Below are 70,161 nucleotides of genomic sequence, written 5' to 3'. Positions count from 1 at the left end.
TTGTCCAGAGATCCCATGCTCCGGGCCATGTGCTGAGCTTGGAACAAGGAAAAAGGATGCTGCGGTGGAAACATAAGCTTGCGTGGGACGTTTCATCTTCCTCCTCTCCTTTTTTCCCCTGCAAAAGTTCATTGCCCACTCAGCCCAGCATGAGGTTTCAAGTCCTTGGTGACAGCCTAGAATGTACAGTGCATTCATTTGATGGTCTGGGCGGGAGTTAGGCTTCACTCCGAACCACCTAGGCATGAGATGATTGCAGGTAAAGCCCCATATACAGGGCAGAGAGTCCTGTCCTTGCAGGCTAGGCACCGTCCAGAGGTAAGGAGAGTCACTTCCTCAGGACAAAAAGGCAAAATGTTACCTTAGAGACTCTTGATGGCCCCCACATCCTGAGGACCCACCGCAGTGGATGTGGTTCCCAGCAGAGCTGAAGGGCTTTCTCTCAGGACCACACTGCATCATTAACTGAGACAAGGTCTCCTGCAAACATTTTATGTTTTAAGGGCTGGGATCTGACTGGCAGAAGTCAATGACCCAGGTCACTGGAGATGGGAGGAGCATGGAAAATCACCTAATTATAGCAAATGCCGAAGTTTGGGACTGGGTTCTAGTAGGAAGCAGCCCATCCATTGTAGGGAGCCTAAGTGTTTTTCTGCCTTGGATCTGGTCAAGGAAAAATGAGGCCAGTGTCAGAGAAAAATCAAAGCAACTAGTGGCTCCAGGGTTAGGACTAAGGTGTGTTTGGGATTTGAGGCATTGACCTGTTTTGGCTAGAAAATCAAGCTCAGGAAACTGTCAAATTAGTGAGCTAATCCACCGGGACTTATAAAAAGGACCACCTCTCTCCTTGTATCAGAAGGTGCCCTTTCCTCAGGCTTTCTAAACCAGGACGTCTTCCTGCATCCAGAGAAAGTGATGAGCCAGCAGTCCAGCAGGACCTCCTAGGCCGCCCAGGGCTCCAGTGGCCACTCTGCCATCCGGTGTCTGACCAGAGCCATGGTGGTGCCATCAGATCCATCGCCCTCATGCTCTGGGGGAGGCAGTCCTGCTGTGACCTGTGCCATGACAGGGGGCAACTTTGGCAGCAGGACTCTGTATAGCTTTGCGGGGAGAAAGAAGATCTCACTAAGGGTGGCTGGAGGTGCTACCCAGGCTGGGGGCAGGGCCAGGGGTGCTGGGGCGCCTTTGGAAGCAGTCTGTGTGGGGCTGAAGGAAGGGATATGAAAAGTGTCTTTGGAGGAAGCTCCTTCAGCATTGGAGGGCGACCTAGTGGCTTTGGAGGAGCGCCTGGTGGAGCCTGGGGCTTTGGAGGTTTGGGGGCCTTTCCGTTTGGCATCCAGGAGGTGGCCATCAACCAGAGCCTCCGGTAGCCCCTGAACATGGGGATCGATGCCTAGATTGAGGTGAAGACCCAGGAGAGGGAGCAGATCAAGACCCTCAACAACAAATTTTCCTCTTTCATTGACAAGGTGAGTGTCTGTGGTTGGGGAGGAGCAGAGGCCCTGAGAGCCCCTGGGATCCCAGGCATGGGAGGCCTGGGTTTAGAGAGCAGGTCTGCTCCTGAGCTGGGGACTGGAAAGAGCATGACCCTCTCCTCCATGGTTGATCACAGGTGCGGTTCCTGGAGCAGCAGAACAAGGTGCTGGAGACCAAGTGATGCTTCCTGTAGGAGCAAACGGCCACCTCTAAGGCCAGTGCCAATGGCCTGCAGCCCTTCTTTGAATTCTAATTGGCTGCCTCCAGGCTCACCTGGACAAGCTGTTGATGGAGCAGGGTTGACTGGAGAGGGAGCTGGGCACCATGAAGGCACTCTCAGAGGCATATAAGAGGAGGTGAGAGGCAGTGCTCCCAGTGGTGAGGCGCAGGTATCCAGACTGTGAAGGTCATCTGGCCTCTGTGGGCATCGACAAGGAACTGGGGCAATATGGATAAGGAAGGTGCTTGACGGGGCTTATTGGTGGACCTGCCGTGCAGCACCGTGTGAATGAACAAAAGCTCTGCAGCCAGACTGCCGGGGTTTAAGCTTGACTATGTTTCTTTCTAACTGCACAATCATAGGTAATTTATTTAACCAATCTGTGCCTCAGTTTCCTCATTTGTAACATGGGGGTGATAACTGTACCTACCTTAAAAGTTTGAGAGCTAAATAATTTAATATATGCTGTTCAAACAGTGCCCGGCAAATAGTGACACATTATTAATTAATTAGTTAATACTAATGAAAGGCCCATCAACCAAATAGATTGTTAATAATGCTGGTTTTAATATTACTGAATGACTTGAACTCGAAGGTCATAATAATGAAAGGCATTAAATGTCTCCTCTGTGCTGGCCCTGTACTTGGTGCTGGGGCTACAGCTGTGCATGTGGAGCTCAGGGGGCCAGTTGTTCCCACAGGGCCCTGTGGCTGGGGTAGCCGACTGCATTAGCATGGCAGAGGCAGAAGAGTGAGGCCCTTGGTCATCGTGGCTGTGGTGTAGGGCCTGGACTGAGTGAGGGGCCTGGGAAAGAGAAGCTCAGGGGTGCTCTTTGGGAGTTCCCACCCTGTGGGACTGGAAGGGACATTAACTTCAGTGCTCACTGGGGAACACTGAGAGACCCCAGGACTGTGGGAGGGGCTCAGACCTCAGGCCTCAGTGTGGGAGATGGGAAGCCATATGGGAGCACATCAGAGGACCGAGCATGAAGAACAGGTGGAAGAATGGAGATAGCATTCCATGCAGGGTAGCTGGGCTTGGAGGAGGACAAGGTCTCATGCCGTTACCTCCATCATCACCATTCTGAACATTTATGCCAGTGCGAGAAGGGCCAGGAGAACTCAGGGCTTCATGGATCCCCATGTCTCAGAGAGATTTCTGCTTGGTTCACCCCTGAGCTGGACTGGCCAGGGCCCCCTCCTAGCACAGCCCTCTGGTACAGCTGCGGCTGACCCATGCTGTTCCTCCTGGAGGAACCGTGAAGAGCGGAGCAAGCCTGCAGCAGCTGAGAAGGACTTGGTGCTTCTCAAGTAGGTGAGCATGGGTGGGGGCTGGATGGGGACTGGGACTGGGGCTACAGCTGCCAAAGCAGGTTGAACAGTGCTCCTCAGGGGTCAGGCCGAATTCCCACCGTGCCTGTGAGACTTCCCAGCATCCCAGGACTTTCTCAGTGCTGCCAGCCTGTTCACTTCTCAAATGTCATACTCTGCTTCCCTTATCACTAGATCAGTGCCAGCGGGACCTGGGTGATGGGGGCAAAAAGTGATGAGGAGAGAGAGAGAGATATGGAGAGTCTCCCTGAACCTCAGGAACTTCCTGGGAGAACATGCCCCAGGGTCACATGAACACTTACACGTCCCCCATCACTGGTGTCTTATGTATCTTTTTTCAAAGGCAGAAATTCTGCTGTATTTTTTATTGGTTCCTGTGTCTGAGCAGCTTCCAGAGCCTATAAGGAAGCCAGTTGCCAAGTTGCTTTGAGCTCTTTGGAATATAATGCCACTTTCCTGCTGTGATGGGGCATTAGTGTCATACATAAGAATTCTCTTTAATTCCTGAGTCTCATTTTCAAGTCCCTTTTTTTTTGATATTCATGTATTTATTCTCGGAACAAACAAACTTATCTTCTCAGAGAATAGAAAACAGATTTCACTCAGTGTCAAAGATGAACACAGTCAGTTCACCCTGTCTCCCCATCTACTTAGAAAATCCCCGGGGGGAGGGATGCCTAGAGCACACAGCACCGCTTGGTGCAGGGCTGTGCACAGGTCTAAAGGCTCGCGACTTTCTTTACCATTTAAGCAGGAAAACAGCTGTCCAGATGACAGTAAGATTCCACTGTCCGTAATCCTCATGGTGCCAGGTCTCCTGGGGCATCTAGGGCAAAAATACTGCTGCAGTTTATACAGTTACACAGTCAAGTCTGAGCCAAAGCCAAAGGAGGTCCCATCAGGCAGCCAGGTTTCTGTTCAGTCTGGGGAGCAATTCCAACTGGCTGCCCCCATAGCCTGGCATGAGTTGATGGCCCACTGCAATCCCAAAGAAAAGAAGGGCGGAGCTGGGCCAAAAAGCTGTGGTAATTTGCTCTCCCTGCCTCCAACAGCATCGTCCTCTCCTTTTGCAGCCCCACACACAGGCCTCCCGACCTGAGGGTCTGGACTAGGGAGTCTGATTGTTTTCCTAAGCCCCCATAACCCACGAGTGAGGACCTGGAAAGAGGGATGTGAAGGTTCTGAAGAACAGGCATGAGGCAGCTTCGGAAATGCCCTCAGCCCATAGGAAAAGTGCTGTGTCAGGCAAATATGGTCTCTTCACCGTGTTTCTTGGTGAAGATGGTGCCTGGCTTATGCCGGGCATCTGGGTGGTTGGGTAGCCTGGGGAGACAGGAAGACACTGGGCTTTCCAGGATGGCTTGCTTCAGCTCATAGAACACAGTAGAGTCCTCTTTTGTGAGGAAGGTGATGGCCACCCCACTCTTGCCTGCTCGTCCCGTGCGGCCAATGTGGTGGATGTAATCTTCAATATTTTTGGCCATATCATAGTTGACAACTATAGACACATCTTGAATGTCAATACTATGACCAGCCACATCTGTAGCCACCAAAATATCCTTGGACTCAGACTTGAGGTTGGACAATGCAAACTCTAGCTGCTCCTGGCCTTTTTTGCAGTGTGCAAGCGTTGTACCCCATCTTCTCCAGGGATTTGGCCAACGCGTCGCAGTCCTTCTGGTTGACAAAAATAATGATGGGTGGGTCAAAGCTTTGCTCCAAGATTGCCAGCAGCTTTTTCTTCTTTTCTGACTCTGACATCAGGAAGACCTTCTGTTCCACACACTCATGGGGCTTGCCTGCAGAGCCAATGTACACCACAGCAGGTCGCCGAAGATAGCTCCTGTCCAGACGCTCCACCGCTGGGGGCATGGTGGCCGTGAACACAACTGTTTGGTGGTACTTATGTTTTCCCGACTCAAAGTTGGCCAGCATCTTCTCAGGGTCCTCAGCCTCATCTGTGTCTGGCTTCTGGTTGCTGACAGGCATGTGCTCCAGGATGCCGTTTTTTGTACAGCGGATTGTAGTCAATGGATGTGTCCTCAGATGCATCCCACTCAAAAACAAACGTTCGGTCATTGAAATGTCCCGTTCGGTGCCACTTTTTGATGCCACCCCAGGTAATGCTTCTTAATGGCCTGCAGTTCCTTGCTCTTATCCTTCCCTTCCCAGATCTTCTGCCACCCTTGCTCATCCTCATTTCCACTGGTCTCTCGCTCCATCTTCCCCCTGCATTCCCAACGTTCCCATTCCTGAGGATCTTCCAACATCTTCCTGCCCAAGTCTTGGAATTGTTTCCTTTTCTTTCTCTCTTCTTCAAACATCCTCTGCTGCTCTTCTACCACCTGCTGCCATCGCCCGGTCCCCCTTCCATGGCATGTTCTGGAGGTGCTCCAGCCTTTGAACATACACCAAAGCTTGTCCCCTGGGGTCAGACCTCATATTTTCCCCTCTTCATGGTTGACAATTTCCTCTTCCTCCCTCCTCTCAGCTTGGGGAGCTGGAGACCATGGCCAGCAGGCACAGCAATGACTTGAGGAACACTAAGAGTGAGATTGCTGAGCTCTCCAGGATGATCCAGAGGCTGCAGGCAGGGATAGAGAGTGCCAGGAAGCAGGTACCCTGTAACCAAGGAACTGGGCAGCCCGGGGGTCCCTGGGACGGGCTATACTCTGAAGAATGCTCCCTTCAACTCAGGCTTGCTACCTGAGATTCTGGTGGGAAAGCACGAGGGGCCATCAGGAGGTCAGGCCAGAACCCTATCATTTCCTGACCCTCCACCCACACAGGTGCACGAGGGCCTTACATCACACCCATCCTCCAGCTCAGACGGGCCCCAGGTCTCTGGGTGACAACCCGAAAGGCCTAGGCGAGCCTGTTATTCTTAGGCTCGGTTGCACTGCACTGCCCACTAGCTTTTAACCCCCCTTTCAATACTCCCACGGCAACTGGAATATCCTTTCTCATCCTCTCTAGCAGTCTCCCAAACTTCCTCTTTTTCTGCAAGAATGGGCCAAACATCTTTTCCTCTCTAAACCCCCTCCTCAGCATCTCTCCTCTGAGTTCCATGGTGCCCTGTGCTTTTCCGGCCTCCTGCTACCTTAAATGCCTACTCTTCTGTTTTTCCTCCTTAATGGTGAGAGCATTGGGTGCAGGGGCTGTGTCTTGTTCATTGCTGTCTCCTGGCACCCAGCTGTGAAGGACAGAGGGCAGGGATTAGGGAGAAAGTGACCGAGTGGTTCAGACACTGAGGGTGACTCCTCTGATCTCACCACTCATTGCTGCTTGCCTCAGACACAGAGACTCTGAGTTCTTTTCCCCCAAAATGAGACTACTTGAAACCTCCCTCAAAGTTACTTCCCAAAGGGATGCTCCTCTCCAGCCTCGGTGGGGTTGGGGAGTCCTGGGGAGGGACAGACACATGGGGACCTGTGCTCACCCACCATATGGCCAGGTGAGTCCGGAGGTCCAGCACACTTCCCTTCCCTCCTCCTGCCCCAGAGCAATAAATAACCTGCAGATGGCCATCACCGATGCTGAGCAGAGGGGTGAGTTGGTTCTCAGGGATGCCCGGGCCAAGCTGGCAGAGCTCAGGGAGGTCTCGCAGCAGGCCAAGGACAACCTGGCCCGGTGCTCTGTGAGTACCAGCAACTCATGAGCCTGAAGCTGGCCCTGGACATGGAGATTGCTGCCTCCCATAAGCTGCTGGGCAAGGAGTGCAGGTGGCTGGGACCATGGCTGTGGCAGAGAACCTGCCTTGAGAAGCAGACTCATCAGGACTTTATGTCCCTGGTTAGATCCATAGTGATTTTGAGCCTAACTGCACTGGCCCATGTCTTCCCTCTTATATTCCCAGTGGCCCCCACGGCATAGGAGGGGACAAAGGAGGGCCTCGACAAATGTTTGTTAAACTGCTGTCACTGCTCAGCATGCTTCCCTTCTCCTAGCTTCTTTAAGGCTCGGGGTTGCAAACTTGTTTTAAATTTCCAGCAGTAGATAAATGTTTTACTTGAAATGGGCATTCTGTGGATCCCAGGGGTAAATGCCCATCAAGTTTACATGTTCAGAGTTGCTGAGGTCATGGGATCACAGGGGGCATCTCACTGATTCCCTGTCACCTCCCACCGAGATATCATGAAGTCCACCCCACCTTGTCTTACCCTTTCCTCTGATTCCCTATCTTAGTTTTCCATTATTGCTTAGGAAGTTCCTCCTGAGATCTGACTTCAGCCCAGCTGCTGCAATTCACATTTGTGTTTTCTGGATAGTCTCTGATGGAGCCAGGGAAACAGCACTGGCTTGGGAGACCTTCCCACTACTGGGTGATCATTTGGGGTTTACCTGTATTTACTGTGTGACCTCAGATTCCATCCCCACTTTGAGCCTCATGTTTCTCATCCTTAAAAAGAGAGAATTGGACTAATCTTTCAGTGTTTCCTAACACTCACATTTAGAGTGGCAGGTGGCTCTATGTTTCTAAAATTTATTTTTTTCTTTTTCTTTCTACAACAGGATGGCTGGGGAGTGTCAAAGCTCGGTGTGCATTTGTAAGTGTGCATACTATTTCCCTTGAGGTTGGGTCATACCATTGCTAGTGGGATACATAACCACTCCCCTCAGGATGGAGTGGCAGGAAAATAGACAAGGAAAATGGGTCTTTATAAACAAAGGGATTTCTGAGTTTTCCACATTCCCACCCCTTGGAGCTGGAGAAAAAGAAAAGTGCATTCACTGTTGTTTCTTATGTCTGACTGCCACAGCTGAGCTCACCTGCTTACCACGTACTGTGGCCACCTTGCCTCCTAATATTCCTGTGCCTCTTACTCCCTGTCCCTTAGCCCCGGGCACCTCCACCTTCTCTGCATCCTTGTCTAATTCCTTACCACCTTCCAGCACCTCATGGGGCAGAGGGGTGACTGGCCATCTCCTTGCAGCTGTGGTTCACAACACCAGCACCACTGGTTCGAAGGTGGCCAGCTGCAAAGGCAGAGGCAGTGGCTCCAGCATCTCCAGCCTTGGAAGCCAGAGTGTGGCCAGGGTTAGAGTGTAGGTGGGGGCCTGAGCATCCAGTCCACCAGCAGATAAGTCCCTGGGGCCAGCACTTGGGAGCCAGCAGTGCCTCCTTTTCCTCAGCCAGGATCATCCAGAACACCACTAGTAGCAGCCAGCATGCCTACACCAAATTCTGAGCTAATGCCCTCCCCACTTCAACAGATGGCCCCAGCCATCCCAGCTCCCACCTGGTTAGTACTCTGTCTGCATCACTGGGTTCCTCAGTTCCTAGGCCCCAGACACCTCAGGCTCAGGACAGATCTTCTTTCCCCTCCTGTGTGTGTGGAGCCTCTATCAGAAGGTACCTCACTGGTTACAGCCTCTCTGCTCCCACTTCTGCCCTCAGCTTGCTTTGCAATTTGCCCTCACTTTCTCCCTCTGCAAGGTCTCCATTCATTCCTCTCTAATAAATTGCTGTGTGTTTCACTGCATTTTCTTTGACAGTCAGTGGGTTTTATTGATTGTCGCTTTGCAGGGTTGGTGGGGTAGGGAGGCAGGGGAAGGAAAGGAGAGGGGAAGAGAAAGAAACTGTGTCCTCAGAGAGCAACCTGTTGGGAGCAGAGGGCATCATAAGGGACAGACAAAGAGGGGTGAGGGAGGAGGAGCCTGTGGCACCTGTCAGGGTGGAGGAGGAGCCAGCCCACCTACCACTCCTGGAGCCCTGCTCTCTGCCCTGGTTTCTGATATCTCATCTGGCCTCTTCATTTTGGTGACCTGCTCTGACATTCCTCCCCTGGCTAATGGGCTGAGCATTCCCAGGCCCCTTTGGCTCCCCACTCTGTGGCCTGTCTCATTCCTGCACACCCTACAGCCACCTGAGCATCGCTTTGCTACTGCAGGCTTTGTGCCACAAACCTGCACTGGCCCAGTGGTGTCCTGGCCTTCAGTCTCTTCTAACTCACTGCCGGACCCTCAAACCCATAATCCCTCCAGCTGAGCCAGTCCTTGCACCCCCATCGGAAGAGGGGGTCCAGGGCCTCTGGGTCTCCACACCCTCTTGGCCCATAGCATGCTCCCATGTCCCCCTACCCCCAGTCACTTTGCTTCTCAAGTCTGGCTCAGATGTACAGAGAAGGGACTTGGGGATCCATGGGCTGTGGCCTGGCCCTCTCTCCTGGACACTCTGCAGCCTCCAGGGTCTGTGTCTGCCGGCCCCTGGGGGCAGCAGACATCTCTGGGAGTTGTTGGTCTGTTTGACTCAGGGCAGGGGACACCAGGGCTCCTGGTGCTTCTGTGATTCTTCTCACTTCTCCTAGGGAGGAGCCAGAAGGCTCAAGTTGGACCAGCATGCCCCACTCGCCCTGCCCTCTGCCACTGGGATCCTGCTCACCCCCTCTACCGACGCCCAACTAAAGTCTCCAGGGGCTTCCTCAGTGTCCATGTGGTGGCCTGGTTTTGGTCATTTTCTTAGTTCTTTGAGGCCTCTGATGCTGTCACCCACCCCTTTCTCCTGTTTTCTCTCTCCTCTCTTGCCCTGTCTTCCCAAGTCTTTCTATTGCCTCTCTTCTTCTGTCCACGAATTGAATGATGGAGTTCTGCAACGTTTTAAAAATCTTTTATTGAAGTACAATATATAGACCCAAAGAGCACAGAGCTCACGTGTTCAGCTTGATGAATTTTCTCAAACTGAAACCACCCACATAACCAACACCCAGATCAAGGATCAGGCATTCCCATCACCCCAGAAGCCCCTGCCCTGAGTTCCCTTCCAGTCCCTCCCCCAACACATTCCCTGGAAACCCTTATTCTGACTTCTAACAGCTTAAGTGAGTTTTGTATGTTTTTGTACTTCATATAGATGGAATCATACAGCTTGTGGCTGGCCTCTTTGCTCAACATAAAGTTAGTGAGATTTATCCATATTGTTACAAGAAGTTGTAGGTCATTCATTCTTACTAGTATTTCACTGCGTGACTAAACCCTGATTTTTTTTATTTATCTGCTCTACTACTGATGGACGTTGGAATCTAAATTCCAGCTTTAGGCTATTAGGAACAAAGCTGCTCTGAGCATTCTTGTAATGGCCCTTGGGGAATCACGTACGCACTCTGTGTCTTTGTGTGTACCTAGCAGTGGCGTTGCCGTTCATAGGGTATGCATGTGGTCAGATTTAGTAATACTCCAGACAGTTCCCAAAGTAGCTCCAGGAAGGCAGGAAAGTTCTTACCAGCACTAGCTATTTTCTTTCTTTTGTATTTTAACTTTTCTGCATGGAGACTGTTATGTATCTTTGTGGTTTTAATCTGCATGTCCCATAGTGGCTAATGACATAGAGCTCATTTTCACATGTGTATTGACCATTTGGATACCTCTTTGGTCCCGTCTTTTGAACATTTTTCTATCGGTGGGGTTGCCTGTCTTTTTCTTATTAATTTATAGCGGTTCTTTATATGTTCTGGATATGAGTCGTTTGTCAGATATGTAAATTATGAATATCTTCTCCCACGCTGGGGGTGGTTTTTGCACTCTCTTAATTAAGCTACTTGACAAGCAGAATGACTTATTCAAAATTTACTTCTTCTAATTCATCATATTTTTCTTTTGTGTGGTGTTTTTATGTCCTGTTTAAGACCCTGCTCTATACTCTCAAGGCCATGGAGACATTCTCTGATTTCTTCTAAATGCTCTACTGTTTGGCCTTTCACACTGGGGGTTTTATAACATTTCATTTAAGATAGGAAAAGACATATCAATCTACTTAATCTGGTTGGTGAACATACAGGTGTTTGCTCTATTGTTTTCAGTATGATTGAAATATTCTATAGTTAAAATGAAAAATATTAAAAAATATATGTTTCCCTGGGTTCTTTCTTTCTTGCTCTGTTCTTTTCATGTTGCATATTGTTCCCGAGTGAGTCTGTACACTCTAGTTTCACTCATACATTTATTCAAATTTCTTTTTTTTCTTTTAATTTTTTATTATACTTTAAGTTCTAGGGTACATGTGCACAATGTGCAGGTTTGTTACACATGTATACATGTGCCATGTGGTGTGCTGCACCCATTAACTCATCATTTACATTAGGTATATCTCCTAATGCTATCCCTTCCCCCTCCCCCCACCCCAGACAGGCCCTGGTGTGTGATGTTCCCCACCCTGTGTCCAAGTGATCTCATTGTTCAATTCCCACCTATGAGTGAGAACATGAGGTGTTTGGTTTTCTGTTCTTGCGATAGTTTGCTGAGAATGCTGGTTTCCAGCTGCATCCATGCCCCTACAAAGGACATGAACTCATCCTTTTTTATGGCTGCACATGCAAATCAAAACCACAATGAGATGCCATCTCACACCAGTTAGAATGGCTATCATTAAAAAGTCAGGGAACAACAGGTGCTGGAGAGGATGTGGAGAAACATTTATTCAAATTTCATCTAGCACCAATCTGGTCCATGTACCATGGGGGTGGTGGCCACAGAAATGACTATAAGATGGATGCCCCCTTAAGGGACTTACAGTCTAGTGTATATTGGGACACACAAATGCAGGACATATAAATCCTATTCCCAGGAACAGCTATTCCCAAGAACAGCTGAGAGCTCATGCTGTCTTGAACATGAGTATCCTGTCCTTCCTGTCTCCTCTTCCTGTCCCCTTTTAAAAAACTTCATTGAGGCACAATTTGTATACAGTAACAATGCACCCATTTTCAGAGTACAGTTCCATGAGTTTTGACAAATGTAAATCCCTGTGTGACCCAGCCACAACCAAAATATAGAATATCTTCCAAAATGCTCTTTATGCCCCTTTGCAGTCAATCCCCTGCCAATCCCCAGCACCAGGCTGAGGCTTGCTTTATGTCACTATAGGTTAGTTTTGCTGTGTTTAGGGCTTCATAGAAATGCAATCATGTAGAATATATTCGTTTGTGTCTGGCTTCCCTGGCTCATCGTAATCTTTCTGAGACCCTTCAGGCATATGTGTTGCAAATATGAATGTTGTCCCAGTCTGCGGTTTGCCTTTTCATGTTCTTAATGATGTGCTCCAAAGCTCCCTGCCCCTTGGAGTCCCTGCTGATCGGCAAGTGGCACTTCCCAATCAGCAGCATTTGTACCCATATCTAGAGCTGAGTGCTTGGCTCAGCCCTTGGATTAGATCCAACTCTATGTCTCATGTGAAGACAAGTGACTCTCTCTTACCCTTCCCCTAGCCTTTTATAAAAACGGGGACATTTTCGCCTTTAGCAAAGTTGCTTACATTCTGGGAATCAGTCCATCAGAATTAAAGCAGACTGGAGCTTTAAAAACATCCAGGTGCCCGGGCCATGCTCCCTGATTCTGATTCAGGGGACCAGAAGTAGGGCTTGAGGATCTGGATTTTTAAAAGCTGCCCAGTGGTCCTGATGTGTAGCCGCCCATAGAGCAAAGTCCCAAATCTGCAGCATAGCACAGAGAGACCTTTGCAATCAGTTTCAACCTACACCTTCAACTCCTTCCCCATCATCTCTCCTCCTCCGTTATGACGCCTGTCCTAAACATGTGGGATCCCTTACCAACACTTCCCCCACCACATCACATTAGATTCCCCTCTCTACCAGTGGTGTCTTTTTTGAATTGTCCACCCACTGGGCCCACTCCGACTTGTCCCTCAGTACTGCACTCAAAACTACCTCCTCTGTGATGCCTTCAATAGCCTTTCTTCCTCTCACACCTTAGTACTTTGATCTACTGTCAATAACGCTGACTCCAATGTGCTCTAAGGTGTTATTTACATGCCTGGTACTTCCTTCAAGAAGGCTGTAGGCTCCTCCAGACCATGAACTGTATTTTGTGTGTCGTTGTCTTCTATTGGAAAACCTGCTGCCTGACACAAGAAATGCTCTACGAATCATTGCTGAGTGATTGCATAAATGTTTGGAGAGATGACTAAATGGATACTGGTCAATGTTGCATATCTTGGAGGGAATGAAGTTCAAGGGGAAACCCTTCTGGACAGTCCTTGCTGGATTCTCTGAACAGAGGGCAGGAGCACCCATTATGCTTGACTCTAGATCCCTGCTCCAATTATCATGCTTCTTGGCAGAAACCAGAGCCAGTGATTAGGTTGAGATGGCTTCTACTTTCTGACTGCATCAGTTTTAAACCAACTTCATGCTTAATGCTTTTGTCATTTTCATTTGGGGCTACACGTTGTATGAAAGTATTTTGTCTGTGAGTCACAGAGGGAGTGTGTCTGTGTGTGGCATGTTTGCCCATTGGTCTGTCAGGGCAGATAAACGAAAGGACTTTAACAAGTTCAAGACACTCCACAAATGCCAGATACAATTAAGTGTCATGTACTCTTGTGAGGCCATGGCTTGGCTTTTTTAGGAGCCAAGAGCTTTCTGAATTGTATAAGGTTAACTGGGAGCTGGGTGGGCGTATGCCCTGGGTATGGGGCCTGCCCTCCCAGGGCTTCTACACTCCCAGAGCTAACACTGGTTAAGGAGAAGTAAGATATTTTTGTTTGACTTACAGACACTGTAAGGACAATGAGTGTCCCAGGAGCTTGAGGCCAGGAGAGCTCAGGGGCCAGGCTGGTCATATAAGGCATCATGGTGGGGCTGGGACTTTGGCTGGTTCCTAAATGAGTTGGTTTAGGGTGGAAGGGAAAGGGTTTTAGGTATAGACTGTGGTCCTCTCCTGGCCTGTCAGCTTGCAAAACCACACCCTTGATCCTGCTGAGGAAGAAGCAAGCTGGGGCAGCATCTCCTTTGCTGGGAAAACCATGCAAAGTGCCCTTCTAAGGACTATGCTTAGAGAAACATGGAGTCCTGTTTGTGCCTTTTCTGTCAACTCCACACCACTTTGCAAACATGATCAAATACAAGTCATTTGCTCAGAGTCAGGGCTTGTTCTGTAAGCTGAGAACTTACAGACATAGAAGGAAGGGACAGACACAGAACATCCTGCCAGTGCCTGCACAAGGAGCCTTGCCAGAGCTCTGAGTGGTATATGTCTTAGTCCATAGCATGTGCTCCAGGCTGGGACAGAAACTGAACTGGAGGACTGGCTCTGCCACTTATTGGCTATGGGCCCCTGGAAAAGTTGTTTAACTCCTGAGCCACAGTTTCCCTTATCTGTAAAAAAAAGAGCTAGAGGGTTGCCATGAAGGTTGAAAAAGTCTGTAAGTGTCAATTTAGAGCCTGCTGCCTGGCCAGCATTCTATGGCCTGACTCCCCTGCTGGTATTGTGATCCCTCAGTTCCCACGGCGCTCTGGCTTTCTAGTTTATAAGGCCCTTGTTGTATTTCACTCATCTGGACCTCGATGGGCTCAGGGATAGAGGCTCAACAGGCAGAGCAGAGGTTTATCAGCTCTACTTTACAATGGGCTAAAAGGAGGCCCAGAGGAGCCTGGAGACTGGAACTTGGGGCTCTTGCCTCTGTCCAGGCTGCTTTCCATGGCACTGCTCTGCTGGCCTCCTGGGCTGGGTAGTTCTGGGCATGTTGAAGAGGCTGCCTCACTCCCTGGGCCCTCTCCTTCTGGGCTGGGCTAAGTTTCGAGCTGCAGCTGCCTGGCCCAAGACTTTCTTTCCTAAGTTTCAGATGCCATGAGGCTGGCCCTCTTCTGTGAGACTCAGCTCAGAGCTCAGCTGGTATTGAAGAACAGTTTCTGGTCAGGCCCAGTGGCTCACACCTCTAATCCCAGTACTTTGGGAGGCCAAGGCAGGTGGATCACCTGAGGCCAGGAGTTTGAGACTAGCCTGGCCAACATGGCAAAATCCCATCTCTACAAAATTACAAAAATTAGTCAGGCATGGAGATGGCTGCCTGTAGTCCCAGTTACTCGGGAGGCTGAGGCAAGAGAATCGCTTGAACCCAGGAGGCGGAGGTTGTAGTGAGTGGAGATCACACCACTGCACTCTAGCCTGGATGATAGAGTGAGACTCCATTTAAACAAAACAAAACAAAAACGATTTCTTATGGAACAGATTCCCCTTTGACTACAGGGCACAGAGCGGGACAGTCTGCCCAGGGAACCAGAGCTGAGCTCCTCCTAGCTCATGCCCAACCTGCCCCAGGGCCCCATCCATGTGCTCCCTTTGAAGCCTCCCGTACATACAGTTCTGCCCCAACTCTGCTCTCCCCACCTTCCCTCCCCAGCCCAGCATCATCTGCCAGCTGCCATGCCATGTGCTGTTAAGCTCTGGCCTCAGCCCTGGGTACTGCATTTGAGGCCCCCATTTCCCTGAGAAACTGGGACTGCCTCAGGCAGGTGCGATTGTTCCTCTGCCCTTGGACTCCACTGGTGAGGGCACTGCTGCCCCAGAGCAGATGGGCCTCGGTCAGGTGCCAGCCTGTGAGGCACAGCCATGGCCATGGAGAGTGTAGGGCCCAGTGTCTCTCCTGGGCCTCTGTGTCCTCATCCCCAGGAAAGGCCCATCTGGGCTGATTCTAGGGTTGGTGGCTCCCTGGCTAGCAGTGCACTCTAATTTTTTTTGAAGAGGCAACAGAAGACAATAGCTGAACTTTTCTAATTTGCAGGTGCGGGGGATTGGTGGGATTTGCCACTGCTAATAAAGAGATTTGGGATGGCTCCTCATTAGAGCCCCAACTTCTACCCTAATCTCTTTGGGATTTGTTCTTGATGTTAAAATTTAAACCGACTTCTTTGCGTATTCAGACTGGGCCAGGTCATTGGCAGCGTTCAAGGGGTGGAAACCAGTGAACTGTTCTGCAGAGTTCCCCTTCAATAGCAAGGATTTAAAAATGGCAAGTGGGGGACAGAAGGATGGTGGGGGACCTTTCCTCATTTGCTCCTGGGGTCTCTCTTGACAAAAGCATAGGCCACACTTGGAAACCAAAACACGACTTGGATTTTGGAGTCACGATCAGCCCCACAGGTGAGCAAAGACAGTGGTTTTATGTTATGTTGCTGACCCCCACCATCAGCACGGGCAGTGACCCAGATGGCAATGGACCCAGGAGTTTCCAAATTGTTTTTAAACAGTAGAGTCTTTTGTTTAAGCGATCAGTGTGGAGGTGTCAGGATGGCAGTGGTGATGAGACCAGAACACTGCCCACTGCACTCCTTTCTCCCACTCATACCTCCCTTGAACCCTGGGGCTTCACTAGGTCCAATGTGAATCCTCTACTCAAGTCTGAAGCCTTCATTGTGCAGAGGAGGAAACAGGCCTGGCAAAGGGAAGAATCAGTGGCTGAGTTGAGTTGGGACCTGAGTCTCCTCTCAGTCTGTGCCCCTATTTGGATCCAGCTGCCGTATCTTGATTTCTTAGGTCAGCAAGGAGCTTTGGGCAAGAATCAGGGCCCTGGGGGATGGGGTAGGCACCAAAGTTTTGAAAGTGGTGAGGAGGACGATGCCTACCTGTGGCACAACAGGCTGCATGGGGAAGAGTGCCCTGGGCAGGGAATTGTGATGAGCGTGTGCATCTTTGTGGGTGTGCCTGTGTTTCTGTGATAAGTCTGTTTTGTGTGTGTGTGTTGGTGTGAATTTGTGGTGTGTTTTGCTTCTCTCTTTCTCCACTCAGTTCATTCTCTTCCATTTTACTTGAGGGTCTTTTGTGACTTGGTGGAGAGGAACAGGAGCTGCCCTGAGGTTTGGCAGGTCGCTGGTTTGAACTTGCCCTCCCTCCAGTGAGCTGGCAAGGGAAGAAGGAGGTGCTGAGCGGCTAGGAAGTCAGATCTGAGCAAAGGGGAGAAGGTGAGATCAATGAGGGAAGGGTTCTTGGATGAGAATGGATCAGAGGGAATTGGAGGCCAGATTAGAAAAGGAAAAGGCAAGGGTCGTTTTAAAAGGGGCTGGCCTCTGCAAAGGCTCATTTTCCAGCCTTGGTTTGTGCTGTCAGGATTGGTGTCATCAAAGGTAGTCTTTGCTGCCAAAGATAAGTAGAGGTAAATGTTACAAAAGTGAGTAACATTTCATGTCACACAGAACTTGTTCCAAATATTATGCCCCTAACAGCCTTAAGAAGAAGCCCTTATTGTTCTTAAATTTTACTGGAGAAGATCTGAGCTTCCTAGGTGGCAGGGTTGGTGTCTCACGTGAGCTGAGGGAAGGGGGCCTTGGGAATCCTGGATTCATTTTGTTGTACAAGTTTGGAAGAGGAAAAACTGATGGTCTTTCTGGCCTGGACCAAGTAGTCCATCCCCTCCACCCTGCCCAGGCTGGCCTCAGACCCTCTCTCTGCTCACCCTCTCCTAGGGCACTTGGTGGTGACCTTGACTTCTCCAGCCATGCTCATTCCTGTCCTCATCAGACTGACTCCTCTCTCCTCCCTTGCAGCTCTCCCTCCAAGGCCCCTTAGACCCCAGTTCTAGGTGCCCCTGTGGCTGAGAACTTGCTCTTTGTGCATTCGTATGTACACCTCCTTCCTGAAGGGTGAGGTCCTAGAGGCAGCTGCTGTGCATTCTCGAACTTCTGTTGCACCTTCCTTCTCCTTGTCAGTCACGACACCACCTTCATAGCCCTCCCCCTTCCTCTCCCTTCTTCCTTGAAGTCCTTGCCTGGGGCCCTGCCCCCACTGGGGCTCTGCACCCACCCTGGGAACCTCCTGAGGCTGGCTGGTTTGGCTGAGTGGCCGAGAGGCAGAGAAGTGCTGACCTGTCACTCTCAGCATGGGGTTACAGGTCTCTTGGGGATTAGGGGTTGTGTCCAGCCCTGCAGGATGGTCCCTCTCCCAATTTAAGGTTATTTTGGGTCAGTAACCTGGGAAAACAAAGCCATTTGGAAATTTGGAGGGATTATCAAGGTGTATTGTGTGTTTTGAACTCGACATCTTGCTGCCAGGCAAACCAAAGCTGTTAATACCTTAGTTAGGTGGCTGGCAACATCAGCCAGCCAAGCTCCTAGGCTGTACATAAAGGCCATCCCCATCCAGAACTTCAGAAAGCTTCTGAGCTTCCTCCAGCCTTTGGAGCCCACCCTTCCTTTGGAAGACCTTGCTGTCTGCCATGAGTCGCCAGATAGGCTACAGCCAGCAGCCCTGCATGTCTTCTGGTGGGGCCCACCGCCAGGCCTTCAGCGGCCACGCAGCCGTGGTGTTGGGCCACAGCTGGATCAGCTCCATCATGTCCTCCTTTGCCTCCAGCTCAGGAAGGGCTGGTGGTGGGTGGGTCTGCTGTCTATGCCATGATGGGGGGAGGTTTCTGCAGCCAAGTCTCCATGGCTTTGGGGGGAGAAGATGATCCCTATCAGTGTAGCTGGAGGTGGCACCTGGGCTGGTGGGTTCAGGGGGGCTGGTGGATTTGGGGGGTCTGGTGGGGGGATGATTTGGAGGCAGTGGTTTTGGAGGTGGTGGAAGAGGGATGGATGGAAGCTTTGGTGGAAGAGCTGGGGGCTTTGGTGGAGGAACTGGAGGCTTCAGAGGAGCAGCCAGGGGTTTCTGCATAGAATCTGGTGGCTTTGGTGGCCCTAGTGGCTTTGGTGGCTCTGGAAGCTTTGGTGATCCTGGCAGCTTTGGTGACCTCAGTGACCTCAATGATCTAGGTGGCTTTCTGGGTGGAATCCAGGAAGTGACTGTCAACCAGAGCCTTCTTCAGCCCCTCCACGTGGAGACTGACCTTAAGTTTGGGCAAGTAAAGGCCCAGATGTGGGAGCAGATCAAGACTCTCAACCACGTTTGCCTTCTTCATCGACAGGTGAGCCCATCTCAAGCCAGCTAGACAGTGAGGAAATCTGGCTCAATTGTGTTGGTCTTTTTCTGCCCTCTTCTCTTTATGAGTCTGAGGAAGTTGTGGGTTCACCCAATATGTCAAGCCCTCTGTGGTATCTCAGCAGTGGTGGGCCTGCTTACTACAGCAACAGGTGAGGAAAACACTGCAGCGCTCCCTGGATGGAGGTGACATCCCTCTGTGTGCCCCGTCCCGTGGCTCCTCAGAGGGGCTGCTGAGGCTGCTGCTTCAGGGACTGCTGGCTGCCATCATTGATGTCTCCTAACCATCGCCTTCTGAAACTCAAACACAGAACTCCCCCTCCATCTCGGAAGACTTGCAAGCTGCTCGTCTTTGAAAGAGATGCCTACTCTGCCGAAGCTGAATTTGTATTTGAGGGATGAGTCGACCTGCCATCAGCTTTGTGATGTGAGATGAGGGTGAAGGGGCACCTCCTCCTAGGTGCTTCTCATAGGAAGATTTTAGTGTGAGGAGCTGCAAATGTTGAAGGCATGTGAGGCTTGTTTGCACGTATACATGCAAGGGCCTGGCTGAATGAATGGTCTATGTGTCTGCGTTCTGGGTATTCCATGCAAGGGAAAACATGGCAATGACAGTGGTGACTGTGTGGTGTCTGGGCTTGGTTAGCTGCTGAGAGTGTCATCAGTACTCTTGGGGTACGATGTGTGGAGATCTCTTTGTGACCCTGGGGTAATAGGAGGCCTCACAGAAAGGGCTTGTAGTGATTCTTTGTGGGGTCCCATTTCCCTGTGTGTCCTGGGGGAAGCTGAAGAAGTTAGTCTTACCATTGGAACATCACACCTCTTTAGAGGTGAAGCTCTTGAAAATTAAGTGACCTTCTAGAGGTACCTAGCTGGTTCCTCTCAGTGTCTCAGTGTCTGGATAAATTTATTTACAGAGGCTGGGTGCGGTGGTTCACGCCCGTAATCCTAGCACTTTGGGAGTCTGAGGCAGGTGGACTGCTTGAGTCCAGGAGTTTGAGACTAGCCTGGGCAACACAGTGAGACCCTGTCTCTACAAAAACTACAAAAATTAGCCAGGCATGGTGGTGCACACCTGTAGTCTTAGCTACTTGGGGGGCTGAGGAGGGAGAAACACCTGAGCCCAAGAGGCAGAGGTTGCAGTGAGCCAAGATCGCGCCACTGCACTCCAGCCTGGGCAAAAGAGTGAGACCCTGTCTCAAAAAAAATTGTTTACAGAAAAACAGAAAGTGATGCTGAAAATGCAGCTCCTCCGCAGCAAGTGGGTTTGGCTGCTCAAGGTCTCAGTAGTAACCCTTATCATCCTTAAAGGGGGCTTCTGAGATTTTGGAATCCCGAGTGTCTAGCATAAGGCCTGACATGTGCTTGGTGCTCTGCAAACGTTTGTTGAATGACCAGTTGATTGATATTTACTCCCCTGCTTACATGGTTAGCCTTGAACTTTTGTGCAGAAATGTCTCATAGCAGATAAAAGTTTGAGACATCTTTAGCTAGTGGTTAAGTTTAAATGCAGGACTCAGGTGCATCTAGGATCTTTCTTGGGCAAAGGTCTGCTTGAGAGACATTTCTCTGTGGTTTTCTCTAATTCCCACCTGAGTGCAGTGTACCCAGGATTGTAAACATCTTCCTGGAGACTACATCTGCTGTAGAATGCTCACTAAGTACCTATGGAGAGCCCATGGTGCTACTGTACTTGCTGTACACAGAGTTGGCACCAGAAAATTCCCCTGAAAGCTCTTGGCAGCCCAGCCATCTCCCTCCAGTACCATAAATAGTTGAAAAAAATAAAAATTTCTCCAGAAAGCCTTCTAGGATCAATCACAATAGAATCCCACAAGGAAGGGATATCTACGTCACTGTCCAATCATCATCATCATTATTAAGTGGTGCCTGGCACATACAAAGTGCTAGTAAATGTCTGTAGAATGAACTGGGTCTTACCTGAACCCAGAAGGCAATGCATTGGAAAGATGCAGGCCTTGGGCTAAACTGGTAGGACAAGAAGCCCCGAGTCCATGTGACTCATGGGATGTGCTCTGGGGCCATGGGGATGACAGAGAAGGCAGACCACAGGTGACCTTTTTCTCACAGGTATGAGGATGAGATCAACAAGTACACAGCTGCAGAGAATGACTTTGTGGTCCTGAAGAAGGTGAGGGGCCCCTTCCCAGCTTCCAACCCCAAAGCCCTGCTAACCTGAGTGGTTTGAGGGTGGAGGGGAGGCAGAAGCTTAGTGCTGTTGATCTGAAGACTTCTTGTAGGCCCTGCAAGTGAGGGCCAGAAAGAGGGAGGAGGCCAGACAGGGTTCAGGCCCCAGTGGCTCCCTGCCCACCCCTGCAGAAGGGTGTGAAGGTCCCAGCAGACTTTTGCCAAGTCCTTTCCTGATGGGCACGCAGGGTTTATGGACCTGATTAGGCCTTGAGTTGTGATTACAAAATGGACCAAGGGAAGAAATAATTTCTTTCTTTTTTCTATTAGGAGTGCATTCCCAGGAGTTACTTAAAGAGAGAGACATTGAGTGTGGCAAATTTAAATTGTCTCTCAGACCCCCTTCCTCACATATTCTTCTCCCCTTGTCTCAGGGTAAGGTCCCCAGCCCCAGACTTCATTCTTCTTCTCGCCTTATAGTCTCTTTGTGCCCTTCCCTGGTGTGCGTTCACCAGCCCAGCCTGCAGAGTACTTGGTTTAGCAATGTTAGGGGTGCAGCTGCCTGTGCCTGGATGGGATCTCCTTTCCCCTGAGTGGGAGCTCCCAGGGGCAGGGCCCCGTAGCCCCTTCTTCCTGCCCCTTTCCATCGTGTGCAGGACTAGACAGAGCCACAGGTTGTGGAGACAGTGACTAAATTATCTCCCAGGACGTCGATGCTGCCCACATGACCAAAGTGGAGCTGGAGGCCAAAGTGGAGAGGATGACAGGTGAGATCAACTTCCTGAAGGTCCTCTATGATGCTGGAAGTCTCCCTCATTGCCATTCCTCAGGACTCACCTGCCCTGCCTCCTAGAGGAGGGCATTTAGAAGTCCAGCAGGACTGTGGGTTTGTCTGTCCTGACCAGAGAGACACTGGCCCACCCTTGTGGGTAGTTCTGCTCTCTGCCTGTACCATTCAAACCTCTGCCTCCTCACCTTCTTTCCTCTGATGTAGAAGTGGCCATTGCCATCCCCATCAAGCTACCAATGAGTTTCTTCACAGAATTGGAAAAAACTGCTTTAAAGTTCATATGGAACCAAAAAAGAGCCCGTATTGCCAAGACAATCCTAAGTCAAAAGGACAAAGCCGGAGGCGTCACGCTACCTGACTTCAAACTATACTACAAGGCTACAGTAACCAAAACAGCATGGTACTGGTACCAAAACAGAGATATAGACCAATGGAACAGAACGGAGCCTTCAGAAATAATGCCACACATCTACAACCATCTGATATTTGACAAACCTGAGAAAAACAAGAAATGGGGAAAGGATTCCCTATTTAATAAATGGTGCTGGGAAAATTGGCTAGCCATAAGTAGAAAGCTGAAACTGGATTCTTTCCTTACTCCTTATACAAAAATTAATTCAAGATGGATTAGAGACTTAAATGTTAGACATAATACCATAAAAACCCTAGAAGAAAACCTAGGTAATACCATTCAGGACATAGGCATGGGCAAGGACTTCATGTCTAAAACACCAAAAGCAACAGCAGCAAAAGCCAAAAATGACAAATGGGATCTAATTAAAGAGCTTCTGCACAGCAAAAGAAACTACCATCAGAGTGAACAGGCAACCTACAGAATGGGAGAAAATTTTTGCAATCTACTCATCTGACAAAGGGCTAATATCCAGAACCTACAAAGAACTCAAACAAATTTACAAGAAAAAAACAAACAACCCCATCAAAAAGTGGGCAAAGGATATGAACAGACATTTCTCAAAAGAAGACATTCATACAGCCAATAGACACATGAAAAAATGCTCATCATCACTCGCCATCAGAGCAATGCAAATCAAAACCACGATGAGATACCATCTCACACCAGTTAGAATGGCAATCATTAAAAAGTCAGGAAACAACAGGTGCTGGAGAGGATGTGGAGAAATAGGAACACTTTTACACTGTTGGTGGGATTGTAAACTAGTTCAACCATTATGGAAAACAGTATGGTGATTCCTCAAGGATCTAGAACTAAAAGTACCATATGACCCAGCCATCCCATTACTGGGTATATACCCAAAGGATTACAAATCATGCTGCTATAAAGACACATGCACACATATGTTTATTGAGGCACTATTCACAATAGCAAAGACTTGGAATCAACCCAAATGTCCATCAGTGACAGACTGGATTAAGAAAATGTGGCACATATATACCATGGAATACTATGTAGCCATAAAAAAGGATGAGTTTGAGTCCTTTGTAGGACATGGATGCAGCTGGAAACCATCATTCTCAGCAAACTATCACAAGAACAGAAAACCAAACACCGTATGTTCTCACTCATAGGTGGGAACTGAACAATGAGATCATTTGGACTCGGGAAGGGGAACATCACACACTGGGGCCTATCACGGGGATGGGGGAGAGGGGAGGGATTGCACTGGGAGTTATATCTGATGTAAATGACGAGTTGATGGGTGCAGCACACCAACATGGCACAAGTATACATATGTAACAAACCTTCACATTATGCATATGTACCCTAGAACTTAAAGTATAATTAAAAAAAATAAGAAAAAAATAAAAATAAAAGTAATGGCATTAAAAGTAAAAGAAAAAAAAAAAACCAAAAAAAAAAAACCCCACAAAATATTTGTTGTGTTCAAGTGCTTTACTTAAGGGTCAGATGAACAGAGCTCAGGGAACTCAGTGATTAGCTCAATCATAAAACTGGTACATGGGGGAGCTGGGCTTTAACCCAGGGGCACTTAATTGTGGGGCCCAAGCTCTTGGTTCTCCAAGCTGTCCACGTGTCTTCACTTTAACTCAGTCAGGTAGGCCTTTGTTATTGGCCCACTCTGCCCAGCAGTTGCGAGAGGAAAGGGGCTCCTGGTCCATGAAGTTGTTTCCCAAAAGCAAGGAGCTTCCTATCTGTTTAGGTGGCAGTAGAGACAGATGTGAAGGGGTTAATTATGTGCATTCTTCATGAGGCGGAGGTGGGGTTGAAAGTGAGTGGTGCAGCCAGAGAGAGAGAGGAGGGTTCACAAGGAGGGGTTGGGAGAAGGAACCCCACTTGTGTGACTCCTTGGGGCTTACAAAGTGCTCTTCCATATTTGTTCTTAGCTATTCATTACAATCACTCTGCAAAGCTGTATATATATATTATATATATATATATATATATATATATATATATATATAGAGAGAGAGAGAGAGAGAGAGAGAGAGACAGAGAGAGAGAGAGACAGAGAGAGAGAGAGACAGAGTCTCTCCCTCTTTTGCCCAGGCTGGAGTGCAGTGTCGCCATCTCGGCTCACTGAAACCTCCATCTCCCAGGTTCAAGCGATTCTCCTGCCTCAGCCTCCCAAGTAGCTGGGATTATATATTTTTGTATTTTTAGTAGAGACAGGGTTTCACTATGTTGGCCAGGCTGGTCTCAAGACTCCTGACCTCAGGTGAGTCACCCACCTCTGCCTCCAAAAGTGCTGGGATTACAGTTGTGAGCCACTGCGCCCGGCTGGCTACTGTTTTCTTTATTTTAGAGGTCAGGAAACTGAGGTTCAAGGAGTCAAGTGTCCTAGCCATGGGGCTAGGAGGGGGAGGAGCTAGGAGTCAGAGCTGGGTTTCAAGATGCCCAATTCAAGGATCTATTTGCCATGCCCCTGCTGTTTCCTGTCTGGGACCTACTGTCCCTTGTCCATAACAGCCCCCATTTTCTCGGCCAGACCCCTGCTTCTTCCCCCTACTCTGTTCTCTCTGCCTCTTCTCTGATACCTGACTCAGAATCCTGGTTTTTAGGCATCTTTCTCACATGAACCCACCCCATTCCCTAGCTTCACCTCCCTTTCCTTCCTCTGCTTCTACTGGTTCTCTTCTTGTCACTCTGTGCTGGAGGCTACGCCCTGGCTTCCCTCTTCTGCCTTAGGGTTAGGAGTATGGCTGTGTGGACCATAGGTGCCTAGGACTACGGTAAGCAACAGTTTTAATTTGCCCAGGTATATCTTGGTTTAAGTACTGAAAATCTCAGGCAAAGTAGGACAGCTGTCATCCCACCAGGATCTGTGAGCAGCTATTTCTGCTTGTTTAGTGATTTCAGTGCTCTGTGCTTTTTTCTGCCCACATGACTTACAGCTTTGAATTCTTGAGAAACAGACACTTTGGTTCCTTAAGTGTCTGAGGCTCTAGAGTAGGCAGCTTGCCCAAGATGACACAGCCAGCCAGCAGCAGGGCTTCTGCCTATAAATTTCAGGCTCACTGTCTCCTCTATCTCACAGTGTCTCCTGGATGACCCACTGAACAGACACCATGCACAGAGTGCAGAGGTTCATGAGAAGAGGGCATGGAAGCTTGGAATTGTCCTTGGAGCCTTTCCCTGCCCCAGGATGGCTTCTCACTGTGGCTCCCCCACACTGCTCTTGTTTCTACCGCCTGTTCTTCCCCACCTCTATTGGGATTTCTGCCACAACTTTCTTTGCTTTTCTTTCCTTTTTTTTTTTGAGGCAGAGTTTTACTCTTGTTGCCCAGGCTAGAGTGCAATGGTGCGATCTCGGCTCACCGCAACCTCCACCTCCCTGGTTCAAGCGATTCTCCTGTCTCAGCCTCCCGAGTAGCTGGAATTACAGGCATGTGCCACCACACCCGGCTAATTTTTTGTATTTTTAGTAGACACGGCATTCTCCATGTTGGTCAGGCTGGTCTTGAACTCCTAATCTCAGGTGATTCGCCTGCCCTGGCCTCCCAAAGTGCTGGGATTAAAGGCGTGAGCCAAAAATATTTATTGCAATGACCATAAAGAAAAAGGACATTTAAAATACCAGGAAAATTCAGCCGGGCACAGTAGCTCATGTCTGTAATCCCAGCACTTTGGGAGGCTGAGGCAGGTGGATCACCTTAGGTCAAGAGTTTTAGACTAGCCTGGCCAACAAGGTGAAACCCTATCTTTATTAAAAATACAAAAAACAGATGTGCCGGGCGCAGTGGCTCACGCCTGTAATCCCAGCACTTTGGGACGCCGAGGCAGGCGGATCACGAGTTCGGGAGATCGAGACCATTCTGGCTAACACAGTGAAATCCCGTCTCTACTAAAAATACAAAAAATTAGCCAGGCGTGGTGGCGGGTGCCTGTAGTCCCAGCTACTTGGGAGGCTGAGGCAGGAGAATGGCGTGAACCCAGGAGGCAGAGCTTGCAGTGAGCTGAGATTGGGCCACTGCACTCCAGCCTGGGCGACAGAGTAAGATTCCGTCTCAAAAAAAAAAAAAAAAAAAAAAAAAAAAAAATTAGCCAGGCGTGGTGGTGGGCACCTGTAATCCCAGTTACTCAGGAGGCTGAGACAGTAGAATCACTTGAACCCAGGAGGCAGAGGTTGCAGGGAGCCAAGATTGCACCACTGCACTCCAGCCTGGGCAACAGTGTGAGACTGTCTCAAAAAACAAACAAACAAACAAACAAACAAAAAAACGAAATCAAAAGCAAGAAAACTAGGAAAACTCCTCTCACAGTCTCTAAATAAATCAACTCACTTTCCAGTTACTTACAAACCCTGTCTTATCTGCATTTTTTTTTTGTGAGAGGGTCTCACTCTTTCGCCCAGGCTGGAGTGCAGTGGCACAATCAGGGTTCACTGCGGCCTTGACCTCCCAGGCTTAATTAATCCTCCTACCTCAGCCCCCCTGACCCCTGGGAGCTGGGACTACAGGCATGTGCTACCACACCTGGTTAATTTTTTGTATTTTCAGTAGAGACGGGGTTTCATCATATTGGCCAGACTGGTCTTGAACTCCTGGGCTTAAGTGATCTGCTCGCCTTGACCTCCCACAGTTCTGGGATTACAGGAGTGAGCTATCGCACCTGGCCTTCTGCATTCTTAATTCTTATGAGTTCACAGCACAGACTCCATCATGTAGTCTGCCTTTTCCCTTTAATATGGTACAAGTCGTTTCCGGTTCTGCTGCAGAGTCTCCAACAAGATGATTTAAAATAATTGTATCCAACTGGGCAAGCCATCCCTTAGCCATTTTTCTAAGGCTGGAGATTTTTTCCCCAAGTTAAAAAAATTATCATTACATTTTGGATGAAAGCCACAGCTATTTGAGTCCAGAGGGAAAACACGTTTTTTTGTTGGTGGACACTGATGCTCACTGAATGAGCTTCTCCCCAGGATTGCTGTCTGGGACGGGCTTCTCAGAGTGTGAGCACAGATCAGTGCTGGTCTACAGCGCTTGTTATTGCCTTGTGGTAAGCACAGAATTTGAGAGTAGCCTTTTAGAAAATTATTATTGTTGTTGCTATTTTTAGCAGTTAAACAATGTTTTGCTTGCTGAATCTAAAAATCAAAAAAATTGGGGCTAGCATTTCGTATATCTCCTAAAAATTATCTTTAAGAGATAATTCATTTAATTCTATTTTACAAAAGTATTGTCTATAAAGAATCAGAAATGATAAAACAGAAAGAGAAATAGTTAGGGATGGTTTGTCTTCTGGTCTAGAAGACAATATTAGGTACTGGTAGATGCTCAACAAATCTTGAACCACCGATTTTTGGTGCTGAAGTACCTTGTGTGGTTTTGTGTTTGAGGAGTCTGAGGCTTATCAAGCAACACACAATGTGAATGACCTTGGGCAGAATCTGTGGGCCTCCACTTGTACTCAGTGACCACAACATTGCACTTCCATGTGATAAAATTTTGGGTGCTCATGGTGATAACTGCAGGGAGCAGAAGCAGTGCATGGGGAGATGGGAACAAAACTTTTGCCCCACCAGGACAATGCTATGAAAGAAAGTGTTTCCACCTCTGTCCCAGCTGTTGTCCTGAGGTCTCCAGACACTATCTAACTTTGCCCCAGATCTCCCAGGTACACCCCAGAAACAAACAGCTCAATGGTGGAGTTTCTTAGGAAGAGATGAACTGATGATTTGGGAGGAATCTATATAGGAGTTTCCAGCAATGAGGTCCTGAGAGATTATTGCACTCTGATCTCTAAATGGCAAGAGATGAATGATAAATGATCGAGTTGGGGAAGTTTGTCTGCAGTCTGATTTCTGCAACTCATAGGTGTGAGGTTTTAAACAGATGTTGCTGGCAGGCAAACTAAACATTAATACTCCCCTTTCAGGATTGTAAAGATGCCCAGCCCAGCAATGCCAGCAATGTGTGTGTGTCTATATATAGAGACGGAGCCAGATCCCTTTCAAAGGAGTCAGAGCTGCTTTCCTCTCTGGTCTCTGCCTCCTTCCTGCCAGGCTGTTTCTCTTGCTTGCTTATCTGGATGCTCCAGCAACCATGAGCCGCCAATATAGTTCTCAGTCCGCGTTTAGCTCACGGAGCAGGCAGGTTTATCATACCAGCTTTTCTGCGGGCTCTGGTGGTGGGAGTCGGGCTGTGGGTTCTGTGTGTTATACTCGAGGGAGGTGTGGTGGTGGTGGATATGGGATCCATGGAAGGGGGTTTGGCTCTAGGAGTCTGTATAATCTGGGTGGCAGTAGAAGCATCTCCATTAGTCTAGTGGGGAGGAGTGCCAGTGGTTTCCGCCACGGTGGGGGAGTAGGAGGATTTGGAGGGGTCAGGAGCTTTGGGGTTGACAGCATTGGGGCTGGTGGCTTTGGAGGTGGTGGCTTTGGAGGAGGTGGTTTTGGGGGTGCTGGATTTGGGGCTAGCAATTTTGGGCTTGGGGGTTTTGGTCCTTCTTGTCCTCCTGGGGGCATCCAAGAGGTGACCATTAATCAGAGCCTCCTAGAGCCACTTCACCTGGAGGTGGACCCTGAAATTCAGAGGATCAAGACCCAGGAGCGGGAGCAGATTATGGTTCTCAACAACAAGTTTGCCTCCTTCATTGACAAGGTGAGCACCTCAGGGGCAGGGAGGGTCATTGGTCACTGACCAAATGACTGAGAGAGATTACACCCTGCCACCTCTCAGCACATCGTGCTGTTTCAGCTTGGTGGTGATACCTGGGACCTTAGGAAATCATTTACCCCATTTGGGCTTCAATTTGTCTTCTTGCAGGGATTTAATTCTATCTTTTCCTTTTGGCAGGAAAGGAGATAAGCAGTGTGAAAATACTCAACAAATACATGGTGTAGTACCCTCATTCTCTTTCACAATTATTCACTTTCCATCCACCCATCCACCAATGCACCCATCCATCCATCCATCTATCCATCCATCCTCATCCACACAATCCATTTATACACACACACACACACACACACACACACACACATGTTCATCCGTTCATTCACTCATCCATCAAGCCACTCAACTATCTACCCATGCATCCATTCACCCATTCAGCCCACAAATATTTTCTAAGCATCTGTGATAGAGCAGACACTGTGCCAGGTGCTACAGGTGACTAGGACACAGGGCCTGACATCTAAAGGGAAGATAATTACGACAGTGCATGTGAAGTGTGTCAATAGGGGAAGTACTCTCTGGGACATGGTAGCTCAAAGGAGGGTGTCATGAGCTCTGCCTGCTGAGTCTGGAAGACGGAGGAAAAGTTAAATGGGTTCTAATTTTAGTATATGTGCTGCCGAAGTGAGTACAAGTTAAATGGGTTCTTAGGGCAGAGGGGATTTTCAGGCAGAAGGACCAGGAGGCATGAAATTGTGACGCCTTTAGGGAATTTCAAACGGTTACAATTCCTGGAGAAAATGGGATACCAGGGGGTGGATGAGAGAAGCAGAGATGAAGCCACAGAGCCAGGGCAGGAGAAGCAGGCAGGGCATGGTGAATGCCCTGGTGGTGGGTATCTCTTGGGGCTAAAGTCAACAGCATGCAATGTAGGGTTCTGTCTGAGTCCCCCCTTTTGGCTCATCAAGGGCCAATGATGGGCCAGATGGAGACACAGAAGCCCCTGTCCCTAGTTCCCTGTTGAAACTTCAGATTAGGTCCAAAGCAGCAACAGAGGCTGGTGAACTCACCATGGTGAAGACCTCCCTCCAGCATCTCCTTTTGTCTGGAAGTCGAGGCACAGTGGCCACTAGCACCTCCCCCGGAGGAGTTTTGCCTTCAGGGATGCAATGGGAAGCCCCACAGAGCACCAAGGCCACTTGCACAGTCAGTGACTTTCCCTCAGTCACCACAGGAGTTCGGTGCTGAGGCCAGAGCTTGACCTGTGGCCTGAATGTAGGGTAGCTGTGGCCAGAGGCCATGCTGGGTGGCAGGGCAGGCCTCTGGTATCTGGGCAGATGCTGGGGATGGGACAGTGTGTGAGCAGGTAGAGGAGGGTGAGGGTGCTGAGGCCCAGAGGCTGCCGAAGAGGAGCGCAACACAGCAGCGTGCTCCTGTGGCTTCTGATCACGCTGCGTGGGAAATGTGGCTGAGTACCACCACGCTTCAGGCACAGGTGGGGGTTAGAGGGTTTCACTGGAGCAAGGAGTCACTACTGGGAGCTCACGACTGGGCCAAGAGAGAAGCAGGGAGGAGAGAGGGCTGGGAAATAACCACAGGCTGCTGGCAACTGACCTCCTGAGGCTCATCCAACTGTGGCCTCTGCCATGAACAGGGTGTCTGTCCAGTTGCATGGCATGGAGCAGTGGGCAGAAGCTAAGGTGCAAGAGACCTAGGTCTCTTGTCCTTTGAAGGGCATGGCCTGTGATGACTATGAGGAGAGGCTCCTCAGCCAGGTGGGTTGTGGCCTGACTGGAAGGTAGAAGGCTTCTATGACAGGTGACTTGTGACTCTGCTTTCCAAACTGGTCTTCCTGCTTTCACCCTTGACCCTTGTATAGCCTATGCTTGACACTACAGCAGAGCCATCCTTTAAAAGTATGTCACACCACTCTTCCATTTGAATCCTCCAGTGGCTTCTTGTCTCAACTGAAGGAAAAGCCCAAGTCCTATAAGGCCCTATATTATCTGCCCTTTAACCTGCGGCTGCTGCTAAGCCCACACTTACATTTGTGGAATCAGGTCACATTGCCCTCCCTGGGTGGAACAGCTTTCAGGATACAACCGCTAGTGAGCAGAATGAGGCCTGGAAAATAGCCTCCAGGCTTCCAACTCATTATTGTCTGCAGTGTCCTGTGCCCCTCTTCCTCCTCAGCTGCTCTCTTGCTCACCAGCATCCAAGGCTCTGTTCTGTCTCAAGGTCTTTGCACCTGCCATTCCCTCTGCTTGGAACTCTTCCCCCCAAAGAGAGGCCCACCTTCCTCCCTTACCTTCTGTGGGTCTTTGCTCAGATGCCACAGTTTCAGTGGGGACTTCCCTGACCACCACTTCAGCGTTCCTATGCCCCGGCCCTGTGTGACTCCATAGTCCCTGCAGCTGTCTGAGGCACTGTATTTTTTACATGATTGTTTCTTTATAGTTATCTCTCTAAATAGAATGGAAACTCCTAGAAAGCAGGGATTTTGCCTGTTTTGCTTATTACCAAATCCCTAGCACCCAGAATAGTGCCTGACACATGAGAATTGCTCAATAAATAGAAGCTGGATGACAAATAGGGTCAGTGCTGGACGCTCAGAGAGTGGAAATGGAGCCAAAGGCTTTCTAGAACCAATGACAAGGGGATAAGGCCTCAGAAAGGAAAGGAGGGGTCCAGCTCTTCCCCCTGGGACACTGGGCTGGCCTTGCTCAGCTGATCCTTAGACCTCTATGCCAGGGATGGCGAGTGGTCTGGATAGCCCACACCAGCAGGCAATTCTAAAACCTTTTGCACTTCATGAGTGCATGACACTTTTTGTCTTCTCTGTGTTGGGCGTTGTGTGTCCATGGGTCCACTGTGTCCCCTGGAGAACAAAGTAGATATAGGCATGCCCTCATGGGGTCCAGTGCAGCCCGGGAGAGAGATGCTCACACACTGCTGCATGACTGCAAGTCTCAACGGATTTAGAAAGGCAAGGAACAAGGGGCTGCAAAGGGGACACACTGTGGAATGCCACCTCAGGTGAGGTCTAAAGGGTGAGTAGGAGTTTGCTGGGCAAAGAGTTGAGGAGACCTGGAGTGCTGAGGGCACTGGGAGGTCCCTGTGCAGGGGAAGGGCACTGAAGCAGAGGGTGGGCGAGAAGGTCGCTCAGCAGCATGCCTCATTCCATCTGTGCTAGCTGAACTGCCCTTGAGTTTTGCCGGTAGGACACAGACCAGGAGTGTTTTGGGGAACCTGGGGAAAAACACAGTGGCTTTCACTGATTGTTCTAGTGGTTAAGGCACTCCCTGCAGCCAGACTCTGCCTTTGCAGTTTGGGTGGCCTGATGAGAACCACAGTGTCTTCTATGAACTTCTGGGATATTGCGGGTGGGTACCTGGGCTAAAGCCAGAGCACCCAGAGTTGTGTCACTGCTCCCTCGTTGTTTTATGTGGAGACTCTCCATGGGACCACAGGATTCTTTCTTTTGGTCCCCACAATGCCACTGCCACTGAGCACAGTGAATGAGTGCTGAATTGATTTCTTCACTCCCTGGGAGTGCCACCACAGAGTAAAAATAGAGAGTGGCAGGAATTTCTCATGGTGTTGTGAGCTGTGCTGACAAGCCTGGAAGAGCTGCTTGCCTAATCTCTTGCTTTGATAAGGCCAGCAAAAATGAGCCATGGGAGGTGGTGTTGTCTGCAAACATTTTCCAGCCTAGAGTCAGAACGCAAAGGGAGCTAACCAGGGTTGGCCCCTCAGACGGGCAGATTCTCAAGGGCCAGGGGATTTGGGGGACCCTCACTAGTGTCACGTGGTAAGGGAGTGTCTTCAGAGTTCCGTTCCGACCACACAAAGCAGTGGGTTTGCCCCTTTGCACAGTACCCGGAGGAGGAAGCTGCATTCTGGAGGGTGTGTGTTTTTGCGCGTGCGTGCCCGCGTGCGGCGGAGCAAAGTCTGGAGGCAGCACCACTGCTTCTATCAGGGCACTGGAGTGGAGGCTCCACAGTGTGTAGCTGGCTGAGGAAAGGTGGAGGCTGGTCATTACCATGCCAAGGACAAGCCACACATTTTGCATAGCCAGCTGCCTTACTGGGCCCCTTATCTTACCTTCATATCCACAATTCTGGGAGAAGAGGTGGTGAAAATATTGGGTGATGTCCACTCTCCATTTCCCGGGAAATAGCAAGTGGGTAGTTCTCAAACACCTGACAACCCAAGTTCTCACTTTGGGGCACTTGACTGCATTAGACTTTTAAAAAAATGAGAACATTTGCCTTAAAAATTCTGTCTGCATTATAAAAGCATTTAAATGAGTTACTTTCCTGACAAACATCCTGGCAGACAGCAGAAGTGGTGGCGACTGCAGGGCAGGGGCACCCAAGCAAGTGTGCTCAGGAATTAGTTTAATGTTCTAAGCCAAATTGATCCTTCTTGCTTTTTCTTTCTTCCTCTCCTCTATCACATAATGCATTTTGCCCACAAAGAGAAAGGAGCTTTGGGGTCATCAGTGTCTCAGATGCTCCGAAACACCATTTCCTTACATTGGCATGGATAAATTGAGTTTGGAGGGCAAGTGCTCTATGATGTAAATGAAGGAGGTAATTTACCTTCAAAACCAGAGTGAGCTTAGTGTCAATTTTAGACAAGCTGACCATACAGCCATTGGCCGTCAGAAACCACATTGCCCTCTGTGTGTCTCAATCCCAGAGAAAAGGAAGCTCTCTGACTCTTGGAGGAGCCATCCTGATTCTCTGAGGTCTGGATATGTTGAGAGGCTATGGATCCCGCTACTCACGGGGGAGCTGCTCTGATCCATGGCCTGGGGTGGGCTGGGGTCTCTTGCTCTTAGGTGCGATTCCTGGAGCAGCAGAACCAGGTGCTACAAACGAAATGGGAGTTGCTGCAGCAGGTGAACACCTCAACTGGAACCAACAACCTGGAGCCCCTCTTGGAGAACTATATCAGTGACCTGCGGAAGCAGGTGGATTTGCTCAATGCGGAGCAGATGCGCCAGAACACAGAGGTCAGGAGCATGCAGGATGTCGTGGAGGACTACAAGAGCAAGTGAGACTCCAGGCAGGGCAAAACAGGGAAGAAGCATGGCTGGAAACTCATCACAGGGGCAAGACATTCTGCTTTAGTGTTTATGTGTAAGGGTAGGGGAGCGGGACATGCAGGCTCTGCACTGCACAACTGCAGGAGGCGCTGTTTTGTATGTGGCAACCAAGGTAGATGATATTGGCAGCCAGCTGTCAATTGCATTGGGTGGGGAGGGGCAGGATAGCTTCATGGATGTTGAAGCCAAGTAAGCCTGATTTCCAGTGTGGGCTCTTCCACTTACTAGCTGCCTACAAATTCATCTTTTTAAGCCTCTGGTATTCACGTTAGTAATGTGGGAAGAGCGAGAACCTCCCTTGTTGGATTGTTGTGGGTAGATCTGTGGTTCTCAGACTTGAGCATGCATCAGTTTGCTGGAATCAGATTGCTGGGTTCTGCCCCCCGAGTTTTTGATTCAGCAGATATGGGAGAGTGTTTGTACTTCTAACATGTTTCCAAGTGATGCTGATGCTGGTGGATTGGGGACCACACTTTGGGAACTGCTGGTTTTGAATGAAATGATGCTTAATAAGTTCTTAGTACTGTGCTTGCACACCCCTACCAGTCAATAAACCCTAGCTATTATGATCACAAACAGTAGGGGTGACAGGAGTTGTCGAATTCCAGATCAGCCGCTCCTGAGCTGTGCAGGCAGCCGAGCCTCTCCCTTCCTCTTCTTCCCCATGTGGGGTGCAGGGCACTTCTCTCCCATCACCTTGGCATGCTTACTGTTCGTGCCAGTAGAGATCCAAGTGTGTGTGAGTCAACGAGGGAAAAATGGAATCCACACTGGAGGTGCTGGTGGGGGGTGGGGCACAGAATTGTAGGTTAAATTTTTTCTCTTCAAAAATATTTAGTAAAAGTGGTTGTTATTTCATGTTCTCAATTTTAAGGAATGAATGAGTTTGACACACTTACAAAGGTAAAACATCAAAATAAAAGGAGACATTCCAGGGACCTTCTCTGTGGCCCTGGGCTTTCCATGTTGGCCTGGGGTCCCCTCTGTTGGCCCACAGACCCAGGAGTTGGCTCTGCCCTCATCCATGAGAGTGCCAGCCTCCTGGAATGGACAGCCAGCACCTTGAGCAGGGTTCTCTGAGCTCAGGACAGCAAATGTTTGGGGAATTCCAAGCTTTCTGCTGTGAAGAGGAACCTCAGAGAGCCAAGGTCAGCCTGTAGCCTTTCTGTGCTCCTTGCCTTGCCTGACAGGTATGAGGACGAAATCAACAAGAGGACTGGCAGCGAGAATGACTTTGTTGTCCTGAAGAAGGTGAGGGAAAGGGGAGTCCCGAGGGTGGCTGTGGACCCAGGAGGCTGCGGGGAGTGAGGAATCCCTATGGGATGCTCTGTGGCAATGGCAGGGTGACCTCTGTGGCAATGGCAGGGTGGCCTCTGTGGCCGGCTTGCCATGTGTGATGCCTAAATGTGGGGCCCTTACACTAAAACCGACACTGATGATGACTCTTTAGGAAGCTTCAAGTTTGTATCTCTCTGGGGTCCTGAAAGTGAAGTGAAGTGAAATGACAGCTTTTGAATGTCAGTTATGTGTAGCCTTGGGACCCGGGAAGGACCTGGGGTGTTGGGTGTGACTGACTGAGATGTGGAGGTTGGTGTCACATCTCCTTCTGGCCAGGAAAGCCAGGACATGTAGATCCCTTATTGGAGTGAGGTGATGAATTTTTGAAGGAAGGAAATAAACCCAGAGTGGCTCTGCCACTTGCCTGAGCCACCCAGTGAGCTGGTGATAGGCAATGCCTGGGCAATAAAGTCAAACTGTTTCTGCCTGCTACTTAGGATGTGGACGCTGCTTATGTGAGCAAAGTGGACCTGGAGTCCAGGGTGGACACTCTGACTGGGGAGGTCAATTTCTTGAAGTATTTATTTTTGACGGTGAGTTAAGCGTTTATAAGAACCCCCTTTCTTTTCTCACATCTCACAAGGAGTATGGGCTATAAGAGGCGAGGTCTGAAACCCAACACTACCCACTAGGGACTCATCTCCCCAGGTACCCCAACTCTGTGGGCCTGGAGTCAGCCATCCTTTCCATCCTAATCCTCAGAATCCCCAGGTTGTGGTAATGGAGATGGAAGGCTGGGAGAATCCTGAGTTAGGTGGAGGCGAACGTGTCCCTGGTTCATGGCTTCCAATCTGTCTGGGAAATCACCCAGACATATAAGGGGCAAAACCAACCAGAAATCTTCATTAATTCTGGGGAGATGATGGAGCTGTTGGGAAACTCTGTGGGAGGTGACAGTGTGAGTCTCAAAGGGAGTGACCTTAGTGGTGGGGGATCAAACACTCTGTCACCCAGCCCTCTTTTGCCTGTGTCTAATTTGGGGGTACGTGCTCTGGGCCAGATGCTGTGTTAGAAATTTATGTTATGGGCATCTCCATTCTACACATGGGAAAACTGAGACACTGAAGAGTTAAATTACTTGCTTGGTTACCTTGCTAGTCAATGGTAGAGCCAAGACTCAAAAGTGAGTCCAAGTGGCTCCTCAACTGGAGTCTATTCTACTGCCTCAGAGAGCTCATGTGATTTCAAGGAACAGGCATGCCTGCCAAGGAGCCCAGCTAACTATGGTGGCCAAGTCAGAGCAAGGCAGAGTGGCAGTTGCAGGAGAGGTGTGATGGGGAGATGGTATCTGAAGGGCTCCAGGTTTAGGCTCCTTCCTTCTCCCTGGAGGCAGTTGAGACTCTCCCTATTATCTCTCATTGCACACAACAATTCCAAGAGTTTTTCCCCAAGACTACCTGGCCCAGGCTTCTGGCTTCCCCCGAGAGCCTTGAGGGAGCAGTAGAGGAAAACTGAGGCCCCCAGAGGAGAATGGAAGGAGTCAGCCTGTGCGCCATGCCTCGCAGGAGCTGTCTCAGATGCAGACTCACATCAGCGACACCAACGTCATCCTGTCCATGGACAATAATCGCTCCCTGGACCTGGACAGCATCATTGATGCAGTGCGGACCCAGTACGAGCTAATTGCACAGAGGAGCAAGGACGAGGCCGAAGCCCTGTACCAGACCAAGGTGGGTATGGCCCCCAGATCTGGTGCCCAGAAAAACAGATTCTTCCCAGAATTGTCTTTCTCTTATTGCATTGTCTTTCTTATTTCTGAAGTAAAATGTGTTTGTTATACAAATTCTAGAAATTACAATGTAAAGATTACCCATCTCTCACTACCGCTATTAATATGTTAATATCTCTTCTGCCAGTTCTTTGTAGCTATTAAGCTAGTGCAAAAGTAATTGCGGTTCTTGCCATTAAAAGTAATGATAAGAACTGCAATTACTTTTGCACCAACCCAATAATGTTTCTTGAGAACTCATATGTGTTAGGCACTGCACAAAGTGCTTTACATAATATATATATTATTTCATTCAATCCTTACAACAACCAATGAGGTAAGAATTTCATTATTACAATTTTATAATAGATAATAGTGCATGAGATTACTTAATTTCTCTAAGGCCTTGTAGCTAGTAAATGGCAGAGCCACAGCTTAATTAAACTCGGGTTTGTATCTACAAACCCATTCCCCTCACCACTAGAATGATTTTTATTCTTTTTTTCATAATGGTATCTATTAAAATACACTTTTTGTTTTTACTTTCTCTCTTTTTTTTTTTGTTTGAGATGGAAACTTGCTCTATCTCCCAGGCTGGAGTGCAGTGGTGTGATCTCAGTTCACTACAGACTCCGCCTCCTGGGCCCAAGCGATTCTCCTGCCTCAGCCTCCACAGTAGCTGGGATTACAGGTGCACACCACCACACCAAGCCAAATTTTGTAGTTTTGGTAGTGATAGGGTTTTGCCATGTTGGCCAGACTATACTTTCTCTCTTACTTATCGCATATGGATACCTTTCTGTGACACTAAATAATCTGCCGCATTTTTAACAGCCTTGTATTACATTGTAAGACTACACCCTCCCTTATTGGATCAACCTCTTTGTGGCTAAGTTGTTGGGTACATCTTTGGTTACTTCTTTATACCATAAACTGACCTGGATCTTTTTGGATGGTGAATCCTCTGGTTGAAAGGGCATGGCTGACAGTCCAGTCACTAAATTCTGAACAACTAGCATTGATGATTGGCTTTGAGGATGATCTGTGGCCAACTCCAATCCTGGCTGACCTCTGTCCCACTGTCCTGCAGACAGTGTTCTGGGGTGGAATGGATTTCGACCTTAGACTGGGAGGCAGATGGCCAAGAGTGAAAACAGCAGAATGCAGATTCCCTCAAGTTGTCGCTTCTCCCACTCACTTCAAAACCCTGTCCTGGGGGTGGAGTTTTGACGGATGGGGCAATACAGAGACAGAAGCAGAGAAGGAGGGGAAATGAGACTGAACGTGGAGCAGGTGGAGGGCCTCTGGGACATAAGGTCCTGCCTGATTGCTAGGGAGATCATCCTGGAAAAGGGTGGGAAGCTATATGGGGGGTGGAAAGAGTGAGGGGGTCTCAGTGTGGGTAAGGACCAACGTGAAGGCTTAGATGTGTGAAAAAGTATTAGAAAGGGCATCACAAAGCAGGTTTGTCTGGCTGGGATGAGAGTCTGCCCAGAGACAGGTGGGAATGCAGGAGGCTTGGTATGGTGTGAGCATGTGCATGTATACATGTGTTTGCAGCCCGGGTGAGGGAGGTTTGGTATAGCTGTGAGTGTGTATGTAGGGGCGACCACAGTACAAGATGGGTGAGACTCTCCCAGGGGAGAGCAACCCAGACCTACTTCCTCCTGGAAGGGCTTGTGGTGGGCAGCACATGCTGACCATGATGCTGCCTTTGGCCCCTAGTACCAGGAGCTCCAGATCACGGCAGGGAGACATGGAGACGACCTGAAGAACAGCAAGATGGAGATTGCAGAGCTCAACCGCACTGTCCAGAGGCTGCAGGCAGAGATCAGCAATGTGAAGAAGCAGGTGGGATGGGTGCTCAGGGAAGGCTGACTAAGCCCTGCACCTCCCACAATGCCCTGCCAGATGGAGCTCTGGAAACTCAACCCTAAAATGGTCTCTGACTGTCTCTGGAGCAGATTGAACAGATGCAGTCACTCATTTCGGATGCCGAGGAGAGAGGCGAACAGGCCCTCCAGGATGCACGGCAGAAGCTGCAGGACCTGGAGGAGGCCCTGCAACAGTCCAAGGAGGAGCTGGCCCGGCTGCTGCATGACTACCAGGCCATGCTAGGGGCCAAGCTGTCCCTGGATGTGGAGATCGCCACCTACCGCCAGCTGCTGGAGGGCGAGGAGAGCAGGTGGGTCCCGCAGCTGTGTTTCTGGGGCTAAGGCTCGATAGGCACCCATGAAACTGTGGGACCGGCTATTTGGAGAAAAGGTAAGCTCCACCTTTTTGGGAAGATTGGTAGCCCAGGGTGAGCAGAAACATTCCAGTTAGAGGCAGACGCTGTGTGAGTTGGCAAGGTAGGGAGAAGTCATTGTTATCATTCCTCTGCCTCCAAATAGAATGTCCTTATACCCCAACCCAAGTCACTGCAGCTGGGTATTCACCCCCAATGCTAAAAGTCTTCATGAAAACGCTGAAAATTCTCTCGGCTCCACTGGCTTCCTGCTCTCATGCACACAAATTTCTCTAAGGCTTGGGGACACCTCTGATCCGGATGTCTGTGGGCCACCGCCTTCCCTCCTCAGGCCCTGTGGGTCTGGCTGACCCTGTGCTTTGGTTTTACAGGATGTCAGGAGAGCTGCAGAGTCATGTGAGCATCTGTAAGTAGCAGAACCCAGGGACAGAGAGAGGCTGGCGGTCCTGGGTGAAGGGAGGGCGGGGAGGTGGCCAGCAGAGAACTGAAAGTCTGGCATTTTAGCTTCCAGTCTTGTACAACAGACATCAAAGTAAGCAAGTGTAATGGCAAAGTCTGGAAGAATTCATTTGAAATAAATGGTTGTGATTTCAGGTCTACTTATCTTAATTGTTTTGATGCCTTTTTTTATTTTTTATTTTTATTTTTTATTTTTTAAATGCCTAGGAATCAGCAGTGGCTAGAACTCTTTAGGGTATATATTCAATAAACAATGAAAGTGTGTTGCTGAGAGGAACCCTGGCATTCCTTTGTAGTATGAAGAATAATTTTCAAGTGGGAATACTTTCAATTTTCAATGTATCGGTTTGCAAGTCGATGCCACGGGTGATCGAGGATGGAGGAGGCTGCAGGTGCAGGGGTGGGTGCAGGTGGGGGCCCTGCCCGGTCCCCCGACCCCATGTGCATTGTCCCCTCCCCACAGCGGTGCAGAACAGCCAGGTGAGCATCAGGGGCGGCGCGGGAGGCGGCGGCAGCTACGTCTCTGGAGGCTACGGCGGCGGCAGCGGTGGGGGCTATGGCGGTGGAAGAAGTTACCGCGGAGGCGGCGCACGAGGGGGCAGTGGAGGCGGTTATGGCAGCGGCGGCGGGAGCTACGGAGGGAGCGGCAGAAGCAGCCGTGGATCCTCGCGAGTGCAGATCATCCAGACCTCCACTAACACCTCCCACAGGCGGATCCTGGAGTAGAGGCCTCTTGCCATACCTCACGCCTGCACCCGCGCCGCCCTCTCCTCAAACTCATCCCCTCCACGCCCTTCCTGACTCCCTGTGGTTCACTTTTCTTGATGCGTCTCAGCAATTTTGCCAATAAATTAGACTCCAATGGGGGGAAGCAGGGTGGATAAGCCCAAACAGCAGATCTCTTTGGAGGGCACTGGCTTGCAGTCAGAGTAACAGCTAGGCACATTCTCACTCAGACTCCGTTCAGCTGGCCCTGCTGCTGTTCCTGCTCCCACCTTTTTGGGAAGATCGGTAGCCCAGGGTGAGCAGAAACATTCCAGTTAGAGGCAGAGGCTGTGTGAGTTCGCAGGTTAGGGAGAAGTCATGGCTATCATTCCTCTGCCCCAACTCAAGCCACTGCAGCTAAGTATTGATCCACAATGCTAAAAGACACGAGGCATCTAGTTTAGCGATGGAGGGAAATAGCCTGTAAAGCATCGACAAGGCACATAATGGAGAGTTGGTATCTCAGCCCCAGGCTCCTTTTGCTGCACCTGGGCTGCACTGTGAACAAGAATCCACGCCCCCTGCCCTTCTGGGGGCCACAAGATGATCCCTTTGGGGGAAGTTGCTGATTGCAGGACAAGCTAGCTTGGTAAGGGAAACCTCTGCACCAGCCGCCTATTCCTGCCTCTTGGTCCATAGCCTCATGCACTCATGTTGATGGAAAGTATAGATTTACTGCCCACATCAGATATCTGTAAGGCATCACTGTCCTGATTCTGAACCTCTGTCTCAGGAAGCATTCTCCCCTGTGTAAACAACTCAAGGTGGGAGTATTTCAGAGGGCATGGGGTCACGAATCCTCACCCAGAGGGAAGCCTGTTTTAGCAGTGGATGCGGGAGTTGATGAACAGACAAGCAAGTTCTGCTTCTGTCCTGTTTCCTCCTGACAGCTCCATTCCTTGAAAGCCTGACCCTTCCTAAGCTCTGCTTCATAACCACTCTGAGAATTGTCCCATGTAGTGGGCATGTGAAGCCCAGCTCTGTTCCATCCAGGTGCCTTGGGCCTGAGGAGTCTGAGGATCTGACTTGGGTCTTGGAAGGGTTCCAACACCCAAGTCAGTCAGGAAGCTGCCCGTTTTTTTTTTTTTTTTGCAAGGCAGTTTAATGCCCTTTCTCAGACCTCTCTAGTCCCTCCCGCCCTCTCTTCTCTGTGGCTGTGAGCACTTTGTGAGAATTTGACTCTTAATTTTGAATCTTGTGTAAGAGGCTTGAGATGTGCTGGAGAGGGTAGGAAGAGGAAAGTATCAGCCAAGTAACAGGTCTTGAGAGACAGAATGTAGCTTTGCTTTTAAGATCTGGGAGTCACCTTCACTTGCTAGCTGAGTCCTAACACAACTTCCAAGTCCATGATTCTCTTGGGGCATTGGATGGGCGCAGTGTGGGTCTCTTAGGCAGTGCTTGTGACTTCATCATTTCCTGGTTCAAAATTGTACCGTCGAGGGGCAGCATTTCTGGTATTTCTATAATAAATTTTTCTGTGATCTCAAACTGCTGTTTGGTCAGGAGATGCATTATTTCTTCTTCTCCTTCCCCTTCTTATCCTTCACCTTCCTCCTCTTCTCCCTCTTCCTCTTCTTCTCTCCCCCTCCTCCCCTTCCTTCTCCTCCCTTCTCCCCCTCCTCCTCCTTAATCTTCATCTTCTCCTCTTTTTTTTCTTTCTCCTAAATAAAGATGGGATCTCACCATGTTGCCAAGGTTGGTCTTGAACTCCTGGGCTCAGTCGATCCTCCCACCTTGGCCTCCCACAGTGCTGGGATTATAGGTGTGAGCCACAGTACCTGGGCCATTTCTTTTAAAATTTCTGCAGACCTGAAATTATTCATATTTGGGAAGTTAAAATTTCTTCTTCTTATTTTTTATTGTATAAGTAATACACAGTCTTGAAGAATCTTGCAGACCTAATCTTATTAATCCTTAAAGTGGCTGATCATTCAAAAGTCAATTATACATTTGTTCAATAAGCACTTATTAAGCTCCTACTGTGTGGCAGGCAGTGACTTAGGCACTGGGAATGCAATGTTGAATGAACATGTTTCTGACTCTTAAGTTGCTCACAACTAAATGACATATTATCGGGGAGGGAAGATACAGAGAGAAGAGAAATCTTGAGTGTGCTTCTTTTGTTTTTTGAGATGGAGTCTTGCTCTGTTACCTGGGCTGGAGTGCAGTGGCCGGATCTCAGCTCACTGCAAGCTCCGCCTCCCAGGTTTACGCCATTCTCCTGCCTCAACCTCCCGTGTAGCTGGGACTACAGGCGCTGGCCACCTCGCCCAGCTAGTTTTTTGTATTTTTTAGTAGAGAGGGGGTTTCACCATATTAGTCAGGATGGCCTCAATCTCCTGACCTTGTGATCCGCCTGTCTCGGCCTCCCAAAGTGCTGGGATTACAGGCTCTGAGTGTGCTTCTAAGGACCTCCTAGCCTGAGAGTGGAAGCAAGGCCTATTCTGAGGACACAGGCAGACTCCCCAAAATAGGAACAGTGGGACTTACGACAGGTGCCAGTGCTGGGGAAGGGATGTTTGGTTCCAACAGACTCCTGGAGGACTGGGATATGGAACAGGGCCGAGGAAGGGAGGTGTGGGTGGGGAGGTGAGGGAAAGGCCTTCCAAACAGGGGAATAGTCCGCTCAGAGACCCAAAATAAGAGTGAGTGTGGGGGTGAGAGGGAGCAGCCGGACAGGAGAAATGGAGCTGGGGAGGGAAGGGGCTGAGGCCCAGAAACTGAGTGGGGTCATGGGCAGAGACACCTTCAGTCGATGACTTGAGGGAAGCAGAGATGCAGAAATTCCAGAATGGAGCAAGTGAAGCCACCACCTCATCCTTTGTGGTAGTTCTGAGTCCGTGTAAAAGAGTCACATACAAAGATTTGATCTACTTTCTAATCCTCTGGAGGGACTTTGATGAAATTTGGATACGGGATTCATTCGAATATGACTGGAACCCACATTGATAAGACACCGTGTTCCCAGGCACACCCCTCCATTTTCTCTGAGAAGTTTTTCCCATCTCACGTGTCCTGGCAGCAGGCCTGTCAGGGGATGGGTAGGAAAGGCAGAGATGGGCAGAGAGGCTGTCCGAAGGGAAGGAGAGAGGGAGCAGACAGATGCAGTGTACCACACTTGCAGCCAACAGCCAAGATCACAAGGACTAGGAAGGGAAGACATGGATGGAGAGCAGTGGGCATAAATATGACTTCGAGTGTCCAGCTGGCAGGTGAGGAGATATGAGTCAGAAGGTGTGGCAGCTGCTGGAGGCAGCCGTGGGAATCAGGAAGAGAGTCACGTCTAGAGCTTGTTTAGGCTCTTCTGGAGGCAGATCACTCTGGGACTCTGAGCTCCAAGGACAGTAATAAACAGCTTCCTCAGAGGAGGGTGACCAGGACAGTGATGGTGGGGAATCAAAAGCCTGGTCACAGGAGTACCGGTGAAAGGCCCGGGAGAGCAGACTCTGAGGGAGATGTGGCAGCTAACTGCAAAGATTTGAAAGGCTTCCGTGGGACCACAGGAAGGGTGGCTGACTCTAGCCGATGACCTAGATTAGGCAGTGTCTTTGCAGTTAGTTGCCACATGTCCCTTGAAAGGTGGGCTTCTCTTCCACATGTGGGCAGACTGTCTGCCCACATTTCCCTTTTCTGCCTGTCCCCTGACAGGCTTGCTGCCAGGATAGGTGAAATGGGGAGAAACTTCTCAGAGAGAATAGAGGGGTGTGCTTGGGAACAGAGTGTCTTATCACTACGGGTTGATACGATGTTTGCAGTTAGCTGCCACATCCCCCACAAAGACGTCTGGAGGGGCGTGCCTGTGAACACAATGTTTTATTCATATGGGTTGCTGTCTTATTCCAATGAATCCCATATCCAAATTCCATCAATATTGCTTCAGGAAGCTACAACAAATTTGGCTCAATATAAGAAGCACCTTTCTATTGATCCTAACATGGGAGAGGCTACCTGGGGAGTGATCAAGTTTCAAGCAGAGATTGGCTAACCATTTGGCAAGAGGTTGAGGGCGGGAGTGCAGATGGGTGGGGATACATGTATGAAGGTGTCTCACATCTTTGCTGTACTAAGAGTTCACGTGGCGGAGCCTGAGAAAAAAAAATTCTACTCTCCATGTTATATGGGAAGAATGAGGTCAGGTGCCAGTGAAAGCTAAAGTCACAGAGAGGCCAAGGGCCCTAGCCAGGATTGTAAAATGAAGCTAAGTTTTCTGGCAGCACAGGGTCTATTACAGGGTGTGAGTTTGATTATCCCTGGGGTCATGCGTGTGTGATACTCTAAGGGGATCCAGGTTGGCTCTGACAAAAAGCCCAACAGTAAGGCCAACCACAGCTCACCTTTCCCATCCTCTCCTGAGAACAAGTTAGGATTGTCCCAGAAAATGTGGCCCTGATTTTTCTCTTCAGAATTCTTGATTTTGTCCAGTCATGGAGGCCTAGGGGACAGATGGAGGAAATCATGTGCCTGAATCTGAAGAATATTGGAATAGAGATTCCACAAGGTAGGGGCAGGAGAAATAAAGGACAGAAAGGAGAGGAGTTGGTCAAAGAAGTTATCTCAATGTCTAAATGAATAGTCTTAAGTTGAAGTTCAGGGCAAGAGGGAGTAACTCTAGGGACCTAAACAAGGAGGGCTAGCACTAAGACACTGAGGAGATTTCCTGAAACAGATAATATTTCCATCAGAGACAATAAGAAATCCCATCAGGAGAAAATGTCTCTCACTTTCAGCTCACCCCAGTGAAAACAATAAGCAATTCTATAAACCATGTAGGAAATGCCCACACGTGCAATATCTCACCTGCGTCCCACCATACCTGGGAGTGGGGAGACCAGGTGTGGGGGTCTGAAGTCCTTCCAGGGACCACAGAGTTCTCCATCCCTGCCCTTGATCAATGCTATTCCCACAAGGCAGATACTCAGAGGGAGAGCCAAGCAGGTGCATTCATCAATCAAACCAAGAGGCTGGCAGGAGGGAGCAAGCACCTGGGTTGATGAGAGTCCCAGGGAAAGGCCGCCAGCTACTCTTCGCTCTGAGAGGCAGGGTGGCAGGGTGGGGTACTCTGGAAATATAAATTTAATTCCACCAGCTTCTCATCCACAGAGATTTTGATCTGAGGACGTGGTGAACTGGAGGAGCAATCATTGACTCAGTAAAATTCTAACTCCATCTGACCTTGGACAAGGTGTACGTTTCTGGGCTGGGAAAGTTCCTGGTCTAAGGAAGAGTCTCTTGAGAATGTCATCTCTTTTCAATTACCCAGCCCTTTGGCCCAGGATGCATCTTCAAATTAACGAGCCATTTGCTCATTAATTGGTCACAGGGAAAAAAGTCCAACAAATTACTGGGCATTACCCTGAACTTGAAGGTCCCTCTTCAAGGTTTCCCTGGTTGTATCAGCTTTCCGATCAGTCTGGGAAACGGATATCTTCAGGTTGATCAATGCTGTGTTGCAGGGCTTGCTGGGAATTTGGGGTATTGGGAGGTTTTCTAGCATGGAGGACCGGATCCGAGTGGCCCAATCCCAAGCCTGGAAGGGCTTCCAAGGGGCTCTAAGTGTGCATTCTGGCCTCCAAGCCTGCCCCTGTGTGCTCAGCCCTCAGTGTTCGTGCTCTCCCTGCAGAGCAAGCACTCTGCAGCGAGGGCAAAGGCTCCTCACATCTGGCCCCAGCTCCCTCCAGCCTCAGGTGTGCCCAGTATCCCTTCTTCCACGTGATGGCCCCTAGCTTTCCTAGGGCAGGTCCGTGGACTCCTTAAGGCTTTCTCTCACAAGATGAGGAAATGGGCCCATGTCAAGAGCTTAAATGTCCTGTTCCAGCCCTTTCACTGTTTCCAGTAAAGCAGGGGCTTGTTCTAAAGTTTTTTCTTTTTTCTTTTTTTTTTCTGATTATTATATCAGCTTCTGGGTTCTCTCAAATGCAAGAGTGAGGGAAAAATCTTTCCTTTTTTCCTTTTTTGAGATGGAGTCTCTCTCTGTTGCCCAGGCTGGAGTGCAGTGGCATGATCTTGGCTCACTGCAAGCTTCTGCCTCCTGGATTCACGCCATTCTCCTGCCTCAGCCTCCAGAGTAGCTGGGACTACAGGCACCTGCCACCACACTGGGCTAATTTTTTTGTATTTTTAGTAGAGACTGGGTTTCACCATGTTAGCCAGGATGGTCTCGATCTCCTGGCCTCGTGATCTGCCCACCTCAGCCTCCCAAAGTGCTGGGATTACAGGTGTGAGCCACCACACCTGGCTCCTTTTCTCTTTATCTATCCTCTACTATGCTTCAGTTTCGCTGGAAGGTACGTAGAGCCCCCTTTTTACAGAGGAAGGAAACTTAAGCTCAGAGATGGTCAGTGACCTGCCTAGAGAAGAGCAGAATCAGGAGCGGAGCACAGCCCAGGCCTGGAGGCCTCCATGGCACAGAGTAAGATGGGCCCCACCGCCTCTCTCCTCCACGCTCATCTTTGTTTTCCTCCTTCCTGGCTTCTGCTCTGCTCCAGCCTTGCTAGTGAGTGACTCCTGGGGAACCTCCTTCTTTGCTGTCTGTCCTAAATAGGTCTGCCCATCTGTTTGCACCTCTCCCTCCTACATAAGAAGCCTTGGCCCCTCCTCTGCTGCCTGGCTGCTTTCAACATCTCACCCTACCTCCCCATTGTCTGTGATTTCTCTTCACTCCGCCCAGGCCTCAGCTTTCCCCACTCCCCTGGGATTTCCCTGTCCCACGTCCCTGGTGGAGTCCCTCAGGGCTGGGTGGCTTGTCATTGCATGTCTCTCTTCACTCTTTTCTTGGTCCCATCCCACAAAAAGCTCTCAAAACATCACCACACCTGCTCCTGCCCATGCCCCACAGCGAGCCCCTGGCAGCCTCATCTCAATGATCAGTTCTGGGTTGGGTTGTGTGTGAATCCCTGGGTGGGGGTGTTTTGGTGCTCTGTAATCCAGCACCGCTGGGGTAACTCTCAAGTATAAGGGGACATGTGGGATGCTGGGAGGGCATCAAAAGACACAGGGACTCAGTCTTGCTTTCAAAAGGCTTACAGAGCGATTGAAGGGCCAAGAAACACACAGCACATGCATGAAAATGAGCCAAGCAATGCATCAATATGTACTGAGTCTGGCAGCAGCCGAGCTTGGAAAAAGAGACCAACAGAGCACTTGCCTGATGTGGATTGAGGAAAACTTCCTGTAGGAGATGGCATTTGCCTGCAAGGCCTGATGGACCAAAAACAGATTCAGGACCAAATGTTCAGGAATTGAGATCTTTGGTGGCCCAGAGCTTGACTAAGGGTAGGGTTTTGTGGCAAGTTGCCGAAGCAACCAGAAGACCTTTCAGAGAAGAGAAGAGTAGAAGTGGGCTTGGAAGACAGAGAGGAACAGGGATGGAAAGGGAAGAAGAGGGTTGAACAATCTGGGCAAAGCATGAGATTGAAGGGGTCAAGGCATGAGGCTGGGGGAGTGGGTGAGCAGGGCAAGATGTAGGAGGTGCGGGTGGTGTGAGCAGGCTGATGACAGAAGGAGCCCATGCGATGCAGCGGGCTTGGACTCTGGAGTGAGGCAAGCGTGGCTTGTCAGTTACCTGCTGGATGACCTTGGGCACATATTTCAACCTCTATAAACCTAAGATGCCTTTTCTTTAAAATGGGGCTAAGAGCTCCCACCACACAGACTTTGTGTGGGATTTAAATGCAATGTGGTTCCTAACAACATAGTTGCTGCCTGTAGATGTTAGTGTCTCTTTCTCTCTCATTTTATCTTTATTTCATAAATGCACAGTACATAAGTAAGCCAGGAGAGAGTGTGTGGCTCACACCTTTCCTGCATGTGGTTTTTCATATCCCACACACCCACCCTGATCCTGGGGACATCACAGGAGATGACGGGCCTGGTCTGGCAGCACTGCAGCTCCAACTCTGTTGGGCTGCCTTGAAAGTGGGCAGTGGAAGAAGAATAGGAGTTTGATTCAGCGATGGGAAGAGTCTCAGGAATTGACTAATGACTTAGACTTTTTTTTTTTTTTTTTTTTTACTTTTTTTGGGCCTGTGCTCTCACTTCTCTGTGAGGCAGGTTAGATGGTGTGACCTTTGAGGCCCCAGGGATGGGAGCATTCTGTAATTCTCTGTGTACTCGTTTACAGGGCCCAGTTCCACTTGCCTGTCTTTGAGCCTCTTCCCAGTTTAGGAGGAATATCACTTGAATTGAAATCAGAAAACCCAGGTTCTGGTCCCAGATGTGTCTTTTCCTAGCTGGAGCATCTAGAGGAAGCCACTTATTCTCTGAGAATCAGTTTTCTGTTTCATGAAATGGGTTGAGAACAGCTAGACTGCCCAGTTCTCAGGGCTCTTGTGGGATGCTCTTTGTGTATGTGTTTGGTGGGGTGAGCTGTGCAAATGTAAGCTATGGTGAGGTGTACGGCACTTATTCCTTCTAGTCCTGCATTTCTCCCTTCTCACAGGAGCACCTGGAGTACGTTTTGCAGCTAAGTTGTCTACCAATTCCCTGACCATCCAAACCTTTGATTTTTCTGTGTGTCAGTTTCTTAGTTCAAAGATGGGAGTGTGGATCACTGCCAGGATCTGTTTTTGGCTGGCACACACATGCACACAAACATGTGTGCACACACATACTCACACCCCTCCAAAATGCTAGAAGGAATTGATGGTGCAGAACAATATGTCTCATGAGGGAGTATGCTGAACTAAAATAATTTTGATTGCCTGTCAGAAAATGATTAGGCAACAGTCATTACCATGTCAAGACTGTCCCAGTCTCCATTGTTTCTAACAAGACCTGAATTACTCATTCCCTAAAGAGATGGTTGGTTTAGCAGCCGAAGGATTTTAGTGCTAGGACAGAGTCCCAGATAGCAGTGCCATGGTGATGGCGAGGGAGCGGGGTAGCAGGGGAGTGGTGAGGGGCACTTTCTGGGGGAGGGTATAAGGCAAAAACTGTGGGAGGAGAAGAGGGACAAGGCTCAACGTGAAGAGTGCAATGGAGAGGACAAACACAGCCTGCCCAATTCAGAGCCACAGAGCAATGGGACCAGATGATCTTCACAGACTCTCTTTCTCCCATAGATCTTGCATACCATAGTGGAGACTTCCCATGTACATCTATGGTTTGCCACTTACAGAATTGCTTGGAGCCAGCTGATGTTAGAGCTGGTTTCTCCCCTTTGAGTCTTCAATTCTCTGTTTATGTGCAGGCCTGGAGACCATGCCGGGCTTCTAAGAAGTCTTCAAATGAAAGTCTGCGTGGGGTTCTGGTCTGTCCAGATCTCAGTGCCACTATTATCCACTGACATTGATCAAGTGCTGCTCTCCAGGGAGGCCCCTGAGGTTTCCTGGTCCATTGCAATGCATGCTGGGTGCTCTTGCACTTGGGTGGAAGTTAAATCTCCTCATTAAACTCTGCGCCACCAAAATCCCCTTCTCAGAGTGAATGGAAGAAACATTTTCCAAGTGCTTGCATGTGCCAGGAGCCAAGGATTCAGAGTGATAAAACAGGCCTTCTGCCCTCAGAACTCTCTGTGGTGGGGTACTTCCTGTGCTGTCTGGCTTTACACACAGCAGGCAGAATGACTTGAATTCGGCTGCTGTGCTGTCGTACAACATGCTGTTTAGGATCTTAAACACAATAGCTAGGTATCCTTGCTTCAAATCCCAGCCACCCCACTTACCAACTGTGTAGACTTGGTCAGGTTGTTCAACCCTGTGTCTCAGTTTTCTCATTCTACAAATGGGGAGAAAAATACCATCTATCTCAAAGTTGTGAAAATTAAGCAAGTTAATACATATGTGCTATGTAGAACAGTGCCAGGTACATGGTCAGTTTTTGATACTGTTAGGTGTTATCATTATCATTATTATTACCTCCAGAAACAATGTAAACTTCTCAGATCAGGCTCTCCAGATACTTCTCATTGTCCTCCTTTCCAAATCTGCATTTATTTCTTCCTCTTTACAGCCCGTGTGAGGCTTAAATCACCCGTCAAGCCTCACCTCCACCCCTGTGCTTTACAAAATGTCCTAGAGCTTCTATCTACTCATCTCACTGCTCTGTGGGCTTTTTCACTCATGGGTGTTTGCATGCTATCCGTTGCCACCTGTTTTCTGTTGCTGGTGTCTGTCTCCTGCTCCATCTTTGAAGAAAAGGAACAAGAAAAGTAACAACTGAGAAACAGAGAAAAAAAATGGTCTCTCCCTTCTGGTTCTTCCAGACCACCCACTCATCCATCTTGTTCAATGACAGCTTCTCTTCCTTTAATTAATCAACGTAGTATATTTATAAAGATCTTTATATTTATGAAAGATCTTTTAATTTTTTAGCTATTAAAGCCCTTACTCTTTGTCAGGGTATAACTGAGTGAGCTCTGGAGTTTGGAAGGCAGATCTTAGAAATGGGCCAGAGAGCTCCTTCTGATATCCAAGCACAGGGAATTGCACCTGCTGTGCATGGTAAGACAGTGTGCTTGGTAGCTCACGAGGGCAAGGTGAGAATGGAAACTTTCATGCCTTTGTGATGGGGGTTATGAAATCCTACCCACAAACACCAGGTATCAGATGTGGGGTCCTATTTTCCCAAAGCCACAAACGCTTGAAGGAAGATCTTGTGTGATAAAATAATTACCACATGAACCAATCTTGCATGCACAGCAATTTTGAGAGCCCATCCTGGGAGCTAGGTGTGTAGTGTTTATCGTATTGTTGAGGCTCGTAAAAATCTTGTATGGCTGCAGGCAAGCCAAACCCTTGAGAGGCACTGCATCTCCGCTGACTCTGGAGGACCAAGCCCAATTGCTTCCCTGTATATAAGGGGAAGTCTCTATGCTTGGGGTAGAGGAGTGTTTAGCTCCTTCCCTTACTCTACCTTGCTCCTACTTTTCTCTAAGTCAACATGAGTCGGCAGTTTAGTTCCAGGTCTGGGTACCGAAGTGGAGGGGGCTTCAGCTCCGGCTCTGCTGGGATAGTCAACTACCACCGCAGGACCACCAGCAGCTCCACACGCCGCAGTGGAGGAGGTGGTGGGAGATTTTCAAGCTGTGGTGGTGGTGGTGGTGGTAGCTTTGGTGCTGGTGGTGGATTTGGAAGTCGGAGTCTTGTTAACCTTGGTGGCAGTAAAAGCATCTCCATAAGTGTGGCTAGAGGAGGTGGACGTAGTGGCTTTGGCGGTGGTTATGGTGGTGGTGGCTTTGGTGGCGGTGGCTTTGGTGGTGGTGGTTTTGGTGGTGGTGGCTTTGGTGGTGGTGGCATTGGGGGTGGTGGCTTTGGTGGTTTTGGCAGTGGTGGTGGTGGTTTTGGTGGAGGTGGCTTTGGGGGTGGTGGATATGGGGGTGGTTATGGGCCTGTCTGCCCCCCTGGTGGCATACAAGAAGTCACTATCAACCAGAGCCTTCTTCAGCCCCTCAATGTGGAGATTGACCCTGAGATCCAAAAAGTGAAGTCTCGAGAAAGGGAGCAAATCAAGTCACTCAACAACCAATTTGCCTCCTTCATTGACAAGGTGAGTTTCTCTGCTCAGTGCACTGGTAGGGCTGCTGCTGGTCCACTTGGGACTGGTGCAGTCAAAATACATGTAGGTTTGAACCTCAAGTTTCCATGTTTATATGGTTAAAAGGATGTTTTGTGGAATGGTCTCCTGGGAGATATGTTAGAAGCATGCTTGTGAATGGTGCTAATGACTCTCTCTTGGACAAAGGGTTCTGTGGTCTACCTAAAGATGGATCAGTGTGACATTAACATTTAAGTGTTTTTTATTCAGCTCTTGAGCTGAATTGGGACTCATACCTGTTGAATGAAGATAATAGAAATGGGGCTAACTGAAGTTTCCAGGGTGCAAGTGAGAACCCTGGAAAGGTCTTCCTAACCATAGAAAGGGAGCTGAGTGTGAACATAGTATAGAGTATTATTGTAGCAGAAAATATGTAGTAAGTCAGTGCCAAACATCTTTTGCTGTCAGAGGGGAGCTCTGCCTTGTAATAATTTTACATTGGTACTGGATGAGGCTAGAGCTTTTTTACACTAATATCTCCAAAAATCAGTTCTAAAAAAACCCAGATAAACCATTTTTTAACTTTTTGCTTAATCATTAATAGTGCCAATCCAAGCTTATCCACAACAAATTTCAAATCCAGTTTTGAATTTTCCTGATATGCTTTTTGAAATGTGTGTGTGTCCTGGGGATGCAAACTAATTTTTATGGTAATATACCTCACAAAATTTTGGGAGGCAAATCTCTTAAATATCATGCACCTATTTCGAAACATAATTGCAATAATTCTGTATGTGCTTTGCTATTGGTATTTGTTTAGTTACTCCCTTCCAAGCCCTCTCTGAATTAACGAGTTGGGTTTTGTTATGCAGATGATGCTAACTTGATCATCTTCTCCCTATTTATCTGTCATGGTCAGAAGATAGGAACTGAAGTTCTTTTCCAAATGAGGCACAGGCCTCCATGGCTATGGGACCCCTTTTCTGTATCAGGAGTAATGGGGTCTTGTGTTTTTAGGTGAGGTTCCTGGAGCAGCAGAACCAGGTACTGCAAACAAAATGGGAGCTGCTGCAGCAGGTAGATACCTCCACTAGAACCCATAATTTAGAGCCCTACTTTGAGTCATTCATCAACAATCTCAGAAGGAGAGTGGACCAACTGAAGAGCGATCAATCTCGGTTGGATTCAGAACTGAAGAACATGCAGGACATGGTGGAGGATTACCGGAACAAGTAAGGGACCCTGTCTGGGCAGTTCTTAATTCTTGCTCCAAAAGAGTTCCAGAAAGTGATAAGCTAAGATCATGAAGCAGTATGTAGCTATGTCTTTTCTTAGGTTAGAGGTACATCAATTTGGCATTTTCAGAAATCTTCATTTTCTCAGGAGATGGAAGTAGTTTAGTGGTTTTATTGCTCAATAGAAAGGAGTGGCCAATATGTCCTAGGTTCATAATAGAAAGGCAGTGATAGGCAATGCCACCCTTAGTCTAGAATGCTGGACTTCAGGTCTTACCCCCTCTGAATCTCCTAATTGTTTCTGCTTTCCTGCAGGTATGAGGATGAAATCAACAAGCGGACAAATGCAGAGAATGAATTTGTGACCATCAAGAAGGTGGGCAAATTCTGTACAATGGAACTCACATTTGAAATAAATAATGGAAGAGGGTCTCCAATTACTAAGCAGAAAGCAGCCATGATATGGAGAGCCAGGTAGTAGACCTGAGGAGTATCTGGAGTGGGGCTGTATTTTCACATCATCTTGGACCTGGACTGATCCAGGCACTTGGCTTCTCCATATTTCTCAGCACCTTCCATAGTAGATGGAGAGGCAGGTCCTCAGCAAGCCAGGCGTACTCCCTTGATGGTGCTATCTGGGGGTGGGGCAGTCAGGGAACTATGATCTACCTGGGGTTAAAAAGGAGTGGAGTAGACCCAAAGCTCCTTTTTTGCTTGGAGAATCCCCTTACAGGTAATGAGAGGGAGCTGCCCTGGAGAGAATGTGCCTTCATGATGCCCTTTGTTCCTCTAGGATGTGGATAGTGCTTATATGACCAAGGTGGACCTTCAGGCCAAACTTGACAACTTGCAGCAGGAAATTGATTTCCTTACAGCACTCTACCAAGCAGTAAGTCTTCCAGTTTCAACCAAGTTTTTCTAAATGGAGAGTTTTTAACCCTGAATCCACCACGATTCAGAAGAATAGATACTTATCTTTTATCTTCTGACTGCTTTCTCTAAGTTGCTTTTTGTTTCAGTGTTGTAAGAGTCACTAACCTATTATGTCTTGCAGGAGTTGTCTCAGATGCAGACTCAAATCAGTGAAACTAATGTCATCCTCTCTATGGACAACAACCGCAGTCTCGACCTGGACAGCATCATTGCTGAGGTCAAGGCCCAGTATGAGGAGATTGCCCAGAAGAGCAAAGCTGAGGCCGAGTCCTTGTACCAGAGCAAGGTGAGTGGGCTGAAGGCCTAGCCAGTTTCCCTGAAATGGCTTGTCTTGCTGTCCTATGTTATCTCATGTCTGTGTGTCTGTGCCATGCTGAGTTCTGCCCACATTTAACAAATGCTATCTCCCATCTTTAGTATGAAGAGCTGCAGATCACTGCTGGCAGACATGGGGACAGTGTGAAAAATTCAAAGATGGAAATTTCCGAGCTGAATCGTGTGATCCAGAGACTTAGATCTGAAATCGACAATGTCAAGAAGCAGGTATATGCTTCCTCCTTCTAGCACTCAGCTGTATGGAATGAGGGTAACCCTCAGGTAAACGGCGAGTGCTTTCCTAGTTTTGAATCTTGCAATTCATACCGAGGCTACATTATTATCCCTGGTTCCTTTTGTGACTATACTAGTTTCCAGAATGCAGCCATCATGCTGGGTTCTCTTTAGGGAAATCTGTGAGAATGGCCTAATAGAGAAAGATGGGATGGTCAATGTGAGCGATCTAGCCTATGACCCAAAGTGGACTTAAGAGTTGGGGAGTGAGAGGAAGTGCAGCCAGGAGGTTTTAGAGTAGGTGTTTAGAAGAATGTCAAGTCTGTAAGGGTTGTAGGAGCCTTATTTAGGGCCAAGAGAGGCTGTTGAGTTACCCCTAAGGTCTTTTAAGGAAGTCAACATGGTGATGCGTTATCCCGTGTGATATGACTTAAGGCCAAGTGGTTCTGTTGGACTCATTGTTGGCCTCACTGGAGTGGGGAGACCTGGGATGAGGAGGCCACGGGGGGAATGCATATTATGAGAGGATGTCATATTCTTTTTCAGATTGCCAACTTGCAGCAGTCCATCAGTGATGCAGAGCAGCGTGGCGAGAATGCCCTCAAGGATGCCAAGAACAAGCTGAACGACCTGGAGGATGCCCTGCAGCAGGCCAAGGAAGACCTGGCCCGCCTGCTGCGCGACTACCAGGAGCTGATGAACACCAAGCTGGCCCTGGATCTGGAGATTGCCACCTACAGGACCCTCCTGGAGGGAGAGGAAAGCAGGTGAGGAAGGGACGCTGGGAGTCGAAGCTCTTCTCATGGTCTTCCTTCCTTGCAAGCTGACTGTTGTTGAAGACGCAGCCATCTGATTGCAGCTTGTCCGGGGTGTGGGGAAATGAAAAGTACATGGAGCAGGCGGAAAGACCTAGTTTTACTTTGGGAGCTGGAGTTCCAAGCTGTTTATTTTTTTCTTCTAGGGCTGTAACACACCTAGAAAGAGCTTTGAGGTGGAGCAAATTATTCTATATCTGGGCTGCCTCAGATAGCAGCTGGCCTAAAGTCAGCACCTTTAGAGGGGGCCTTCATTGGCTGCAAGGCTCTTGTCTCATTTATATGAGAATTTCTCCCTGTTTGGCTCTTGCTGAGAAAAATGACAGGTTTGGGAGGCCTGAGGGGACTGGATTAAGTTTCAGATCAGGTGCACTGGAGCAGCCCCAGACTGGGAGAGTCTTCAAGGTGGCGGAGTGGAAGGAATGGGGAAGGGGTTTGTGAAGCTGGAGTGTCCTGAGGAATTTTTTTCTTTTCTTCTACAGGATGTCTGGAGAATGTGCTCCGAACGTGAGCGTGTGTAAGTCCAAGCCGATTTCTTAGGGGCATGTGCAAGCTTTGTTGGGTTGGAAAGGGAATTGAAGTTGAAAATAACTGAGCTTCCTCTTACAGCTGTGAACACAAGTCACACCACCATCAGTGGAGGTGGCGGCCGAGGAGGTGGCGGCGGGGGCTACGGCTCTGGAGGTGGTAGCTATGGCTCCGGAGGTGGGAGCTATGGTTCTGGAGGTGGCGGCGGCGGCGGCCGTGGCAGCTATGGCTCCGGAGGTGGCAGCTACGGCTCCGGAGGTGGCGGCGGCGGCCATGGCAGCTACGGCTCCGGAAGCAGCAGTGGGGGCTACAGAGGCGGCTCTGGAGGAGGCGGCGGCGGCAGCTCGGGCGGCCGGGGCTCTGGCGGCGGGAGCTCCGGAGGCTCCATAGGCGGCCGGGGATCCAGCTCTGGGGGTGTCAAGTCCTCTGGTGGCAGTTCCAGCGTGAAGTTTGTTTCTACCACTTACTCCGGAGTAACCAGATAAAGAGATGCCCTCTGTTTCGTTAGCTCTAGTTCTCCCCAGCATCACTAACAAATATGCTTGGCAAGACCAAGGTCAATTTGTCCCAGCCTTACTGGAGAAAAGAGCTATGGTTAGTTACATTAGCTCATCCTATTCCCCCAGCTCTTTCTTTTCTGCTGTTTCCCAATGAAGTTTTCAGATCAGCGGCAGTCTCAGTCCCCTGGCTATGACCCTGCTTTGTGCTTTCCCTGAGAAACAGTTCAGCAGTGACTACCACCCACGTGACATTTCAAAGCACCTTCTTAAGCCAGCCAGAGCAGGACCAGTTAGATCCAGGGTGTGGACAGCTCCTTAGCATCTTATCTCTGTGCTGTTTTGGTTTTGTACATAAGGTGTTAGCAAGTTGTTTTTCTTTTGTGGAGAGGTCTTAAACTCCCCATTTCCTTGTTTTGCTGCAATAAACTGCATTTGAAATTCTCTATGTGTCTCAATCTCCCTTGTTTACGGCACTGTCTAACCTGGATCGGTGTTTTGTGAGGTAAAAGAAGACACTAGAGCCACTTGGCATATGGGAGAGTCATGCACACAAACATGAGAAAAATGCAGAGGTCAACCAGGCAATATTTCACCAGGTTGGAATCACAGAGAGAGAGAGCAAGCACTTTCCCAGATGGTGGGGACGTCATGGAGAAATGCAGAGACTGGGTGGCAGATTTTATTCATTTGAGAAGGCTTTCTTGAAAAGGGCAGTGAGCAAGCAGGCTGGGAGGGAGAGGTGTGGCATTGAGAAGAAGGGAGAGTATGGCATGAAAAACTAATTCTTCACGTAGAACAGCCAGTAAGGAGGGGTAATATAGGGTCAGCAGTTACTGTAAAATGAGTAATATAGGGTCAGCAGTTACTGCAGCAAGAATACAGACTTTGGCTTGGGGAGTTCAAGAACTATGAGTGGTAATAGAGAGTTGGATTTTCCATTTCCCTTCTCTTTTTGTGCCATCATCCAAAGCTCTGCCTAATCTAAGAAGTTCCCTTGTTGACACGTATCTCATACTTGTAAAGTAGTGCAAGAGGATAGCATAGTGGCCAGAATCATGGACAGTTGAACTCAGATATGCTTGGGTTTGAATCTTACCGTCACCATTTACTGGTTCTGTAATACAGTGTAAGTTACAGATATCTCCACACCTCAGTTTTAGTATCTCTAATTTGGGGATGATAATGCCTTCCTTGTGGGAATAGTGTGAGGATTGAATAAGATGAATACACATAGCTGAGCACATAGTAAGCACTCAATAAGTGACAGTTTTAATGATAATGGTGATGATGATGACGATGAGGATATAACATTGCTTGTTGGACTCCATACAGCTCAGTAGATGCTTGCTCAAAGAAACAAGTTACCATCAATTTTGTAATGGTTCTATGACATGAAAAAAGCAGTCAAATTCTCTGAGGATCAATTTCCTTAGCTTCCAATTAGGAAAAGCCTTCTTAGCTCCAGAGTCCCACAGGGCTAATGGAATAAGGAGAGAATAGATCACACATGTATTATGGGAACACAACTCAGGTGAGCTCTATTCTTCCTTCTCAGTTATCCCTTCTGTAGGGACCTCAGTGTCCCCTGCTGTCTTTCTATGTCCTGACTGGGAAACACAGAGTGCCTTGGCTACTCCATCATTTGGCCAGCTGCATGCTTTCCTCTGCAGACTTGAAGCAAAGCTGGGTCTCGGACATTCTCAGGCACTGACAAAGCTGTTTAGTTGCTGCTAGGAAACACTGGGAGAGAGCCCTTTTGTTGAACACATAGAAACTAGCTTTCACTCTGAGCCAAATTTCTTAAACTCTTCTATGAAATTCCATAACCTGACTCCTTAACTGCAGACATACCCAGCTAGAACATCCCTCATCTCCCTGTCCACTGTGAGAATGCTGCACTTCACTCTGAACGTTTGGTCCCCCTTTTAAATACTGCACACTGATCACCCTGGCGTTTAGTGCTGTTTTTTGGAATCCCAACTGGCTCCATTTTGGGATGGTTTGGGGCACTTCCTCATGGATATCTCAACTGCTGTCACTGTCAGAATGAGTCCAGCAGTGGTTTGGCTGGATGAAACACCTTCACCACATCCATTTCCATTTGGACTGATGTGAGAATTTGAAAAGCACTATGGTGGAGTAGAAAGAACAAGGAACTGTACTATTTAAAGGGCAGGTAAAGAAAAGACTTCTATAGCTTATAGGATGTGTGGATCTTTGGATGTGACTTGGCCATCCTGAGCCTAAGTTGTCTTGAGGGGAAATGGCGATGAGAATATTTGCCTCTAGACACCAAGAGGAAAAGAAATATAGCGTGAAAACATTTGTGAATTGTGAATGTGTTATATGCAGAAGTAGCTGAAAGAATTAAAAGGGAGTGACAAAAAAGTAAAAGGCAGCTGGCTGCTCAGGGCCTCCATGGAGGGAAGTACCTTGATGTGGTCACTGTGGCTCAGTGACAGCTCTGCAGGGACAGGAAATTGATTTGTTAGTGCACCCAAAGTTGAATCTGCTCCTGAGTACTGATTTATGGGAACCAAACACACAAGAGATGATGTGTGTGTCAACCAGAAAGTCCATGCATTAGCTTGTGGGGAAACACATACTTTCAATGACTGAAATACCATCCTGTAATCAAGAGATCTGGGAAACTAAAGTAGTCACAAGAGCTGGCTTGATCTGTGGATTTAGAACAATGAGAGTTAGGTGGCCTTGAGGGAGATGATTCACTCTCTTCCACAGAAGAGCTGACCTCTGGGGTCAACAGATATAGCACCTCTCTCCCAGGGACGCTACTGAATGAACACTGACGTGTTCTTATACTTTGGCCCACATTTTCTAGATTTTTTCTTAAGTTACAACTTTGTTTAGTCACATTTCAGTACTGGGAATATTCCTGTTTATCCTGTTTGAACTCAAGTTTTTATGGTAAGGTCATGAAACAGAGAAAAATACAATTTGCAGGGAAACTTACCAAGGCTTGTAAGGTTACAAGGATTAAATGAAAACCCTGTGTAAGTCAGTATATAGTGAAGAAGTAAACTGAGTTAGACTAAACGCCAAAATGCACCCATATTAGAAAGACGATAAAGGAAGACTCTGGATTCAGTTCTGTTCAAAAAACATTTTCTGCACAATTACTATGTATGGGGAACTGGGCGCTGGGGAGACAATCATGAGTGAGATGTGGTTCTTGCTTTCAGAGAGCCTAGAGACCTGGGTGGTAGCAATGGTAGAGATACATACAAGACACAGAAATAGATATGCAGGAGTATAGATGACTGAAAGTGATGCTTGGCAGGGCTTTAAAGAATGAATCAGAGTTTTTCAGGCAGACGAGGATATTCAAGGCAGAGGGAATCATATAGATAAGGACATGGAAGAGTGAAATTTCATGAAGTAATTGAACATCTGAAGAAGCATGGAATTAGTGACAAGAAATGATGTGGAAAAGATATCCAGATCCAATCAAGAAGGGCCTTATAGGCATCCTTTGGAGTCTGGACTTTGACTTCTGGGTCAGAGGTTCTCAGATGGGGTTTTCATACCTGTTGATTTATTAGACCTACTATGTACTGGTCCATTGGAAGGGAAAGGGGGTGTCTTACTGCTAGTGGAGTAGGAATTGAGTATGGACCACAGCTTGTCTTGTTTCCAAGTATCCCCTAAGAAATCTGGTCTGCTGATGGGAGATCTATTTATGGAAGTGTCTTTTTCCCTCAGGAATTTTATGTCTGAAACAGCTGTCATAGGTGAGGAGGAACTGGTAAAAGGACTTAATAAGAGAGCGTCATGGTCAGATTGGTGTTTTGGAAAAATCAGCCAGGGCAGATCGGAGAGGTCCATATTGGAGGCAGGAAGACTTAGGAGACTATTGCAAAGGAGAAGACAAAAGACGATAGGGACTTGCACTTTAATTCCAGGCGTTAGAGGTAATAGAAGGTCAGAAATGACAATATGCATTACAGGGATAGTTAGCTGCCATATCATTAGGACTTGGTGACAGATTGGATGAGGATGCGGTGGGGTGAGGCAAAGAGGGGAGTCCACATTCCTGGTCTGGGTAGTAACAAAGAATCCAGCAAGAGGGCTTGTGGGGAAAGATGCTGAGTTACGTAGCAAGTGCATCTGCTCTATCCACGTAATGAATGGGGCTAAAGGTGTAAACCGAAGAGTCATCAACATTTGGAGGGTAGAATAAATCATCAGATAACTCGGGAAGAAGGAGCAGAAGGAGAACTACTGATACTCCCTGGAAGGAAAACCAGAAGTAAATGGGAGAAACTTGCTCAAATGGACAAAGTTTAACAGACATGAAGCTGGTCAGAATTCCTCAGGGGCCATACACCAAAGCTACTGAGATCCCCAGATCTAGTGATACCTCCCCAAACCTTAGACTGTACTCTTTCATCCCTAGGTAGTCTAGTGTGTGTTTGATGCTTGGTGCTTATCCTGGTAACAATACTCAGCAGGAGGGCAATCTACAAGGGCAAACATGGGGTTAAAGTTCTCCTGTCCCCTGCCATGAGTTCCCTTTCTCTGTGGCAACCACTCCCCTCACTTTCTTGGGTGTCCTTCAAAAGGTATCTATGAAGATGCAAGCAAAAATGTACATATACGTTAATTCTCTTTTTCCAGATATCTTGCTACTCTGGCCTTCCCACCACAGCCAACTTGATCATCTTCACCCGGATGGGATTTGAATTACATATTCTTCAGCAGATAGGCCTTTTGGAGTCTGACTATGGCTTCTGTCCATACATTACAAACTATGACCCAATTCCTGGATTTTTCTTTTCCTTTTTTCTTTTTTTCTTTTTTGAGACAAAGTCTCGCTCTTGTCACCTAGGCTGGAGTGCAATGACGCAATCTCAGCTCTCTGCAACCCCCGCCTCCTGGGTTTAAGTGATTCTCCTGCCTCAGCCTCCCAAGTAGCTAGGATTACAGGCACCTGCCACCATGCCTGGCTAATTTTTGTATTTTTAGTAGAGGCAGGGTTTCACCATATTGGCGAGGCTAGTCATGAACTCCTGACCTCAGGTGATCCACCCACCTTGGCCTCTCAAAGTGCTGGGATTACAGGGGTTAGCCCCCAGACCTGACCATTTCCTGCATTTTGTCCTTACTTTAAGATATCTGCAGGCACCTCTTCTCCCTGGGTCTAGATCCATGTGCTTCCCCAGTAGCAGCATAGTTAGGAGGACAGAATCTCACCTTCAGCTGGTTGGTCAATGCAGTCATGGGGCTCCCTCTGGGCCATGCTTCTTTGTTGAATGGCCCCAACATTGCAGCCATCAATTCAGTGGCTAGGCTTCCTTCCATAACTGATCAAAGTTTTTTTTTTTTTTTTTTTTTTCCATAACTGTGTGGCTCTTACACAGCCACATCTCTAACAGAGCTTGGGGATTCATCTAATTCTAGAGAGAACAGACTTCCCACCTTTTCTCATTCCCACACACTAACTGCCTTCCCTCCAACAACTCCAGGCCTAAGACAGCCAGTGAGGGTCCGTGGAGAACAGCAGAATCCAGCAGTTCTCCCTGGACCCCTTGCCTCTCAGATCGTAATCCTAGTTCAGCCCAAATCTGCTATCCCAACTCCTTCCCATGGGAAATCTTCACTGGCCCCAGGGGCTGTTCTCTAGCACTTTGGGAGAGAGAATTCCAAATGATGGTCTTGAGCTGGAGCCTGTAGTATTCTTGGGATTTTAGGAGGTACAGGAAAGACTTCATTGGAATGGGGACCTTCTGTTTGTTCTTTGGAGGGACCATGAGGAAGTCTCACAAAACTGCCCAGTTCTATCAAAAACTGGTGTGAAAATTTTAACAGGGACTTTATGGATATTGATAAAACTTTCTTTTGAAAAGAATATTCTTTATTTAGATTAGCAGTTCTAAAGGTATCAGTCTCATTGTCTCTTGTCTTATAGCAAAAATTAAAGTAACACCCTTTACTGTTAGGAAGAGAAAGGAAAGCACAGTTATATTATGATAACACATAATTTTAAAAAATCCCCACTGTAATATAAAGGAGACAGAAAAGGAAAAAAGGTATAATATCACATTATATTTCAACCTGTAAGATCTTAGGCGGAACTGCAGTGGAAGACATAATGAAGCAGTTAGACGTTCGTGCCTATAGGTAAAATCACCATGCATTAAACCAGCTACAAATGCAGGTGGATGTAGGATGTCTGTGGACAACTTAAAAACTCTGGTAGTTTTGCCACTGATGACACAATTTTCCAAAAAAGATAAAAAACGAAATAAAACAAAAACAAACAAACAAAAAACTCCTGTAAGCTTCTGATGAAAAGAAATATGATCTCTTTATTTATACAGCAGTTGTATTTCTCAACCACTCAGTGTACCTGAAAACTGTGCTGAAACTCTGCATCTGTATGTGATACAGAGTTGAGTTCTGGGTTCAACCATTATACATTATGGGGCACTCGAAAGCTGGGCAGGAGGCCTAGCATAATCTGGATTCTGATCATTAAATGCCAGTCACATCTCCCCATGTCACAGTGACAAGCAAAAAAAAAAAAAAAAGAAAAAAAAAGAAAAAAAAAGAAAAAAAATGCATCCGCAGATTTCTAAAAGATTTCTAGACAATATTGCTGCTTTAGGACATTTTTGTGGCTGGGGACATTTTTAGAGCATCCAGGGAGAATAGGCACCTATTTTCAACTGTACTTGTTTGTATATGTGTTTGTGTGTGTGTGCGTGTGTGTGTGTTGTGGGGAAGGGTTGTGGAAAGCATATGTTTCCACCTGAGAGTAGATTATGTGGACCCCTGAACTGTGTAACTAGTTCTCCATTAATTTCAGTTTTATTTGCCATTAAAGTAACTTATTCTCTTTTTTTTTTCTTAAAAAGAGAGGGGAGCATCAATAACAGAACGCAGGGACCATTATGCCTGAGGATTAGACAATGAAAGGGCAATCAGTTGAGTCCAAAGGAGTCATCATTGCGGATGAGAGAAGTGAGAGAGCATGGTGTCTTGGAAACCAAGAGGCCAGCCCATTTCCATCAGCAGCCAGAAGGAGAAGTCAATGTGAGTCGTGGAGGAGCTACAAGTTGAGACGAGTCTAGAAATAGGGACCAGATTTGGGTAGGTGACAGGGAGGAAGTGGCACTATAGGCCCCTTTTCTGGTGAAGGGCTCATGGATAATAGTCTGACTACAATTAGAGGCCAAAAACATGGTCTCTAAAATTGTCCAGTGGTCTGGAGCCTTGTGCTGGGTGAAAGGGAGAGTAAAGATGCCCACAAGATGTCTGGGTGGTGCCAGCAAGTTTATTTGTTTGTTGAAAGGTTGGATCCTCAGGATGCCCTGGGATGCTCTGTGTCACTGTGTTTGCCCCTCCCATATCTGCTGGAGGGAACCTGACACTCCCTGCCAATCCATTATCAGAAAAATGGTGCAGTGTTAGTCAACTTGCAACCTTCCCGAGTTCATGTGGGTTTATCCCCACCCCTCCCAGGTGCCCACGCCCGGTTTCCAATCTGTCAATAGGCCCTGCGTATTCTCTCTAGTCAGTATGGAGTGTCCTCTGCTGGTACAAAGGCTCCTCTACACACAATGATGGTATCTGTGATGGTCACCACAATACAGTCGCTCCCAGGGAGGGTGAGGATGAAGATTACATCATTCAGATATTTCAGAAAGCTTTCTGGGAGTAATAGAAAAAAAAAAGACTTCTCTTGATTCTGTTCACAAGTTGTAAAGATGTAAGGAAGCAGCTAAATCCTTCCTGATACAAAGAATCTTTGATCGTGGGAGAAAGCTCTTGTCCCTGGGTGTTGAGCTCAGTCCTGAGCATCTTAGAAGTTCAAGTGACCCACTGAAAGGTTAATATGAGCACAGAGTCAAGAACTAGAGCAGAGAAGGGACTGGAACGAAGATCAAGGAAGACGGCTGAGGGTGGGGTGTGATGATTTCTTCCTTCCCTCCCTCCCTCCCTCCCTCCCTCCCTTCCTCCCTCCCTCCTTCTCCCTTCCTCTCTCTCTTTCTTTCTTTCTTTCTTTCTTTCTTTCTTTCTTTCTTTCTTTCTTTCTTTCTTTCTTTCTTTCTTTCTTTCTTTCTTTCTTTCTTCTTTCTCTGTTTCTGAGACAGGGTGTTGTTTCTGAGAGCTGGAGTGCAGTGGCACGATCTCGGCTCATTGCAGCCTAAACCTCCCTGGGTGCAGGTGATCCTCCCACCTCAGTATTCCAAGTAGCTGAGACTACAGGCACCCACCACCACATCTAGACAATTTTTTTGTTCTTTTTGTAGATATGGGGTTTTCCATGTTGTCCAGGCTTGTCATGAACTTCTGAGCTCAAGTGATCTACCAGCCTCTGCCTCTCAAAGTTTTAGGATTACAGGCGTGAACTACTATACCTGGCCAATGGTCACTTTCAATGAAGATAAACCACACCACATAAACCACACCATAGTTTGTAGGAAAGAGGGTCAGACTCTTCTTGCTTGGAAGTTACAGGAATCACTCTAAAGAAGAACTTTCACCCCGGCCCAGTTGCCCGATAGTGTAGGAGCTGTCTTGTGAGATGAGTTAAGCTGCATTGGAGAAACAAGTAGAAGGGTCTTTCCCAAGGTAAGGGCACTCGAACAGTCCAGCCCTGGTTCGGAAATTGGACCACTTCTAACCTGGAGATCCCAAGGCTGCCTTCTTTCCCCATTCTCCTCACAAGTCCTCCAGATTCTTCTTTCTCTCTCTTTTTTATTTTCTTTCCCAAGATTCCTAGACTCAACTCCCAGAATATTTTGAGCAGTTCTTTTAAAAAGCATAAAGGTTTGGCTCTGGTTTGAGCTGATCTCATAGGTGTTTTGGTGAACATTTTTGTTTGTTCAGTTAAAAAATGTCAGAGTTCAGTTCTTGAGCAGGGGTTGTTTATGATGGATTTGGTTCAATCCTGCTCAAGTTCTTATTGTGTATACCCCATAGGGGTGTTGACAGGTGGGGGTCTGTCATGAAGGAGAGGCCAGCCTGAGGCTGCACATGCAGCCCACCTGCCTCAGCCTCCCGAGTAGCTGGGACTACAGGCATGTGCCACCATGCCCAGTTGCCATGCAGTTCTGTGTAACTTTAGAAATTTTCCAGCTTTGAAGGAGCTACATCTTCCAGCCACCTCATAAGGATGTTTAAAGGGGAGGGGTGGGAAATAGTACAAATGAAATTACTGGGATGTATTTTTATCTTTACTGAAAAATTGCACAAATGGCCTAGTAACCATATGAAATAAAATCAAAATGAACAGAAAATTTACCTCAACTAAGAACTATTAAGTTTTCCTTTCCATTCTAGACCCTCTTCCTATGTAAAGATGAATGAATGCAGCTGTAACCAGAAAGTAGGTATAGTTATTAGCATGCATTTTAATATTGATCATCAACATTTTCTTCAAGGTCCAGTTAAATGCCAGAACTTCTGTGAATCCTACCCTCTCCCGCAGGGGAAAAAATATTCTTTTGTGTTCCCACCCCATTTTACCTGCCTGTGTCCTGGCATTAATAACAAATATAGGTAGCTGCAAGTATGTCTGTTCCAATGATTTGTGTTGTCCAAAATGGGTGAGTGGGTGGTGGGGGCATGCTTTATTTATTTCTGATTATTTCCAACAAAATATGTTAAGAATCCCTCAACAAAGCAACACATGGGGTCCTTAATTTTGGGCCCCTCGGGTGAGGAATCTTGTCCTAGAAAAGCACATTCGAGGGTCTGAAATGTGCATTTATTGGCTTTACTGGGTGTCTTTTCACCTACCTAGACCATATTTCCTTTGGTGAAGGGGTTATAAGGGAGCTGTCTCTGGCAGGCTAAGTTCAACTGGGCCATTAGGAGTAGCTATGTCTGACCAATCCTGGGCCAGGAAGGCCCTTGGTGACCATCCCTACCTAGGGAGACAAGTAACTAGCAAGGTGAGGGGATAGGGACTGGGAAGGTATAGGGTCCAATCTCTCAGTAAAGACCTCAGGGGGTAACAATTCTTTTAAGTGGGATCCCTGGGTGGGATGGGAGTATAGTCTATTACATGCTTCACCAGGGGAGAATTTCTGATGGGGTGAAAGTGGATGTCACACCAGTAGGTTCTAGGAGAACTGGACAGGGTAAGCTAAGTCAGGATGGCCTCACCTCTGAGGTCTTTCTAGGGATGCCCTGGGACTCCTGGCTTCTACACGGTGCCTTACTTTTTACTAGGGAGATGAGCAAAGGGCTGTCGGAGTTCAGCCACAGCCATAGACAGGTGCTGCCAGCTGTATCTCTGGGATGAGTGGTCTTTGGGAGAGAAGACTGAGTGCCATCCCTTTTCTTTAAGATCTGTCCTTAAGGTCACCAAATGTAGAACAGGATGATTAAACATGCATAAGGACATCTGACCTTAGTTTAAAACCTTGTTTGGTATGATTTCTCCTCAGGACAGCTATCTTGCCCAGACACCTACAGACATTGAGAAGATTCTCCCGAGATTGCATGGGACAGAGGCCAGGCCCTATTGGGGTGAGCTGGATGGAGGCAGGCTGGAAGCAGGTGGCAGGGCCATCAGAGTCCTGGCAGAGAATGTGCACAGGACACCTGTCATGGGCATCTGTTGGAGGTTGAGTGTCAACCAGTTTCTCATCTGGGTCAGGCTTAGGGGAGAGGGTACTGTCGTTCTCCAAATACACCAAACTTTCACACATGTTTATGTTGTTAGGTCTTTGCAAATGTCTCTCCACTTTCCTGGAGTTCCTTTCTCCCTTTTCTGTGTGTAGAATTTAATTCATCCTTTAAAAGCCAGTTCACAGTTCCTCCTTCCTTGACTCCTGTCTCACTTTTCCATTTATGTTTCCTTGCTTCTGGCATATGATGTCCAGCAGTGTCCTGGAACCAGCCGGCACCAGCTCATGAAAGCCAATTGCCTGCTTTTCTTCCTAACTCCGTGTTCAGTAACACCATGTTGATTGCTTGAGATCAACCATGGTAGGTATATTTACTCCACAGAAATGAGTGCCTATGGAATAATGAGTTTCCTGAGGACAAGGACTGTCTTCTTTACCTTTTCATCCTGAGGATGCAGCAGAATGTGTACTCTACTGCAGTGATTAGTGAGTTTTTGTTGGTCAGTGAACTGGACAGAGTAAGCACTGGAGGAATACAGGAAGGAGGGGGCCACATCACACCAGGGTCTTCAGTCAAGAGAAGAGAACATCTGAGTTGAGTTGGGTCTTGGAGGATGGGTTGATGATAATTGCGGGGAGATAGGTGGGATCCCTGGGGATGTTACCAGTTCCAGTGCAAGGGAACTCTTGTCTGAGAAGAAGATCCTGTGAGGCAAGCTCCATCTTGGATTGTAGTCACCTGTCTGCATGCAGAGTTGTGCATGAGATAAAGTCTGAGATGAGGCCATCTTGCCCCTCCCCTAGCTCTAGGTCCTTAATTAACCTCAATTATATGGACAGTGCGAAAGTGTGCGGCAGGGCAGGTTCTTAGCTTAGTTTTCCAGACCCAACAACCCAGACATTCCTACCCTCCACATTACTGCTCTGTATGCAATGGAGTAGTTGGTTAGTCCCTCTTGTTATCAGTCTTAAGTTTCTGCTGATGCCAGCACAGTTGATTTCCTTTTGTTCTACACCTGGTGGAGCTGGAAGAGCATTTTAGACAAGTGGAGAACATGATACCTGCCTCCATGTCCCTGAAGGAAGAACAAGCTGATCCTGTAGTTGCAACCATTCATTATTAGCATTCACAGATGAACATTTGGGTGTCTTCATTCACACGGTGCTAACTACTAGGGTGTGCTTGTGAGTGGAGAAACCCTGCTGGTTCCAAAGGGAGTGCCCTGTTTTTGGCTGCGTTCTCCTCAATAATCCTCTCTCTTGGCTTGATAATGGATAAACAAGGTTTCCATGATGAAGACATAAGGTTTTGAGGCAAGGTGGTGTGGCAGGAGCCTCATGCCACCTCATTGGCACTTCCGACCTGCCATGTGCCACCATGGAGGGGTGCACAGCTGGCAGGACCAGGGCAAATGTAGTCCATCCTATAGTGGGACAGTCATCAAGTTGTGGTTACTAGGGGCCTGATAAAGCAAGGATTGAACCATCTTGCCCCTGTACCCACCCTATTAGCTCCTTTCCTGGCCATCTGCAGGGATGTGAATAGGAGGAGCAGTTGGTCTGATGCCTTAACAGCCCTGGGGGAAGTGTGGCAATGACAGATTTAGAAGTTGTAAAGGATACAACTCCTATTTGCTTCCTATTTTCCATTATTATGGGTAATTGAGCGTTGACTGCAGTATTTATTAAGCCCCTGACTTTGGTCTACCTGAGGCCTTTTCTGGCTCTGAAATTCAGTGCTGTCAGGCTGGTGTGGCGAAGTGGAGGAGCTGCAGGGCCGGGCTCCTGCTTGGTTACCCTTTAGTCATGAAGCCTTGACAAGCACTGAACTCAGTGTCTTCACCTTAGAAATGCAGATGTCAGCCACGGTGGTTTCTACCACGTCTTTGAGCTGTTAGCACAGATGCCAGAGTGGGGTGGGGAACCTGTAAGAGGTCAGAGCACTCTCACTCAATCTCTGTGTTGGGAACAGGGAATTAGGCGAATGAGGGTAGAGAAGGCAGAAGTGGGGCTCCCAGAAGGATGTGGGGTCTGAGGACGTTGGGCCAAGCCTTATCACCACTAATGTTGTGATCTCAGGCAGGTCTCTTCACTCTCTCAGAGGCTCAGTTTGGTCATGTGTGAAATGGGATAACATTTGCCCTAATTACTTCAGAGGGAGAGTGTCAAAGTGAAATGACCCATACAACAGGGGCCTGAAGTAATACATGAAAGGAGAGATCATCAGCACTGCTGCTCTTCCTTGAGAAGGCACCCAAAGGTGGGAGTGGGATGGGGCCAACGAGCAGCAGTGCAGCCTGGGTACGCAGGAAGGACTGCTTCCTTGGGGACCAAAGTGGGGTCCTGTACTTCGTTCTTGTGGATCTTGAAGCACTAAAGAGTCTTCTTTTTAAAAGAAATACCCATTCATGAAGAGAGGGCTCATATCCTAAATCCATGACCACTGGCCTTGTAATGAATGGCCAGTGAGTGACTGAGCAGGGAGGAGCGGACCACTAGTTGGGAGCAGGACTGGAGACAGGGCGGGAGCTCCAGGGCATAGGGTTAGGGTGGGCTTATAAACTAAGGTAAGAGGTGCATGGTCAGGTGGCAAGGTACAGGCTAGGAGATTGTGGCAATAACATAAAATCGACATAATGTTGGAAGTTCTAGACACTTCCTATAACTTCTACAGATAATGTGAAAGGAGAAACATTTGCTTTGTGCTAGAAATTGTGCTGTGTCACATAAATCACTTATTTCACAGCAACTCTGAAGTACTATAGTTGAACTGTGAACAACACGGATTTGAACTGCACCAGTCCACTTATATTTGAATTTTTTTTTGGTAAATATGTTGGAAAAATTTTTGGAGATTTGTTACAATTTGAAAAAATGTGAAGATGAACTTATATCCTAGAAACATCAGAAAAATTAGGCAAAAGTTAGGCATGTCATAAATGCATAAAATATATATAGATACTAGTCTATTTTATCATTTACTCCCATAAATAGACACGAATCTGTTATGAAAAGTCAACATTTATCAAAATGTGTGCACACATGGACTCCACATAGTGCCAAAGTCAAGAGAAATGTAAGCAACTGTAAAGGCGCATTATTAAATCATAACTGCATAAAATTAACTATGATACATATGTGCTACTGTAATCATTTTGTAGCCACCTCCTGTTGCTACTTCAGTGATCTCGAGTGTTGCTATTAAAACACTGTGTGATGCCAGTCATCTC

The 70,161-nt window shown here is 48.2% G+C and overlaps 2 protein-coding genes and 1 pseudogene across 3 annotated transcripts; 2 read left to right on the top strand and 1 right to left on the bottom strand.

The window, feature by feature from the left end:
• Window positions 1–4,269: 4,269 nt before the first annotated feature.
• LOC111541761 lies at window positions 4,270–5,080 on the bottom strand (annotated as a pseudogene).
• Window positions 5,081–28,062: 22,982 nt separating this feature from the next.
• On the top strand, window positions 28,063–41,797 carry KRT77 (keratin 77). Of its 2 annotated transcripts, XM_023211038.2 has the most exons (10): window positions 28,063–28,649; window positions 33,146–33,230; window positions 33,511–33,725; window positions 34,968–35,028; window positions 35,553–35,648; window positions 36,621–36,785; window positions 38,549–38,674; window positions 38,788–39,008; window positions 39,443–39,477; window positions 39,994–41,797. In XM_023211038.2, exons 3-10 carry the CDS (start codon window positions 33,667–33,669, stop codon window positions 40,254–40,256), a joined length of 1,026 nt encoding a protein of 341 aa, XP_023066806.2. In that variant the 5' UTR covers window positions 28,063–28,649; window positions 33,146–33,230; window positions 33,511–33,666; the 3' UTR covers window positions 40,257–41,797. The 2 variants fall into 2 exon arrangements, with proteins under 2 accessions (XP_023066806.2, XP_023066805.2); XM_023211037.2 differs by lacking the exon at window positions 33,146–33,230 and having other exon boundaries at window positions 28,069–28,649.
• Window positions 41,798–51,114: 9,317 nt separating this feature from the next.
• Window positions 51,115–56,768, top strand: KRT1 (keratin 1). Its single transcript, XM_023211039.2, has 9 exons — window positions 51,115–51,779; window positions 52,785–52,999; window positions 53,318–53,378; window positions 53,796–53,891; window positions 54,057–54,221; window positions 54,353–54,478; window positions 55,031–55,251; window positions 55,782–55,816; window positions 55,909–56,768. The coding sequence occupies exons 1-9, from the start codon at window positions 51,174–51,176 to the stop codon at window positions 56,310–56,312; spliced, it is 1,929 nt and encodes a 642-aa protein (XP_023066807.1). The 5' UTR covers window positions 51,115–51,173; the 3' UTR covers window positions 56,313–56,768.
• The last annotated feature ends 13,393 nt before the right edge of the window (window positions 56,769–70,161 follow it).

Source organism: Piliocolobus tephrosceles, chromosome 10 (genome assembly GCF_002776525.5).
Source record: "Piliocolobus tephrosceles isolate RC106 chromosome 10, ASM277652v3, whole genome shotgun sequence".
In the NCBI taxonomy this organism is placed as follows: Eukaryota; Metazoa; Chordata; class Mammalia; order Primates; family Cercopithecidae; genus Piliocolobus; species Piliocolobus tephrosceles.
Note: the sequence above shows the minus strand (reverse complement) of the source record. Positions and strands in the feature narration are given on the sequence as shown.

Bases quoted from the DNA above. Each gene is read 5' to 3' on its own strand.
- KRT1 (XM_023211039.2), top strand. From the start codon at position 51,174: ATGAGTCGGCAGTTTAGTTCCAGGTCTGGGTACCGAAGTGGAGGGGGC. The intron at 51,780-52,784 runs GTGAGTTTCTCT...TTGTGTTTTTAG, and splicing joins TTGCCTCCTTCATTGACAAG to GTGAGGTTCCTGGAGCAGCA. The intron at 54,222-54,352 runs GTGAGTGGGCTG...TCCCATCTTTAG, and splicing joins AGTCCTTGTACCAGAGCAAG to TATGAAGAGCTGCAGATCAC.
- KRT77 (XM_023211037.2), top strand. From the start codon at position 28,092: ATGAGCCGCCAATATAGTTCTCAGTCCGCGTTTAGCTCACGGAGCAGG. The intron at 33,726-34,967 runs GTGAGACTCCAG...CTTGCCTGACAG, and splicing joins GTGGAGGACTACAAGAGCAA to GTATGAGGACGAAATCAACA. The intron at 39,009-39,442 runs GTGGGTCCCGCA...TTGGTTTTACAG, and splicing joins CTGGAGGGCGAGGAGAGCAG to GATGTCAGGAGAGCTGCAGA.